A 70199-nucleotide genomic window follows, 5' to 3' on the forward strand; every position below is an offset into this window, starting at 1 on the left:
AGGCCCTGCTCCCGCTCTGCCTGCCCAGCTCTGGGGCTTTGGGGGGCCAGAATCAGGCAGAAAGGGGGAGGCCGGGAAACAAGACAGCAGGTGGCAGGTGAGGTGAGATGGGGAGAACGTCTCGGCGGGAGCTGCTGCCCCCTGAGTGGGCAGGGGATGAGAGATGCAGGGGGAAGTACTGGACCTGATGGGGTCATTGCCACACCTTGTGCTGTCTCCCAGCCTGGGCCAGATGGATGCCATAGTGACCACTGAGGGATGGCTGAATCAAGTGGAAGGAAGTGAAGTGGCCCTGAGACTCCTGCCTGGCCTGGCCACCTCCTGTCTCCCTGTCAACAGGTTCCTTTCATGGCTGTCCCCAGCGTGGCCTTTCCCACTGCGCTATTTTAAAACCAGAAATTTTCCTTTTGCCGTAAGACAAAACCTAGACTCCTGAGCCCTGCATTTTTAAAGGACGTCACAAATGGACACCAACCTACTTCCCCCCACATAAGCCTCGTGGGCCTCCCTTGCAAACACTCTCCCTCTTTGTGCTTGCCCACACCCCCAACACTCCTGCCCCAGACTTGCTTGGCCCTTCCCACTCCGGGCTTTTGCATACTGTTCCCTAAGTTGTGATACCTTTCCTTCCTCACTACTTGGCAAACTCCTATCTGTGCGTCAAGCCCCGGTTCAAATGCCCCTTCCTCCATGAGGCCTGTCTAGCTTTTCCCAGGCAAAAACTGTGTCCACCAGGCACTTGCCTTTTTGAATGGCTCTCCCAGAACGGGTCTTTCTCCTTGACTGGGCCATGAGCCCTTAACGGTGAACATTGCCTTCATCTCATCTTTTTCTCTCTTTCCCAAGCTGATGGGGGACAGAACATTCTGGGTGCTCGATTATTCTGTGCTGAATAAATGAGTCAGCTGGTGACAGCCGGGCGCTGGGAGCCGTGGGCTGCAGCAGGACTCAGAGACTCAGAGTCCGTTCTCTCCCACCCTGTCTCTCCCCACCAAGAAGGGATCTATCCTTCAAGCACAAGTTCCATGCTGCCTCTGCTGTCCCTCTCCCAGGCCCGCTAGTCCCACGCGGGGACCTCGGGCGAGAAGCAGGCAGGTAAAAGGCACAAATCAGCTACCACTAGCACAGCATGTGGCCTTGGGCAGAGTGAGCCCCTCTCTGGGCCTGGTGTGCCCTTTGTGAAGCAAGCAGTTCGGGCATCCCAGGCTGCCCAGCCTCTGCCCTCGTATCTAATGGTAAATCTAGATTTCCATATACCCCATTCTGGATTTTCCAACGCCTTTAGTAGTGATGGGTGCCCACTGAGGAATGACGACAAAAGTTCTGGGGACATGAGGACTCAGCAGCTAGCCCAGGGCCTCTCGGTGGTAGCCCTTCCACAGACACTCGATGGGGTGGCTGGGATCGTAGACCCCACCACCCCAACCCAGCCCTTCTCCCGGGCCCCTCCCAACCCCCAGCCTGTCTCTGCCTCTTTTTCTTGCCCCTGGGACGGAGCTTCTTCTCCCTCGGGCTCAGTCCCTGGCCTGGACGCTGCTCTGGGGTCCTGTGGCTGAATGCCCTGCTCATTCACAAGCGCCTTGACCTCAGCCTGGCCAAAGTGGAGACTCCCTCATCTCAGCCTGCTTTTCCTGCTGGTCCTCCCCACTGCAATTCTGCCTTTCTTTCTCCATAAGCCTCACGGCTACCCTTGCTCTCTAGTTACTTCCCCGAAAGCACTAGACTTTCTTCAGCATGCTCTGCACCCGGGCTCTGTGCTCTGTCCCCACTCTTGAGCCATCCCCTAGCTTCCTTCAGACCTCTCAGTCACTATCCCTGGTCCTCTGAAACAGAGTGTGTTGGCCACACCACAGGCATGTCAATGATACCACAAACCTGAGATGTGTTAGTCTCGATGATTTCCACTCTCTAAGAATCACCCCTTAGGCCCTGGTTAGGCTGACAGCTGACCCCAACCACGGTGGGCACTGTCCCCATCCATGCTCAGGGTCCTTGAGCCTTTGTCTCACATGGAGCCCTTGCCTGGTCCCACTGCCCTCACCCCCCACCCCTAGCAGGACCCCTTCTGCCACATTTCCAGGTTCTGGGCACCCTTACACCACCAGGCCCAGCCCCTCTTCCTCCTTCCTGGGCCCTCCTGGGCTGAGCCAAGGGGTGGGCAGAGCCCCTGGGAAGCAGGATGTGGCTTCTTTCCAGGCTGGCCCCTCCATGCTCCCAGCTCTGGGTGGGGGCTGAGGCTGCCTGCAAGGGATGGTCGGGGCCTGCTCAGCAGGGTTGGGCTCTTTGAATACCTCAGGGTGTGCTGCGCAGGGCCTGAGTCTCTGCCTTGGTCACTCCACGGTAGCTGGGGTTCCCCAGGGTGGGATTGGGCTGCTCCAGGCAAGGGACTGTGGCCTCTCCCTAGTGCTGCCCTCTGCTTGGCACTTGGGCTGTGCCTCTTGATGCAGTCCCTGTCTCCACACCTCTGCTCTGAACCAGCCACTGAACAGCATGCGCTGCCCTGGGAAGGGCTGCCTCCCACTGCTGCCTGAGACCCCAGAGTTGCAAAACACGTTGCTGAGGGCCCACGCCCCTTGCCCCTCCCCCAGATGGCTTTTTTGCCCATTTAGGAGTCTTTGAGGGCCCCTATGTCCCCCAGGGTGCCAGGCAGGGAGCCGGCTCTACCCCAGGGGACCTGGGGTGTGGGGGGTCTTTAGCAAGTCTTCCCATGACACACCCCAGGGCTATTTCTAGAGCCTCTTCCAGTGGGCAGATGGTCGCGAGCTGCCATCATGAGGATGGGGACAACTATGTCCCTCCAGAGCCCAAGGGCCTGGGTTGGGCTGGGCCAGGGAAGTTATCCCTCCCCACCTCTGTGCCAACACACCTTCACCTGCCAAAATCCTCCAGAAGCTGGGGAAGGAGGGGCCCACTGGTCCTGTCAGGGGCCAGAGGGGCAGCTGGCCCCTCAGGGTTCCGGGGAGAGACAAGATCCCTGGAGACGGCGGCCTGAGCAGTCCCAGGGCCACTTTCCAACTGACCCAGCCAGACTGGGCCCCAGGCCGAGGCCTCAGTCACCCGGTTCTCTTCAGAGCCCCATTCGGTTCCATGGGCAGCTGTCGGCGTGGGGCTCTCCAGGGTCACACCTGCCACACACCCTTCCCCAGTGACGGTCTTCTGCCCTTCTCTGCCCACCAGCCCCAATGTGGGCGAGGCCCCGGCTCTGGGTGCTGCCCATGGAGGGTGGCCCTCCTCACTTAAGCAGGTCACAGCTCCTGAGTTTTCTCCGCCTCAAGAAACACAGCCACACCGCTGGTTACAAACTCCCCTGAAGGCATCCCTGGCACCAGTTATGAAGCCGAGATATCCTCATGATAAAGAACCTTTCGTGTCCTGTGGGAGGGTGAGGGGTGGACAGGGGGGTGGGGAGGTTGGTGGTGCTAAGTGTCCCTCAGAGAACTCTTTAAACAAATACAACCTGTCCACCAGCACAGCTTCCTCAGGGAGGCTGTCCCTTCAGACTGTTTAGGAAGACTCTGCTGGGGCTCAAGCCACAGTGGAGCGGCTGTGTCCCAGTAGTGGGCACTGAGGGGCACCTCCCCAGCACCAGAGTGTCCCCAGTTTGGGGGGGAGGGTTTGCTGGTGACACTTCAGACTCACAGTGGCTGCTGGTTTAGCCACGCCCCCAACCAGCCCACTGGTGGCACTGGGGAGAATCCCACCAAAAATGTCCTGGTTCATCCTACACGAGGGAGGCTGCATCCCCAAGGCCGCTAGACCAGTTTTATATTCAGACAATCCTGGAACAGGGTCTCAGGCAGCTGTCTGGGAGCAGAGCTGCCTGAGCAGAGGGCCCCAGGAAGGAAACGCTCTCCGCGAACGACCCAGCGAGCTCAGGTGGCAAACCCTCTCGCTGGTGTCTTCCTGGCGCCAGTCAGGAGTGAGTGAGGGTCTCTCAGCAGAGGAGCCCCTCCATGGAGCCCTTCCCAGGGGCCCAGAGGTCCAGGGGCCCCTGCTGGGGTCAGGATGCAGTGGCTTCCTGGGTTTCCTTCTATGCCTCATGGCCATGTGTGCTCAGAATTCCTTCAACTGTCTTCAGCGTCGGTTGGGGACGGAATTCTCCAGGCAGCGGCTGTTGGAAACCAGCAGCTCAAATCCCCTGGGCTCTGGACAGCCTTTCCCGGCACTCAGTCCCTACTGACCCCTGGAGATAGTGACTTGCTGCCTCCCAGTGGGGACTCTCTTCGGGGAGGTACCCATTGCCACTCCAGCCGATGACCACTGCTTGTCCACCTTGGGGGGCCCTGGGCAGCCTGGTCTCAAAACTGGTCCACTAAGTACCCTTAGGCACTTCAAAATCTGTCCCAGGCAGCTGAGGATCAAACCCTACAGTGGGAACTCAGGGATTCCTTCAAAACGCTTCCCAAACACCCCCTGGTGGAGAAGAGACCTCTCTGGGACCCAGTCCCACACAACCCCCACCCCAGAGAGTGATGCCTTTTCTGAGCTGTCTGACACACTCCTTGGGTTCCTCAGCTCACAGCCTCTCCTGGCATTTGGGTGACTTTCAGAGAGCCCAAAACACAACTGCTCCTTGGGGGTGGATGGGCAGATGGGGTGGAGCTTTCCTGGTTGGAATTCTCCTCAGATCTTGGCTGTCCCCACAGAGCCCAGAGTCCTCAGCAAGTTTGCCCCAGGCTGAGAGGGAGCAAGGGTGTCCTGCCGGTGTCCTGCCGCTGCCTGGGAGACCCGGCTCCCTGTCTTCTCCTCAGGCCCCAAGGCCCCAGGCTCCAAGGACCTCGCTGCACCCTGCCTCAGGCTGCCCTCCCCACACCCCCCGGGCCACAGGTATTGTTCGCTCACATGTCTTTTTCTTACCTTTTATAAAAAAAAACCCTCATACCATTTTTGGCTTTAAATGAGCATTTTCTTTTCTGATAAGGGTGATCCATGCTCACTGTAGACACACTGGAAAATTTTGAAATTGATTCACATACACACACACAAAATCACCTGGAATCCCACCATCCCGAGATAACCTTTAATTTTAATTTAGAATCCTGACTTTCTCATGCCCTGGGAGCCTGAGCAAATTCCAGTCATTAAATAGTCTGACCACTACCCTTTCTGGCTCTGCTTTTGAACCTGGGTGGCTATTTTAAACACATAAAGCATCCTTAAGCAGTGCATTTTTTAGGTATTTCTAATTTTTTCCATAGCTTAAAATTCCTGGAAGTGGGGATTCCCAGCCAAATCCTATGTTCTTTGGGGTGGGGTGCTGGTCTTTGACCGGGTCTGGTGCCACCTTAGGAAGTCCCGTCCTGCTGGCAGCTCTCTTTTTATGATTTTCTGAACAATCACTGTCTTTTTGATGTGTGCTATGTGTTTCTTGGTTAGCCCGGGTCAGAGGGCAGGGCAGGGGGCAAGCAGGTTAAAGGTGAGGGGTGAGGAGGTATGTGAGTTCTGGGCAGGAGGACGGACAGACAGCTCGTGCAGAGGTTGGGAGGGGCTGAGGCACCTTCCTTCAAATAACTGAAAAGAAGTTCCTGTGGCCTCACAGGAGGGTGGGGGGGGTGGCGAGGCTGGCTACGGAGCAAATGGAGCCAGTGGAGGGACTGCAGGGGCTTGGGGGACTGGGAGAACTGGGGGGCCCTTTCCTTGATAGCATCCTTGATAGCCCAGTCTGCATCTGGGCAGGCGGTAGCTGGGCTGGGGTCCTGCTGGACTAGGACAGGGAGGAGGGGCACTGTTGGGAGCAGGTGAAATGGCACGTTGCTGGGACCTGGGAGCTCCTGTCCCAGCTGCTCTCCAGCTACCCTCTGCCTTCTCTGGCCCAATCATTCTTGTTAGGCCTTGATTACCTTAGGCCACCCCAACACCACTGCTTGGGCTTGCTGTCTGATTCTCTGACTTTGGATTCCTGCAGGAATCTCCTCCAGAAAACTTACCTCCTTCAGGAAGCCTCCCAGACTCATTCTCACTGTCACTGTCACTGTCATTGGAATGGAATGGATTGAGTGCAGCTTTCGTTCCCTCCATGAAAGAGTTAGGGGACTAATTTGCAGAGCGGGTGGTGGTGGGAGTCCAACTTCTGGAGAAAACTATCTCCTCCAAATACTTTGACAACCCCCAAGTGGCCACCTTGTGAAGTCTCTGTGGAGACAAGCCCACCAGGTGCTGAGGTCTTTCAGGAGGGTGCCAGGAACAGCCTGCCTGGAGGAGCAGACGCCAGGACTGAGTGTGGCAATGAGAGGATGTCCCCAGGATGTAGTCCCAGGCAGTGGCACGGCCCAGTGCTGCATAGGGGGAAGCAGTGGCGGCTCAGACTGGGGTGGGGAGGGGCTACAGGAAGACGAGGTGGAGTGGGCACTGGCGTGTGGTCTCAGAAGGGACGGGCGCTCTGTAGCATCTGGGACAGGGGAAATCTGCTTGCTTGGTCAAACTGGGGATGGGGACAAGGGCAGGCACTGGCCTCCCTAACCTGCCTGGCAGTTAATGCCACTAACACTGCCTGAGCTTTCCCTCAGCCCAGGGGCCTGGAGAGGCTGACCAGGTGGGCAGGCACTCAGGACCCCAAGGGCATGTGTGACTCTGTGGCCAGCCAGCCAGGGCCTCTAGGTAGCTGCTGAGCTGAGAGAGGCAGCCACAGAGTCACCTGGACGCTCATTAGAAGTGCAGATATGGCCCCACCCCAAACCCACTGAACCAGAGGTGCACTTTAACAAGGTCCCAGGTGAGCCCTAATGTCTGGAAGCTGGGTCTGAGCGTGACCAGGGTGGACGGCCCAGGGTGGGGCTCATGTTGAGGAAAGGAGGGCGCTCAGCAGGTTCTGTGGGGGACAGAGGGAGAGGGCAGGTGGGGGCAGGATGGCAGAGAGGCCCCAGGGTCAGGCATATCCGGGTGAGGTTGGAGTGCGGAGGAGCCATTGATCAGGTCACGGCTGCTGCACTACCTGCCAGCTCTCTGTGCCTGGGATGAGGTGAGGACTATGTAAATGTGCACGACTGTCCCTGCCACTGGGGCTGAGAGCAGTGAATGCAGGGTCCCTCAAGCCAGGTGGGAGGCTGGGGAGACAGGCACGGGACCCCATTGCTGGGGGCTTGAATGCCAGCCCCAGTTTGGCAGCCTGCTTCTTCCCTCCTTCCCAGGTCACACAGAGACCCCTCCTGGGCTGCAGTGCGTGACAGTGGTGAGGGGCCCTGGTAAGGTTTGGGGCGACTGGTGACGGACCCTGGCATGGGCAGGTGACCGAGGGAGGGGCAGGTGTGAGTGATACTGCCCTTATGTCCCTGCCCAGGACCCCATCTCCCCAGGAGGCACCACTGTCTATGGCAAGCCCCACAGAATACTCCCACCAGCAGTGTTCCCTAGAGCAAGAGCTACAGTCTGGTGAGCAGGGCTGGCGGGGATGGGACGGGCAGGGCCCCCAGGGCCTTGGTTCTTGGACAGCTTCACACATGGATGGTGTGCAGGGTGGGGAGTGGGGCTGCCAGGGTGCCAAGGGCCCCGCTGGGGTCACCTGCTCATGTCTGCTCCGTGCGGGAGGGTCAAGGTCTATGCACAGTCTGACCTTCTTGGTTCTGAGCTCTCTCTCTTGCACAATGGTATGGGGGATGGGTAGGCAGAAAATTCTGGAAGGGCTTCTGTGATTCACCCCAGACCAGAGGCAAGCCTTGCTGCAGGGGCCTCTCTCTGCATTCCGCACCCCAACCTCACCTGCCATCCAGTGAAGGGCAGCTGAAAGGAGACTGCGGCCACCTCTTCGCCCAAGAAGAAAGTGGCTCCAGAGCTGCCCAGGGGAGCAGGCAGGAAGGCCTCAGCCACCTGGGGTCTCCATCCCCTGAGGAGACTGTGGGCAGAGTCACCTGTCGCTCTGAGGTTGAGCCAGAATGCCCTGGGGGAATGGGGAGGCAGCGCGAATCCTCTGGAGGGCGCTATAAACACAGACACTGTGCTGACTGGTGGCCCCAGTGCCTGGCAGGTGGGAGGAGGTGAGTGAGTTTTTACTGGAAGCATTTGTGAGTGGCTCTGGCTGAAGGTGGGTCAAAGCTGTTGGCCCTGCCCTCGCTGCAAGTGTCCCAGGGTTCCAAGAGGTGGCCCATGTCTCGGCTGCCAGAACAAGGGTCCAGACAGGTGTGGTGAGGCTGACGCTGCCCCACGGCAGCCAGGGACTGGGCTAGGCCCGGGCGGATGAGTGATAATAGCCAGGTGACGTGGACCCACTCTGAGCCTGACAGGACACTTAACTCTATTTCTATTCCAACCTGACACTGGCTTTGCAGCTGTTAACATCTTTTCCGATTTAGAAGTACTGATGATCTTTGTAAAAGTGTTCAATGATTTGTAAATTCATACTCACCAGCATCGTAAAGCTTCCAGGTCTCATTCTGTTTATAATTTATCCTGTTACCTGGCATGGTTTGGGCCATGCTTTTGTATTTCCATTTCAACACCCTTTGTTGCTCCATGATTTTCAAGGAGGAAGAGGTGGCGTGAGGATGTCTTTCTTCATGCTCTTTTTCATCTTTGTCTCATTGACAGATGAAAAATCACATCTCCTCATTGTTTAATAATTTACGTTTCTTTTATTATTGGCAAGGTGGACCACCTTTTATTTAGTTATTGGCCAGTAGGATTTCTGCTTCGGGTTGCTGTCTCTCTGCCCCTCGCCTGTGCTTAAGGTGGGGTGTGGATCCTTCCTTCCTGACTTCTGAGAGCCTTTCAGACACTAGCAGTAACCCCTCATTGTAGATGTCACAATTGTCCTTTCGGCTTTCACTCTGTGGGGTCGATTGGGTGGCCCCAGGACGTTTACATCCTAACTGTGAAAGGGTTTTCCCTTTGGTTTCTCCCCTTGTTTCATATTTAGAAAGCCTGTCTCTACCCTGAAATTATGAATAATGAAACCCATAGTCTCCTCTGTATATTTACAGTTTGAATTTTGAAACTTAAATATCACGACTGACTGCTATTTATTTTGGTGCAAGGAGTAGGTAGAGATCCAGGCGGTTTTTGTTCCAAGGGAAGTGACGTTGGCACTGCTGATCAACCGCGTCTGCCTGGTTGGTCTGAAGTTTCAGCGTCTGGGGGTGGGGCACGTGCCTGTTCCCTGGGCCGGGTCTGCCTCCTGTCCCTATTCCCCAGTCCGTTGGTAGCATGCGATCTTGCTCTGCGCTGGCCACCGTGCCTGGGATACATGCCCTCCAGGTTCTGTGCTTCTGGCTTCCAGGTTCCTTTCACACCCTTTTCCCTCCAAATTCATTTTAAAGAAAGCAGTTCCCGGGAGTTCTGTCTGGGGCCCCCAGGGCAGCCCAGCCTCTCCTTTGAGCCCCCAGCACCCACAGAGGCCCCAGGCCAGAGGGCGGGGCCCGCACTGCCATTCTGCTTCTCTGTCCCACAGATCTCGAGGGAGAGTTCCCAAGAGAGTCCCTGCCCTGGGAGAAAGAGCTGGCCAGCAGGGCCAGGGCCATGTTGTTCCGGGAGAGGAACAATGTGTTGGAAGGCATCTGCCACCACCTGCAAAAGCAGAGCCAGGTAGGCCCCTGAGCCACGCTCCCTTGCCCCTCTGTGGCCCCTGACATGTGGAGAGCTGCAGGGCCTGGAGGAGGAGGCCGAAGGCCCGTCCAGGGCTCATTGCACAGCTGGAGGCCCGCCAGGCCCTGGTGCCCATGCCCTTCAGCCAGCTACTGTCTCTGCCGCTGTCACCTCTGGCTCCCGCAGGTCCCATTGCCCCTGACTTTTCAGCCAAAAGGTGCAGAGAGTGTGAGGGGTCAGAGCAGATGTTGCTGCTCCCCCGGAGGGGTGGAGCAGGGAGGACCAGAGATGCTGAGGCTGGATCCAGCCACCTCTGGGCAGACCTGCAGGATGGCAGTGCCAGGGGTGGGTAGGGCTGACATATTCCCAAGGCTCCCTGGGCTCAGGCCTCCTGTGATTGTCCTCAGAATGGGCCTGGATGTGTGGATGGCCTGACCCCGGGGCCCCCTCCATGCTCCCTGTGCCCCAGCCCTCTGCAGGGGGCTGTCCTGTGAGACCCACAGAAGGCCTAAGCCACTGCTGGGGGTCAGGGAGTGTCCTGGCACAGGTGGGGCTGTCCTGGCCCTTCTCCTCTGCATTCTTCCTCCAATCTTCACTTCCAGCTCCTGGGGCTGCTGCCAGCCCCCTTCACCGTGAGGGACAGATTTTTAGGGGGCTGGAGGCTGACAGAGTGGGACAGGGTACTGAGCAGGCTGCAACAGCAGACTCATGCTGGCTCCCAGGGGTGGGGAGGGAACAAGCTGTGCAAAGGTCCAGGGATCAGCATACAGCAGCACAAAAGTGTGGGGAGCCCTCCCAGAAGATGTAAGCAGGGCCAGGTCACTCAGCCTTGCCAGCCATCCTAAGGGTCCAACCTCTGTCCTAAGGGGAGGGCCTGCTGGGGTTTGCGGAGGAGGGGTGGTGACTATCACACTGAAGAATGAGCTCCTGGCTGCTGGTTTGGCATCAGCCCCAACCTTCTCCTCACAATTTTGGGGAATGGGTGCTTGTGTTCTTCACTTGCCCACTGGTCCCAGCAGGGCCCTCTCTGTCCTGTCCACTGTGGACCTGTGCTGGCCAGGGACAGGAGGCTGGTGCCCTGAGCACTATGCTCTGCCCGCAGCTCTCCAAGAAGGAACAGGACTCCAACGCCCATGGTACCGACATTGAGAAGCTTTTGAAGTCCATGAACCTGTACCCAGAGCAGACCTCGAAGGTCAGTGCTTGGCTGGGCTGCCCACAGCTTCCCTCTGCCCGAGGCCCGTGACCTCTCAGGCCCCTCTAAGGCCAGTGTACATGGAAAGGCTGGATAGATTGAGGCCTGTCACCAAGTGGCCTCACACCCATGTGCGGGGCGTGGGTTCAGGGAGAAGGTATAGGCAGTGTCCTTGCCCCTGATAGCTGTGGTCCCCACAGTGGAGGCTCTGCCCAGGCGCCTGAGAGGAGTGGGCCTGAGAGGTCCAGCGTGGCCAGGGGACATTGAACACAGCATGGCCTCCACAGCAGCAGAGCATGTGACAACACTGAGGGTGCACTTGGGTGTGCTTGGTGGACCAGGCCTGCAGGTCTATGTACTAGGGCAGTACTCCAGGCCCTAGACTCAGGCGCCAGTCTGGATCCAGGGGACTTGGAGCCCACTCTCCCGCCATGCACAGCCCTGCACGCACTGCTCAGAGGTGGGGCCCCAGCCTGATGGCCGGCAGTGCCCCATCCTGCCGTCGGCTTCTTGCCCTAGACCTTCTTCTTCCAATTGTACGGGCTGATCCTCTGCGAGTGCACCGACACCAGTCTGGTGAGGAAGCACCTGACCATCCTCCTGGAGTTGTCCCATCAGTCCTCCAGCCAGCGGGAGGTGGGCGGCACCCTCGAGCCCCTCTGACCACATGGTCCCAACCCCCTGCTGATTCCCGGCCGCTCCTGCACATCATGACTGCCCGTGACTCATAGCACTGGAGTGCCTTGTCAGGCACTGACTGGCAGGGACCTTGGGATCTGCTGGGCCGCGCCCTGGTCCCACCCTGGCAGAGAGCGGCCCTGCTGGGAGGGCTGGGAGCATCCACACCATCTCCTGTGCACTGGCTCACACGCACTCCTGGTCTGTAGGGCATGGCGATTGCTGTGGGCCGGACATCCACCTCTCACCTGGAGGAGGTGTGGGAGGTGCTGGAGCACCTGGGCCGCACCAGGTTCCTGAGGTCAGCTCTCACGTCCCCAGACAGGCAGGTAGAGAGGCCCTGGGCCAATGCTGGAGAGGGCAGCATGGCAGGGAGGGCCCCAGGCCCCAGCCCCTTGTGTTCTGGGGAACTCACTTGTGTCTCTGAGCCTTGGTTTGCTCATTGGTGACATGGAGGTCCTCTGCCCACCCCATCCCCCCACCCCAAGGGGCTATTCTGTGGGACTCAGGCTGGATGAAGGTGAACTTGCCACAGCCACAGATGTGAGTCCTGACCCCGGAACAGGGATGTGCGTTGTCCAGGCCTCAGTTTCCTCACTTGCACACCTGACCCAGGGGATGCGTTGTCCTGGCCAGTCTTTGCCCAGGAGCCACACTGGGAGGGCAGATGTACAAGAGACACCTAAAGGAGGGGGCACTGCTGGGACCCAGATGGTCTGGAAGGGGTGCTGGCTAGAGGGGCTTCCTGGAGGAGGGGCTGGCACCGGGCCTGGTACTTGACCTCCCAGGGTGTGGGCACAGCTGGCTTCCATTCTGAACCTGTGTAGAGGACTTGAAGCTCTCTCCCGAGAGCCTGGCAGCCCCTGCAGGCCCACCCCCACCCCACCTCGCCACAGCTAGACCAGGACCTGCACTGGAAATGGGTGAGCAGCACCTCCCTGCTGTGCTACGGGCAGATGGCCACGCACGCCAGGGAGCACATCCTGCCCTGGGTGGACAACATCACCTCCAGGATGGTGTACTACTTCTCGTGCAGCCACTACGTGAGCTCCCGCCCCTCGCCCCTCGGACGGAAGGAGGGACAGAAGGCCAGAGAAGGGGAGGGCAGGGGAGCCACTCAGGTGACAGTCCTTGCTGAGGCCTCGTCCCTGTCCCCTCACGTACCTGGCATTGAGCTTGGAGGCAGCACTTACAGTGGGTGCAGGCCTGGGGAGCACACCAGGGCTGACCCCACCATGCCACCTGGCACTCCTGGGTCCAGCCGCCCTGCTGCCAAGAGCCTTGGGAGTGGGTGTGCCCCTCACCTCTCCTTTTGGGGGAAGGACTTGAGGGCCTCGACATCTGGCTCTCACCCGGGGAACAAGCTGAGGGCAGGCCTGTTCCTGAGGGCCTGGGGTTGCCTGGCCCCTGGGCGGTGTGGGGTGTGGGGGGTGTTTGTAGTGCAATGTGTGTGTAGGAGGGTGTGTTGTGTGTGCATGTGTGCTCTGTGTATGTTGTATGTTAGTTGGGTGCTGTGCGTATATTGTGCATTCTATATATATTGTGTGTATGATGGTACATTGTGTGTTATGTGTACATTGTGTGTTGTGTATATGTTGCATGTTGTGTGTATGTTGTGTGTATATATATATTGTGTGTGTGTTGGTATGTGTGCTGCTTGCAGCCTGGTCAGGGTGGACCTTGGGAGCTCTCTGCTGACACCCGCTGACGTCACCCTCGCACCCGTCTTGGCCTGGGCAGGACAACGTCCTAAAAGTGAGCTTCCTGTCCTCAGCCATCATGCTCACCAAAGCTCTCGGGCAGGAGCACAGCGTCCAGAGCTACAAGTTCTCCCAGATCCCAGAGCTCATCCAGTGTCTCCTGGTGGGTGACCCCAGCCTTGCCCAGCGGGCACGCATTGGGGGCAGGGGGCGGCCGCTGCCACTCAGCTCCTCCTCTGCTGCCCCCCCCCCCCCCCAGTGCATCCTGCAGAAGGAGCCCAACTTCCTGGCCACGTCCTTCCGGAAGAATATCATACTGGTTATTGCGGGACTGAGGTAACTCTCCTCCAGGCCGCAGAGGGTGGGGGGGTCCTCACGTGAGGTGATGAAAGGAGCCAGCACCAGGGACTAAAACAGGCCCTGGTGGGCTCAGGCTGGGGCCACGTCCTATCTGGGATGGTGAGATTTGCTTTGTTTCATGTCCACGGTGAGTTGTTAACATTGGCTTGGGCTGAGCCCTGATCCTGGTCGCATGCTGAGCCCTGGCTTTGTAACTCCTTGAGTTCTGGCCCTGGCCACAGACTCAGCCCTGACCTTTGTCAATGGCTGACTCCCGATCCTACTCACAGACCTGAACCCTACCCCAAAAGAAATCCATAAGTTTTCTCACAAACAAATGTCAATGAACCCAAGAGAGCTGAGTGATGAGTCGGAGTGGCTCAGTGCAGACCCTGCCCCCCGTGTGCCCCTCCCAGTCCCATGAGCTCCACTTCCCCAGCAGGGTCCCCTTCACCCCCAGGCCAGAGTCAAGGGCCTGTTTGTGACCCAGACCCCTTCTACATGGTAAACTGTGCCTGCCGGGCCTTCCGTGCCCAGGCCCACGGCTGTACAAAGAACGCCAGCCTCTTCTCTGTTTCTTCCAGCAAGCTGAGGCCCCATCTCAAACCCGTGGTCAAATCCAAGATCCTGGAGGTCTGCCTCAAGAGCCTGTACATGCTTCCACCCGTGGAGAGGCTGAAGACCCCCTTGCCTCTGGGGGAGCCAGTCCTGGATATCATGGTGACGCCCCGCCCCTGGGGCCACCCTCCCTGTCTCTCTGGCTGGGGATTTCTGGGTGCTGGGCCCATTGTCAAGCCCTTGTCACACATGGTGGGTGAGGGAGCGTAGGAAAGCTCTGGCACTGGAACAGCTCAACTGGGACCATCTGGCCAGTCCCTGGCAGCGGACCACCCTCTGACCACTTCCAGAGCTGTGGGCAGCCAGGGAGCAGGTGCTTGGACCTGAACCCCCACCTGTGAGCCCCAGGACATCCAAGGGTGTCAGAGATGAGCCACACAGGGGTATCACTCCTCACCCTGCACCTCTGCGGGATCCCTCCCCCTCACTTCTCTCCACTGAAAACGCTATCCGGCTTCTGTCACTGTAGACTTGCTTTCACTTTTTAAATTTTATATAAATGGAATCAAATGGTAAGTATTTATCTTCATCTGGATTCTTTTTGCTCACCTTAATGATTTTGAGGTCTGTCCATGTTGTGGCTTGTGTCACTCCTTCCCACTACTGGGACTTCGTTTCATGGCTGTCCCCTCTCTGCCACCCACTCACCAGTTGACAGGCATTTGGGTTGTTTCCAGTCTGGGCTGCTGTGAACATCAGTATACAGGTCTTTGTGGAGACAAGTTATGTTTTAATTTGGGGGGTAAGTACCTAAGAGGGGGGTCGCTGGCTCATGTGGTAGGTGCACGCTTAACTTTTTAACAACTTGCCAGATTATTTCCAAAGAGGCTGTGTTGTGAGTGTGAGAGTCCCGACTGCTCCACGTCCTCACTCCTCCTGCTCTTGTGGCCATTCTAAGACCTGCGTACAGGCATCTTGTTGTGGCTTGCATTTCACTTCCCTGCTAACTAATGATGCTGTGCAGGGACTTATTTGCCATTCCTGTATCTTCCTTGGTGAGGTGTGTGTTCAAATCCCATGCCCAATTTTAAAACTGGGTTATTTGTTTGATTACTATGTAGTTTTTAGAGTTCCTTTTATATTGTAGATGTAAATTATCAGATATATGATTTAAAATATTTCCTCGTAATTTGTAACTTGTCTTTTTATTCTCTTTTCTTTCTGCTTCTTTTTTTTTTTTTTTTTTTTTTTTTTTTTTTTTTTTGAGATAGAGTCTCACTCTGTTGCCCCAGCTAGAGTGCTGTGGCGTCAGCCTAGCTCACAACAACCTCAAACTCCTGGGCTCAAGCAATCCTGCTGCCTCAGCCTCCTGAGTAGCTGGGACTACAGGCACATGCCACCATGGCTGGCTGCTTTTTTCTATATATTTTTAGTTGGCCAATTAATTTCTTTCTATTTTTAGTAGAGACGGGGTCTTGCTCTTGCTCAGGCTGGTTTCAAACTCTTAACCTGGAGTGATCTGCCCACCTCAGCTTCCCAGAGTGCTAGGATTACAGGTGTGAGCCACCACGCCTGGCCTATTCTCTTAATAGTGTCTCCTGAAGAGCAAAAGTTCTTAATTTCAAGGAAATTCAATTAATCTATTTTCTATTTATTTTATTAATTTTTCTATTTTATTAATTTTTACTTATTACAATTAATCTATTTGCTATCTATTAATCCATAATCCTGTATGGGTTGTGTTTTTAGTATTAAATATAGGAAATCCTTGCTTTAGGTCACAAAGATTTTCTCCTCTGCTTTCTTCTAGAAGTTTTGTAGTTGTAGGTTTTACACCTAGGTCCATGTCTTAGTTAATTCAGGCTGCTATAATAAGGTACAACAGTCAGGGTGGCTCATAAACAGCCACCAGTTCTCCCAGTTCTGGAAAGTAACCGCCAGTTAATTTCTCCCAGTTTTGGAGGTTGGAAGTCTGAGATCAGGGTGCCAGCAGGGTTTTGGTGAGGGTCTTTTCCAGGTTGCAGATCCAACTTCTTCTCATATTCCTGCATGCCAGAGAAAGGGCCAGAGAGTTCTATGGGGCCCCTTTTGCACTGATGCCACCAGTGAGAACTCCATCCTCATGACTTAGTCACCTCCCAAAGTTTCCATCTCCTCGTACCATCACACTAAGGGTTAGGTTTCAACATGTACACTTTGGGCAGACACAAACATTCAGTCCTTAATAGTTCATGGTCCATTTTGAATTGATTTTATATGGTGTATTGTATGGACTGAAGCTCAGTGTTCTGCATATGGATGCCCAGTTGTTCCAGAATCACTTGTTGAAAAGATTATCCTTTCTTTGTTCAACTATCAACTTTGTTCAACTTTGTCAAAAATCAATTGAACATATGTGCAGGATTCTATTTATAATCTCCTTATTCTGCCCCATTGATCTATTGGTCTATCTTTATGCCAACATCACAGTCTTGATTACAGTAGTGTCTTAATCCTCTTAATCCATTTTTGTTGCTGTAATGAAATACTGGAGACTGGTTAATTTATAAAGAAAAGAGGTTTATTTAGCTCACAGTTCTAGAGGCTGGGAAGCTCAGGATCAGGCAGCTGCATCTGGCAGGGCCTCGTGCTGTGCCATAATGTGGCAGAGGATGTGACATGGTGGGAGTGCTTGCCAGAGCAACAAGTGACTGCGTGAAACAGAAGCAGAACGTGATGGGCGACCTGGCTTCCTGACAGCCTGCTCTAGCAGTAACTAATCCAGTCCCACTTCTTAAAGGTGCCATTATCTCTCACCATAGTCACATTCAGAACCAGGCCTGAACATGGGTTTTGGTGGGGACAAGCCTGCTGCCCTGGCCTCCGTGCAAGCAGGGGAGGGGAAAGCAGGACCCCAATGCCTGCAGGGAGCCCCTAGTCACCCTTGGACCGAAGGGAAGTGACTCTCCTCCCTCTCTTGATGCCTCCTTTCCATGGCACTGGAATAAATGGTCAACACATGATCTCCAGCTTGTTTAGATTTTTCCTTTTGCTGTTAGATTTTTACTATATTTCTTGCCTCTCCACCTGGACTGGGAGAGTCTTGCATTCAGGAGCCAAGTGTGGCTGCCACTGTCCCCCTCCCTGCAGGTGGGCTGCTCAGCACTCTCAGTGAGTATCCACCACATGAAGGAGTGAATCTGTGTCCAGTGCATGGGCCTTAAAGAATGCCAGTGGTGTTCACTGTCCTCATTGCTTTATTGGCAGTCTCCTTTGAACTTGAAAGAGCCTTGGTCCTCAGGCCAGCCAAAGGGCAGATGTAGCACTATTATGCAGAGGAGCAGCTGTGATTTGTCCCTTGATCAGCATGTGAGGGGATGCCACAGTTACTCCTGCATTCTGCAGGTACTGATGCAGCACCCTGTGACAGTTCCTAATTTTTCTAGTCATCCAGAAATCATGGAGGAGCTCCCAAGCTAGGTGTTGCACTGGACTCTTATCCACCAAGATGGTAGGCCTGGGGTAGCAGGAGGCTTTGGACCCAGCGAGTTCTGAATATCTGAGGACGTCAGCCAAAACATATTCTCAGGGAAAGTCAAGAGGGTAGAAAGGAGAAAGCAGAAAGCCAGGCCAACCCAAGGAACCCCGGTGCTGATGGGCAGGCAGGACCCAGAGCAGCATGGGGCAGAGAAGAGGGAGATAGGAGAAGGGTGCTGTCTGAGTGGCCAAGGGCACATGCCACCAGGCTATCTGTGGCTCAAGGCTCTGTCTGTCCACGGCCTTCTGCCTTCTGTGGACTGCAAGCAGCTCTAAGCACCCCCAGCAGTTATTAACTAAGAGTCCTGTGGGTGCTGTCTCTTCTCACCTGCAAGGGATGCCCAAGGTACACAGGTGACCCACCAAGGCCTTTTGTCATGGAGTGGTCCGGCCCTCCTCCAGGGCATTTTTCCTGGGCACCTTGTATGAGACAGAGGAGGACACTGGCCGGGAGGTCCACAGAGCTGGGGCCAGCGCACCTTGCAACAGCGATGGCCACCTCCCTCTGCCAGATGCTGTACAAGAAGACCATGCATGCCCTGGACATGCTCCTCCAAAACTTCATCTCCGAGAACAAGAGCATGGACGAGATCTACTTCCTCCTGCAGGTGAGGGCGGGCGGTGCATGTGGGCTCCAGGAGCAGGTCTCCCAGTCCCCACCCCAAGCCCAGGGCTGGCTTCGGATTCCCCAGCGTGTGCTCAGGGTGTTCCCGTCATAAGGAAGTGCCCAGAGGCCCCACTGGCAGGTTTACTCTTCCCCACTGACCATGTGCCAAACACTGTGGAGTCCAGGCCTCCCTGCCTCTCATCAGGGCTGAGTGGCTATTTCAGAAGATCCATGTACTCTGCCAAGGAGAGGAGTGACTCAGTGACCTCACCTTGCGGTGCCACCAAGGGTGGGTAGGAACAGCCCCAGGGGTGGCCTGAGGGTTCTTGGGCAGCTTGGCGCCCCACTTGGCTCTAGGTGTGGTGCTGGGACATGGAGACCGTGACACATAGTCTAGTGGAAAGGAAAGACAGACACAGCCAAGACTCTAGGCACAAATGTGCTCTAACAGAGTGTGAGTTTGGGGCAAGGCATCCAGGAACACTTTCCGGAGGAGGGGACAGTGGGCTGTGCCCTAGGAAAGTGTGAGAGAAAGGATGTGTACCTGGCCCAGAAAGCGAGAGAGGAGCAGCCTGTTCTGGAAACAGTTGAGGATGAAGGACACACCCTGTGTGCCCTGATGGAGACCCATGGGTGGGGACTCGGATGGACAGTCAGGTTGCCTAGAAGACCTCCTGGCCCATTCCCAACCAGCTGCTTTGTGAACCCCTTTGCCCCACCACCTGACCCCCACAGGCTGACACCTGGGGGCCCTATTACATGCCAGGCTCCTTGCTGAACTCACTTAGTTCTAGGAGGCTTAAAAAAAATAGATTCCTTAGGCTTTTTTATGTCATCTGCATGACAATCATGTTATCTGCAAAAAGAGATCATTTTCTTTTTTTCCAATCTGTGTGCTGTTTAATTACTCCCGTGGCCATGTTTCACTGGGTAGAACTCCCAGTACCATGCCAGTGAGAGTGGTGAGTGCAGCCAGGCTCACCTCGTCCCCACTGTAGGAGGACAGCTGCCAGCCCTTTGTCACTGAGTAGGAAGCTAACTGCAGTGTTTGGTAGACGCTCTTTTGTGAAGGTGAAGCAATCACTCTCCCTGACTTGCTGAGTTTTAATCATGCATGGAGGGCTGCTGGATTTTGCCAAATGCTTTTTCTATACCATCTTGTGATCTCCAATTGATGCCATCTTGTGATCTCCTCTAGCTTGTAGGTCTGCTGGGTTGCATTGGTTGGTGTTCAAATGCTGAACCAGTCTTCAGTCTTGCATACCTGGACTCAATCCCACCTGCTCAGTGTGTACAATGCTTTGTAAACATGGTTAGATTTGGTTTGCTAATGTGTTGTTGAGAAACTTTGCATCTAAGTTCATGAGAGTTTTTGGTTTACAGTTTTTGCTGTTGTTTGTTTCAGCCCTTCCTGTTGGTACTGTCTCTCTGGTTTTGGTGTCAGGGTAATACTGGCCTCATAAAATCAACTGGGAAATGTTCCCTCCTCTTCTATTTCCTTAAAGTAATTGTAAAGTTGGTGTTAATCCTTTAAATGTTTGGTGGAATTCTCCAGGAAAACCATCTAGAGATTTATTTTCTAGAAACTTTAAGTTTATGCATTCAATTTCTTCAGTGGTTACAGGGATATTCAGATGGTCTATTTCATCTTGACCTTTTGTCATTTATAGTTTCCAAGGAATTGGTCCATTTCTTCTCAGTTGTTGAATTTACGAGCCAAAAGTTATTCATGATATTCCCTTTTTATCTTATAGTGGTTGTAGTGACATCCTTATTTTATTCCTAATATTGGTGATTTGTATCTTCCCTCTTTTGATTTTTGTTAATCTTTCTAGATGTTTATCAATTTTAGTGATTTTTCTAAAGAACTAGTATTTTGTTTTATTGCTTTTCTTTGTTGTCTTTCCAGTTTCAGTTTCATTGATTTTTTTACTTTATTTTCTTCTTTCTGCTTGCTTTGGGTTTATTTTGCTCTTCTTTATCTACTTTATAGAGATTATTGATTATAGTTATTGATCTGAGATCTTTTCTCATGTCTAACATAAACACTTTTTGCTAAGCTAAAAATTTCCCTCTCAGCACAGCTATAGCTGCATTATTTCTATTAGTGTTGTATATTTTTAAATTTTTCTTTGAAGCTTTATCTTTGATCAATGGGTTATTTAGAAATGTGTTTGGAGATTTTCCCATCATCATTCTATTATTGATTTCTAGTTTGATTATATTATAATCAGAGGACACACTACATATAATTTCAAATTTTAAAAATTTGTGGAAGATTGTTTTGTGGCTCAGGATATGGTCTATCTTAGTGAATGATCCATGGACACTTGAAAAAACCAGTGCATTCTGTTGTTGGGTAGAGTTTTCTACATGTGCCAGATCCTGATGGTTGGTTATGTTCAGCTCGTCCATATCCTTGCCAATTTCCTGTCTAGCTGTTCTACTGTTTGCTGGTTTGCTGAGAGAGAATGAGGGCACCAACTATAATGTCGGATTTGTCTATTTTCCTTTCAGCTCTGTCAGGTTTTGTTTTGTATATTTAGAGGCTATGTTGTTTGGTGCATATACACTTAGGATGTAATGTCTTTCTATCCTTTTATCATCATGTGATCAGATGATATAGCTTTAAGTTTGAATTATTTAATTTCACATAAGTGTTTCCCTGAGTTCTGTAAGTTGCTCTAGCAAATTAATCAAACCCAAGGAAGGGTTGTGGGAACCTCAAAAGATTTACTGCCAGTCGGTCAGAAGCACAGGCCACAATCCAGGGCTTGCAACTGGCATCTGAAGTGAGGGCAGCCTTGTGGGACTGAGCCTCCACCTGTGGTGTCTGGCGCTACCTCCAGGTAGACAGCGTCAGACTGAATTGGATTAGAGGACATGCAGGTGGTGTCTGCTGCAGAACTGCTTGCCTGGTGTGTGGGGAAAACACTCCCATGTCTAGGGTGAGCATGTGGTGGTGGCCATGTGAGAGCAGGACAATAGGCTTTGGTTTTTCCCTGTACCCCAGGTGGCCCCTGGCCCAGGCCATAAATTGGACCCTTTAGCTGAAGGAGCCAGGCCGACATGCCGGCCAACAGTCTGGCTGACCACAGTGCCTGCTCGGGGCCATGCCTGAGCCGGACGCGGGTGGGCCCAAGGGGCTTGGCTGTTCCCTCAGCTCTGCTCTCTCCATCCCAGCACACAGAGCCCTGGTTGAACTCGGAAAAGAGCCACGAGCGCATGCGGGTGGTGGAGTCTATCTTCCTGCTCCTGCGGTTCGTGGTAGAGTCCCTGAAGTTCACCGTGAGTCCCCTGCATCCTGAGACCCCCAGGGAGGGAGGGTGGCCAGGCAGGACCGGCTCTCCAGGAGCACGTGGTGGGGAGGGAGGGCCAGTAGGCTTCACCGCTGAGCTGCACTCACTGGTGCTTGCCGTCAGCATTCACTGAGCACTGTGTTGTGGGGACTAGACAAAGGCCCCATCCCCCAGGAAGCCCCTGGTCCTAGGACTGAGGCTGCAATTCAAATAGGGCAGGTGCAGGCAATCGTGATGGGAAGACTGCATGGGATCAAAGGCTTGAAGGAGGAAGGGGCAGCCGGTGGCTCCCTGGGGGAAAACACTGAGGCCAAGGGGACAGCAGAGCCAGGGACAAGGATGCCACATGGTGCCGAGGCCCCAGAACAGCCACCTTGGAACAGGAGGGCCAAGTCAGAGGATGGCTAAATAGAGCAACAGAAAAGAGCAGGGGCTCAAGAAATAGCCCACACCCAACAGTCCACCAACGTTCAACAAAGGCACTGAAGTTCTTGAACAGGGAAAGGTTGAATGTTGAAAGGTTTTTCAATTAAGATGCTGGAACAAGTAGAGTTCCAAAATTAAAACCATGATGTTTCCAGAAGATGTACATTATCTTTACAAACTTGAGATGAGCAGAGACTTCCTAGGCAGAAGGTAGAAGGCAGTAACACAAATGAAATATCGATCAGACGGACTTCATCAGCTAGAAACTTCTGTGCATCCAAAGACACTATTAAGGGAATTAAAAGTCAAGACACAGACTGGGAGAAGATACTTGTAATGCACATATCTGACGAAAGACTTGTATCCACAAAACATCATGGACTCCTACAACTCAATGAACAGATAATCCAGGTTTTAAAACAGGAAAAAGACTTAAGCATTTTGCGAAGCAAATGACAATGAACATAGTCAACACAACTTGTCATAAAGGAAATGCAAATTAACCACGGTGAGATACACCACCCACCTGCTGGAAGGGCAAAGACGGACGGTACCAAGTGTGTGATGTGTGATGTCATGCATCACACGTGTGTGTGTGCATCTCTCCTGTGTCCCCTCGAAGACCTAGACTCACCAACACAATGCCTGTGAGTGTGCCTAGAGCTCGTGGTTGCTAACTCAGTTCTCCACCCAGGTGAACTTGTGCTCGGAGACAAGGCTCCTTCCAGGGGTGGGCCAGGGAGTCCACCAGCCGCATGCAGAGCACCGTATTCCAGAGAGTAAAGAAGTGTTCAAAGAATGGTGAAGGTATTTGGAAAGCCCCAGCTTGAAGGACTGCTGCTGTCTGAATTGAAGACAATTACAGCAAAAAAAGAAACATAACGACTGTTACAGATTACAACCAAGTGAATGAAATAAAATTCCATCAGTCCGTACTGATGGAATAAATAAATACACAAATAAACAAGGACACGGGAAATGCTAGCTAAGAATGTGCTAGCAAGGATGGGCTTGGCAGGTCATTGGCAATGCTAAAGCCCCCCTGTGGTGGAAGTTGGAGGAGAAATGGGATATTTTATAGTCTATAAGGATCTCCCCACAAATTACTAATTGATTACAAAGGGGAAAATAGAGGAGAAACTTGGAAGGCACCATCCTGACCAAGTGATGAAAGTAACTTCACTGTTTGGCCATCCTGTGCCCCTGGCATGATGCGCTGAGGACACAACATCCCCACTGGGGTCTTCCTGGCAGGAAAGTAGAGCCTGAGTCTAAGCATGAGGAAGCGTCCGACAGACCTACACCACTTCTCTGTATTTCCCAAAAATGTCATGGTTCAGAAAGACAAAAAACAGCTGAAGATGTATTTCAGATAAAATGAGATTCAGGAGCTATGTCAACCAAATGCAACGTATGATCCTGAATCAGGAAAAATAGTGTGTGTGTTGCACAGTGTGAGAGGTGTGTGTGGGAAAGAGATAGTATTGGGACAATTGATAAAATTTAAATACCAACTGTGGATTAGATAACAGTATTGCATTAATGTTAAATGTTTTTGATTTTGATAATTGCATTGCCATTATGTAAATACATGTCCTTGTTCTCAGAAAACTCACCCTGCAGTACATATGGGTAAAACGCCCGGTGTCTCCCATTAGAGGGAGACAGAGAGAGACAGAAAGAGTAAAAAGCAAATGAAGCGAAGTGTAAATAATTGGAAATGCTGGATACAGAATATATGAGAATGTGAGTATTGTCTAATCTATTCTTGCAGCATTTCTGTAAGTTTGAAACGATATCAAGATAAAAAGTTATCAAAAAAATAAAGGGGTCAGAGTAGCCCTCGCAGAGCAGTCTGTATCTGAGCAAGACGGGCAGCAGCTTAGAGAACTAGCCTGGGCTCCTGGAGGAGCTGGGGGCACCTGGCAAGGGTGGCAGCCAGACGCAGGGCTGGCCGCGTGGGGCCTCGCAGGCCCTCACCAGGAGTTGGCTTTGTGAGACCGAGCGAATGGGGACCTGCCGGGACAACTGAGGAGGTGCCGCAGCTTCTGCAGTAAAAGCAGACTGAGGGTGTGAGAGGAGGCTGGGCACGCCGGCGGAGAGGCCGTGCTGGCCTCCGGGTTGGCACAGACCAGCGGGTAGGTGCCGGCTGGTGTGCAGGGAACTCTGACACGTGGTTGAGGAACGTCAGAAAGAGGATGTTGGCCTGAGCAACCGGAAAGACTGAGTTGCCACCAGCTGAGATGGGTGACAGCTGCCCTTGCAGCATCTTTTTCAAAGTAGGGTGTGGACATGTGAGCCGAGATGCTGGGTGGCAGGTGGACAAGACAGTCTGAGCTTAGTGGAGACCCTTGGCTGGGGACGTATATTTGCCAGTGAGGCAAGTTTACCCTTTTAAAAAGCATGTCATATAGATTCATTGCTAGGAATGGACTCACAAATGAAATTAAAGACCTAAAAACACCAATAACTGGACGAGGTGTCCCAGGGGCTTTAGTTTCATCCCCCAGAGCTCAGGGAGCAGGGCCAACACTCATGTGAACAGCAACACGGCACGAACTTCCCCATGGAGACAAATTCCAAGTGGACAGAGCCCACCAGCAGGCGAGCCCTTCTCCCCAGAACAGGCCCTCCTCTGTCTCTGCTGCTCTGTGCAGGGGATTCAAACGCATCCCGGCCCCGTGGTATTTAATTTCAGCCAAGGTTGGCCCAGCTGGAGGGCTGCCTGCTGCATGGGTCCAACCCTCACTTTGGCACACAAGCAGTTCCTGCCTAAGTCGGGCTCCAACTACATGCGCTCCCTGGGCCCTGAGGCTGCACGTTCAGAGGAAACGCTGCAGAAGCCTCCCCACGCCCACCCAAAACCTTTCGTTGTGAAGATTGCAAGAGCATATATTCCAGTTTTTTTACTCTGCTTTATGGAAGTAAAGTTTGCATACAGTAAATGAAAAAAATAAAGTGAACAGCTCAGTGACTTCTTACAAATGCAAATGTATCAAGATTTACAACATTTCCAGCATCTCACAAAGTTTCCTTGTATCTCTTTTCCATTACTAAGCTCCACCTCCCCACCCTCAATAACTAACGGTCTTGCCTCCCATTGTAAGAAACCATAAAATGGGTCAGAAAAGACAAAATAACTGGCTTCAGATGGTGCCAACAGGAAGCACAGGACCAGGTGGGGAGGGCCCCATGATCATGCCAGCTTCCTGCCTGAAGGTATTTTCTGGTCTGAAGCCCTGGGAGCTGCAATGTTGCTGAGCTTGGAGGCAGAGATGGAAGTTCAGGGTTGTGGCGTGGCTAGAACCTGAGGGTGAGTCTCCAGGAGGTGGCAGTGGTGCAAGAAAGGAGCTGCCACACTTGAGGCATCTCCTTGAACAGCCCACAAAGGCCACGCCTTAGGGGTAGGGTTATTCCAGTCCCACAGTTGAGAATAGTCTCAATTTACCCTAACAAAAAACTTAAGCTCAAGCCTCAAAAGGATTAATTAACTGCCTGCCAGAATAAAAGTCAGGACACTTACAGTGTCCCACAGACAAGAAATAATTACTGAACATGGCAAAGAAGTAGGAAAATTCACTCATAATTAGGAGAAAAACTAGTCCATAAAAGTAGACCTAGAAATGACACAGATGATGGAACTCAAAACTTTGATAGCTACTGTGCTTGCTTCAGCAGCACATATACTAAAATTGGAACGATACAGAGAAGATTAGCATGGCCCCTGCGCAAGGATGACATGCAAATTCATGAAGCGTTCTATATTTTTCAATATGGAGATACCTTAAAGTGATACAAGTAGATCTACCATTTGATCCAGCAATCCCATTATTGGGCATCTACCCCAAAGAACAAAAGACACTCTATAAAAAAGACACCTGCACTCGAATGTTTATAGCAGCACAATTCACAATTGCAAAGATGTGGAAAAAACCCAAGTGCCCATAAATACATGAGTGGATTAATAAAATGTGGTATATGTATACCACAAAGTATTATTCAGCTATAAGAAACAACGATGATGTAGCACCTCTTGTATTTTCCTGGATAGAGCTGGAACCCATTCCACTAAGTGAAGTATCCCAAGAATGGAAAAACGAGCACCACATGTACTCACTAGGAAATTGGTATTAACTGATCAACACCTAAGTGGACATATAGGAATAACATTTACCGGGTGTGTGGCAGGTGGGAGGGGGTAGGAGAGGATGGGTATATACATACATAATGAGTGTCATGTGAACCATCTGGGGAATGGACATGCTTGAAGCTGACTCCAGAGGGGAAGGGGGGGGGGAAGGCAACACATATAACCTAAACATTTGTACCCCCATAATATGCTGAAATAAAAAAAAAGAAAGTATAATGTAATCCACAAAAATTATATAATAAAAAGATAAGTAAAAAGCCAAAAAAGAGAGTCTAGTATACAAAATATACATGAAGAACTCTTATAAACTCAATAGCCAAAAAGACAACCCAATTAAAAAATGAGCAAATGGTTTGAATAGACATTTCTCCAAAGAAAATATACAAATAGCCAACAAACATATGAAAAATGCTCAAAACCATGAATCATTTGACATATGCAAATCAAAACCACAGTGAAGTACCACTTCATACCCACTAGGTATATAATAATAATTTTTTAAAAATGTTGGCAAGGCTATGGTGAAACTGCAACCCTTGTACATTGTTGATGGGAATGTAAAATGGTTCCAACACTGTGGAAAATAGCTTGACAGTTTCTCAAAAAGTTAAATATCGAATTACTACATGACTCTACAATTCTACTTCTAGACGTATACCCAAAAAAGTTGAAAATAAGTATTCAAATAAGTGTAGTACATATGTGTTCATAATAGCACTATTCACAATAGCCAAAGGTGGAAACAGCCCAAATGTCCATCAATGAATTAATAGATAAACAAACTGTGATATATAGGTATACAGATATAGATGTATACACACACAATGAAATGCTATTCATACATAAAAAGGAATGAAGTGCTGACACATGCTACGACATGGATAGACCTTGAAAACATAGTGCTAACTGAAAGAAGCCAGACACAAAAAGTCATATCTTTTATGATTACATCTATAGAAAGTACCTACAATAGATAAATGCAGAGAGAACACAGATTGGTGGTTGCCAGGGTCTGAAGTGGGGAGAGAAACTGCTTAATGGGTAAGAGGTTTTACTTTGGAGTTGTGAAAATGTTTTGGAATTATGTATAGAGGTGATGGTTGTACAACATTGTGAATGTACTAAATGCTACTGAGTTGTTCACGTTAAAGTGCTTAATTTTGTTATGTGACTTGTGCCTCAGTAAATTATTAAAAGAAAAAAAACTTTGACAGCTACTATAAATATGTTCAATAATTTAAAGGAAAACAAGAACATATTACAAGGATAAATAAGAAATAACAATAGATAAATGGTAATCATAAAAAAGAACCAAATGGAAATTCTAGAACCGTAAACAAAACACAATATCTGAAACGAAAAAGCCACCGGATCAGCATACCAGATCGGACACTGCAGAAGAAAATTGTCAGTGAACTTGGAGACACAACAGTAGAACCCATTGAAACGGAAGGAAACAGAGGAAAAACAAAAACCAGAGAAAAAGTAACCAAAGCCACAGTGACTTGTTGAACAATATCAAATATAACCAGAGTTTTAGGAGGAGAGGTGAGAGGATTAGGACAAAAAGAAATAGCTGAAGATATGATGGCTGAAATTCTTCAAATTTGATGCAAAATATAAACCCATAGATCCAAGAATATCAGTGAGGCCCAAGCAAGGTAAGCACAAAACCCTACTGAGGCACATCACAACTGAATTACTGAAAACCAAATAAATGTTAAAAAACCTTAAAGCAGCCAGGAGAAATACACACATGCACACACTCATGCACACACATGCACATAAAGGGAGATGGTCATAGGCACAGCGCAGGCAATGGAAGAGCCCCTTCTACAGATGAGGAGTCGGAGGTCGAGGCTGGGCTCTCCTAGATGCCGCTGCATTTGCCACGAGACACTGAGCACTGCCACGGGCTGAAAGGGTCTGGAAGTTGGAGGGCCTGAGACAGCACAAGTGGCACCAAGAAGCCAGCTTGGCTGTGCTCACTGCCCCCTGCTCCCCAGGAGGAGGCCGCACCCTCCATGCTGGGCCACCAGATAGGGCTGCTGCTGCTGCTGTGCAGGGACAAGGACGAGGACATCCGGAACCACTCGCAACAGTGCATCTACTTCCTCCTGCAGCTTCTGGTGCAGCAGAAGGGTGAGCGGGGTGAGGGGGAGCAACGGAGAGCAGAGTCTGGGTACCCCGCCATTTCCCGGTGAGTGGGCCCAGCTGGCTCCTTGGCTTTTCTGGGCCTCACTCCTGGCCTGGGCTGGGGTGATCATGCCAGAGAGGGGAGTGCCGCTTCCCCAGGCCAAAGCAGTTCTCCTGACTGCATGTCTTGGGGCAGGGAGGACTGCGGACCCCAAGCATGTGCACAGGATAAAGCAACTTCAAGGGAGCATCTCCAAGGAATGGGAGGTGAAGCTCTGCGACGTGATGAAGGTGAGGTCTCTCGGGGCTGGGCGGCTCCCACAGAACCCCAACTATCCAAGAGTGCGGCAGTTATCCAGAGCCCCGGCCTCCCCAGCCCACTGTACGCATCAGGATAGTGGAGGCCCCACATGGCCTGTTCCAGGGACAGGCTGGGCAGAGCCTGAATGAGGGCGCAGCACCCAAAGTGTCCCATCTCTGCTTCCCCTTATACCCTGCCCGGGCCCTCCAGTCTCTGACTTGGATGCTGGCTGGGCCCACTTGGAGCAGTGTGTCCCAGGGCTCCCGATGGCATCTTCAGAGCCCACTCTGGGCTCCCTCACTCCTCTGGGGCTCCTCACCAGGGCTTGCAAAGACTGTGTAGTCTAGCCCCTTCTCTCAGGCCCAGGCCCTCCCAATATGCTCTCCTCTCGGGCCACCCTCCCTTCCACTCCCCCCCACCTCGCTCACTGTACGGGATTCAGGGACTAGTTTGAGAGCGAGCTCTGGCCTATTGGGCCAGCCCAAACTCAATGACTGTTGGGTAGGTCATTCAATCTTTCAGTTTCTCAGTTTACCCACCTTTTATGTAAGGGTCACTTAGGCCTGAGATCCTGGGACAGGCTGTGATAGGAACAGTGACTCCTTCATTCAGGAGTCCCCTGGGCCCCCCTCTCAGGAAGCCCTGGGCTTAGAGGCCTGTTGTCTTAGGCTCCCGGCTCCCGGAGGACGTGCTTTCAGGGGAAGGGAGCTGAGCAGGAGGTGGTCTTCAGCCTCAGCCTCAGGCAGGGGCTTGGTCACTGGCTGCCAGGTGGGGCTGGGGGCTGATCCCTCCCACTGTCCCCAGCACAGTTCTCAGGAGAAGGGACAGCTGTGAGTCTGCAGCGGCCACACTTGCTGCCGCTGGGTGACAGCGCACGGCCTGGAGAGGGCAGCAGGTGGGGGCAGGGGCATGTTTGTCCATGTCAGGGTGAGAGCCTGGACTGATGCTGACCACAGGGTGTCCCCCCTGTCCCCTGTCCCTTTGGCACAGGCGTTCGAGGAGAACCTGACAGTGGCCCAGCACACGCAGCTGGTCCTTACGCTCCTGCACAACCTCCAGGGCCACGACCAGCTGCGCTGCAACCTGGCCTCCCATCTCCTTCTGCTGGCCTTCCTGGATCCGGGCATCAAAGCTGAGCAGGTGGGGTCTCAGGGTAGGGACAGCCCGTCCTCAGTCCACAGCTGTGTACCTCCTTGCAGGACCAGGAGGGGCCTGCGTGCCCATGTGCTTGTGCACCATGCGTGCACACCACACACCGCACCTCTTTGCAGAGACCACCTCGGGTACCCCTCCCAGCAGCACAGCCCCCAGAAGCCTGTGCCAGCACGGGGCAGCTGTGGGCAGCAGGGCCAAGGCCAGTGATACCAGCGGGTCCTGGCTCGCCTCAAGGTCACAGCACCCTGCTGCAGCAATCAGAGCAACACACCACCTTGTTCACAGCCAGCAGGTGATGGCAAGGTCACTGTCGACATCCATCTCAGTCTGGCTCTGCCTATAGTTCCAGACCCACCAGACCAAATGACATGCAGGGGCTGCCTGTCCCCACTGATGGAGGTGCTTCTGTGGTCAACCCCCACACTGGTCCCCTGAAGCCTAGTATCTCTGTGGTCACAGGGACACATGGGGAGCAAGGATGTACGAACCAGGGGTGGCACAAGCAGCCAGCCCCAGAGCCAGTTCCATCCTGGGATGCACGCAGGGTCATGCCGCCGGCCTGAGATCCAAGATGGCCTCTTGGAGGAGGCAGCCCCCAGCAGAGTAGGGCCCTATCTGAGGCTGCCCTCTGCTCACCCTTCCCCGCAGGTGGCTGAGATCCTGCAAGGCCTGTTCCAGGAGCTGCCTGGTATTGTCTTCAAGGACGTGCAGGAGACCATGATGAAGGCCACAGCAGCACTGGGAGCCCAGCACTCCCAGGAGACGGTCGAGGTGGTCCTGTCCCTGTGCCACCCCTCAGAGAGGTAGCCCCTCCTCAGTACATACCCAAAGGTGGACAGCTGCCCACCCGTCCTTTGGTCCTCACTCAGTCTGTAGACACTTCCGAATACAGACTCGTGCCAGGCACTGTGAAGGCAGGAGTGTTTGAGAGCGGCTGCCAGGCTCCAGGGCCTGGACTCCAGGGCCAGGCCTGGCAGCATCCCCAAAGACGTGCCAGACAGAAGGGGTTAAGGCTTTGGTAGTCCCAGGGAGGGCTTCCACAAGAAAACGTCCCTCAGACTCGGAGAACCCCTGAGGCTGACCTGTAGAGAGGCTGGAGGTCAGCTGGGTGACAAAAAGCACAGCCAATGGTCCCCAGCAGCTACCCCAGAGCCCTGGCGTACACAGTTTGGGCCACACTTTGGGTAATGCTGGTCTTTCCAAGCTGTGTTCTGTGGACGGGGACACCTCGCCATGAAAACTATGGACCCAGGGCCAGCAAGGCCACACCACCTGGGAGCTCGTCAGAAATGCAGTCTCAGGCTTCGCCTCCCTTGCTGAGTCGGAAGTGGCATTCTCACAGCCCCAAGTGGTGTGCAAGCACTTCACAGCCTGAGGGGGGGTATGGACACGGGCCTGTCACAGGCTGCACGGCCTTTGACAGGGAGCACGGTGTCACCAGGGATGAGTGAGTCTTGCCCACCGTGGCTCCTGGCCTTGCAGGGCTGACTGAGGGGTGAGCCCTCACTTCCCAGGTGGAGAGACAGGCTGGGCTGGGCAGTGGTGTGCTCAGGGTCACCTGTTGAGGGGATGTGAGCAAGAACACCTGGGAAAACTAACTTGCGCTCAGAGCTCCTAGCAGGGGCCCAAGCCGCACTGGTCATGACAACACAGCCTCCGGGACCCTCTGCAGACAGAGGGTTCACTGTTCCCGAGGAACCCAGCCATCTCCACTCTAGCATGCCCGGCAGGCTGTTCTGTGGCCTTCAGAGTGCACAGAAGGCCTTGCACCCACGGGTTTCCCCCGGCGGGCTGTGAGCCCACCCCTGTCTCCCCAGGCTAACCCTCCCGCTGTGGAAGGCCCTAGCCGCCAACGGGGAGCTGGCCCGCCAGGTCATCACCCTGCTCTACACGAAGATGAAGCTGCGGCCCCCTGAGCAGTTCATCAGGCCCACCCAGCAGGCCCAGCTCATCTCCCTGGTGGTGAGCAGCACCCCCTCCGTGTCCCCACCCCGTTCCCCCACTGCAATGGCATTGTCATTCAAGGGCCCCAAGGGATTCCAGGTGGTACGACGCCAGCGCCACTGTGGCAACTGGGAATTCAGGAGTGGCCTGTCGTGCGGGAAGGTGGGCACTGCATCTGACCTGCTCACCACAGGTTCCTGCCCCTGCACACTCCAGGGACCCTCTGGGCAGCTGGTGTGTGAGCTGACTGATCAGCCTCACCGCTGCCATTAGCACCTGTCTCCCCATGAGGATTCCCGCTGGAACAGAAAAGCCAAGATTTCCACAAACTTGCAGCAAGTGGGAACACATGAGGGAGCAGTGGAGACCCCTCATGGGACACATAGTCGCAAATAACCACACACTGCTCCTCGGGCAGATGGGAGGGGGGAGGGGGCGGGTACACACATAATGAGTGCAGTGCGCACTGTCTGGGGGATGGATGCGCTTGGGGCTCTGACTCAGGTGGGGCAAGGGTAGTGTACGTAGTCTAGACATTTGTACCCCTGTAATATGCTAAAATTAAAAAAAATAAAAGAACAAGAGGCCCCAGGGCTGGGCTGAGCAGGAGGTGGGGGAGGCCTGGCAGCCAGGGCCATGGGCGGGCTGGCACTGAGAGGCAGGGGCCTGGCCACACAGGGCCCATGGGCTGTGGCCAGTGCTGAGCTTCCCCACAAAGGCAATGCGCAGCATGGAAGGGTTCCACTTAGGAATGACCCGGTTAGCTCTGCCCTTTGAAAAGGTGAGGGCAGGGGCAGCAGGAAGCAGCAAGGCAGGCAGGGGACACGGTGACTACAGGACTGACTGGAGAACTGTTTAGGGGAAGAGCTAGAGCAGGTCTCAGTGGCCACTCACAGCCTGACCCAAGGAAAGGGACCCTGGGGGGTCAGCCACATCAAACCAGGCTCCTGGGACAGGAAGCCAGAGGGTCTGAGGGTGGGTGGTCTGGAAGGACCTCCTGGTTGGGAAGGGCATCTGGAGAGGGGTGGTGAGGGCCAGGCAGGTCACCAGAGGGTGGAGCTGGGCCAGGGAAAGGGAGACCAGTGGTGCAAGGGGCCAGAAAGGGCTTGGGTTAGAGGCAAAGCCAAGAGATCAGGGGCCCCGTAGGGTGGGCTCACTCATGGTTCTGCCTGTCTCGGCGGCCAGCCTCACACGGGCCCTGCCTCTGAGCTACTGCGGGAGTGGGGTTCGAGGCAGCCCAGGAACAGCCAGAAGCAGGCAAAGGCTTTTGATGCTGATTCCTAGGATGAGGCCAGACACAGGCAGTGGGGGCTAGGGACACAGTGGCTGTGTGGTTGCTGCTCTCAGCTCCTTTGCTTACTGGGCCCTGTCTGGGCCCTGCTCTGTCGCCCGCTGCAGGCCCTGGGCACCATGTATGAACTCCTCTACACCCAGGAGTACAAGCCTGCAGTCTACTGGGCCTTTGCAGGGATCCTTCTGGGCCTACTCACCCAGCTACGCTACCTGTTAGAGCTGGGCATGGTTGAGGGCATCTCAGACTACCAGGACGACACCCTGGATGCGAATCCCCTCAGCCCCAGCAGGTGGGACATAGGGCTAAGCCTCACCCTCTCAGGACCCCTATCTGCCCCTCCTTCTGGCTCCTCCCACATACATGGTGCCCCCGGGCTAAGTGCTGGGGACCCAGAAGGGAAGGGACTCTAGCCCCACCTGTGGGCTTGCAGTCTAGGGTTGGGGAAGCAGGGGACAGAGTGTCCAACGGCTGCCAGGAGAGACTCCTGAATGAGGGGAGCCCAGCAGGCAACAACTCACCCAGGCTCCAGGTGGAGAACAAACCCCTCATTCTGCCTCCACGTCCAAACTCCTCTCCACCTGCCCCCAGGATGTGCCTGGAAGCCCTGAAGGGCCTCTTCTGGACCACCGACAACTGGGAGGTGTTCGCCCACCTCAAGCTACTGAAGGGCTGGGAGCTCTTTGAGCACCTGGAAACCTACACAGAGGGGGTGACCCTCTTGGCCAGGTGAGCACCAAACTTGGGCACCAAGATCACACCCTGAGGGGGCTCCCACCTGTACCCCACTCCCACACTGGGACCCTGTACCCCCTACTCAGTCTCTTGGGTCAGCTCCTTAAGTGAGTGAAGTCTACCAGGAGTGAGGGGGTCTTGGGTCTCCCTCTGGCCCAGGTCTGAGAATGGGGCCCTTGGGGACCTATGCCTGCCTCTTCCATCTGACAGGGCCATAGCCCACTATGGCTGTGAGATCAAGGCTGTTTTGGGGCAGGCAGCCATCTCCCTGAAGAGCACTGAGGAACGGGACAACATTGTGGCCATCCTCATCATCACAGAGGTCAGCGTCTCAGTCCCTCCCTCCCCAGTCATCACCAAAGCATTCTGTCCTTTAGGAAGGTCAGAGATTGGGCTTCCATTCCTGTCCTCTAGTATTAAGGCATTCTAACTTCTGCATTACATATCATATCTTCTTGCTGTCTGGAAGTGCTTCCTTGTGTCTAACCACACTAGCTCATGCTGTGGTGCAGGCTGATTTTCCCTGGAAGCCATAATAGACTGGTGAGCTGACTGTACCAACTCTTGTCAGTTTCTCAACAGCCCACATATCTCCCAGTTTGCAACTCGGAGAACCATGAATAACTTCCTGAACCTGGGCCTGAAAAATCCCAACCAGCTGGTGCAGGCCTTGAGCCTGAAGGGCTTCAGCAGTACCCTGATGCAACCTGAGAAGGTGAGAGATGTGGGGAGATGCCCAGGTCTATCCTAGGAAGACCACAGAAGGCATCTGAAGAGTCTCCATGGGAGGCAACTGCATTGGAAGGGGCAGTGGGGGAAGCAAGTTGGGCCTGGGGACAGAGAAGCTAGTGGTGTTTGGGAGACCCTGCGGCACTGGATAGGGCTGGGAGTTTAGAATTTCTGAGCTGGGGAGGGTCTGAGGACAGCGACTTTGGCCTCTTTTCCATGTAGGAATCCCAAGCCACCTGTCAGGTCCTTGGTTCATGCTTCAGGCAGGATGGAGGACTCACACCTAGCTGGAGTGAGATGTCCTTCCTCCTCTTGTCCTTTGTGCCCCCCAGAACATGTTGGTCCCCACATGATGCAGTAGGAGGGCTGGAACTGAGGTCCCTATGCTTTACTTTCCCCTGATAAACTGCCGTGCTTTTTAGCCACTTCCCTGTCATTTATGAAAGGGAGGCAGGGAGCGGGCCCGGAGCCAGCCTCAGTCAGGGACTCCATCCTCCCCATCTGTCCACTCAAAAACCCTGACCCTCCCAGATGGGGTCTGGAGATGAGTGATCCGTTCCCGCTCAGGAAGTTTAGTGCCTGGTGGGATGGTCAGAGGAGCCCAGGGCCATGTGTCAGTGCTGTGACCAGACAGTCTGGCCAGCTCACCCCACTAGGGAAGGCCCGGGGATGGAGATGCCCAGGAGTCCATGGGTGACACTGGGCAGGGGTCCCACATGCAAGGCTGGGTCTCCCCACAGGAGGTCCTGCTCCAGAACCGGCTGCTGGAGCTGCTAGGCAGTTTCCTGAAGCCCAACCCCGAGGACCCCGTGGGTCTGATGTGGGTCCTGGGCGACATCCTGCACCACCTGAGCGTCCAGGGCGTTGGCGCCCTCAGCCTCAAGATCGCACAGCACCTGCTGATCTTGTTCGAGGATGTGAGTAGGCTGGGAGGCTGGGTGTGGTGCAGAAGGGCAGTGGCAGGGAGCACTGCTGGCCTGTGCTTGCACAGTCTCTCCTGCGCCTACCCACGGGGCAGCCCAGCGGCTCTTCCGGCTCCTGGGGAGTCTGCAGCCAGAGCTGCTCAGCAGAAAACCTGGCCCCGGGGAAGGGAGGTTCTGCCTGGGTGGCCCGCTACGCTTCCTTTCCCTGGGGGGGCACTGGGGGCTGCGGTGGGGAGAGAGGGCCTCCCCTGCCCAGTGCCTTGAGAAAGACCCTTTGGGCGGCCAGGTGGAAAATGGATGGGGTGGGTAAGCCTGGGGCAGGGTCAGCAGTTTCCAGGGCTTTGAGTAACTTAGCAAAAGCAAGGAGTGAGGGGGGCTTAAGCCAAGCAGGGGCTGCAACGTGAAGAGGGGCTTCGGGTGGCACCGGTGCTGGAGTGAACACTGGGTGTGGGACAGTCAAGGACCAGCCCCAGGTGGGCAGGGGGAGATTGATGCTGCAGGTCCTAGAGGGCAGGAAGGGGGAGGAGTCTCTCCTGGAGGTGTCCAGGGAGCTGCTGGATAAAGCCTGAGGAGGTGGGGGCAGCAGAAGGACCAAGGCCAAGGACTCCAGGCCCTGCTGCAGGTGCTGGGCTCCCTCTTCTCCACCACCCAAAGGCAAAGTCCCTGTTATTAGCCACTACTTACAAAAGGTAAAACTGAGTTGCACACCGGAGGAGCCTTGCCCATGGTCAGGGAGCGGAAAAGTGACAGATCTGGTAGCAGGGTCTGCCCAGGAGTGGAAGTGTGTCCGCTGTCCACTCCAGGCCTCCTGGAGAAACCCCAGAGGGGACCAGGGAGAAGAGGCAGAGCCAGGAAAACCTGCAGGAGCCTGAAGGGAGAGAAGGCATCCCCAGACAGGGGGAAAGAGCAGCTCATGACAGGGGAGTGGGCTGGAGTGTCAGGTGTGGAGGGGCAACTGGGGAGCATGGTCCATGGGGTCTGGGTGAGGTCAGTTGGCCCTGAGCTGAAGTGGGGGAGAAGTGAGGGCAGGCCCCGGCCACTCTTCAAGTCCGTGGGCAGAGAGGAAGGTAAAAGATGGCAGTGGCTAGAAAGGCCGTGTCCAGAGCCACAGAGGCTTCAGCTTGTTCCCTGCCTGAGGGGAAGGCCTGCCTGCCTGTCTCCCCAGGAGAGGGCAGAGGTACGTGGAGGAGCCATCTTCCTGTTTGGAGATGTCATGTACAGTGGAGGCAAGAAGTTTCAGCAGCAGCTTGAGATGCTCGCCTTCCAGGCCCTGGTGCCACTGCTCTTCCACCTGGTCGACCCCTGCCCCGACGTGATCACGGTGAGTGGGCCCTGGCTATGCTGGGGCAGGCAGGGGAGCATGGATTGGGGGGACCCAACTGCTGGCTGGTTTGGTGGGCAGCTGAGGAGGACTCAGCCCAGTGAGTAGAGCCCAGAGTGGGGCTGCATCCTGGAGAGGCCACCTGGGCCATGAAGGGAGGGCTGGGCCTGGCCTATGAGCAAGCAGGCAGATGGACAAGAGAGGACCCCATCCAGGGCCTCCAGGTTCACCACCCCCACCCCACCCTGTCAACCCAGGACCTTGGGAATCTCCACTGCTTCAGACACCCCCTCCCCCAACACATACAATCAGCCTTGGGAGCCTGGCATCCGGACTCTTCCTGCCTCCACTCTTTCCCCTCCCTTGGGGCCAGTGGTACAAACCCAGCCCTGCACAAGGGCACCCATCTGCACCCTGCCTGCCCGATGCCCCCATCCCAGGGAGGGCACCATGTTTTCCCCGTAGAGGACTGTATGGGTGGCCTTAGACCTACCAGATGCAGCACACAGCCTGGGTCCTGCAGGCCATGCCTTTGTGAGGCCGCCAGGTGCCCCTTCTCACCTCTGCGCTGCATACCTGCTTGGCCCTGGGGACCAGTCCCGGTGCTACCTCCTTAGGGAAGCCTTCCAGCCCCCAACCCCTGCCCACAGGCTAGGCGGCATCTCTGCTGGTCCTGGGCGCCACTCTGTGCAGACCATTCCTCCATTAGCCTGCACCACTGGTCTCTAGGGCCTCCCTGTCCCCCCACCCACCCGCATCGCATCCCAGTCTCCGATCTCCACAGAGCGAGCCCTCACCCCGATGACCAGACAGTCCAGCCTGGCCCATCTGCTCTGGGGGAGGTCTAGCCTCTCCCCCAGACAGGGGCTCCCACGCTGAGCCCTGGAGGCCTCCTCCTCCTTCCACCCCAACTCTTTACCCCTCCGTGAGCTCTTGGGGAACTGCTTGGAATTCTTATTTCTTCCCCACAAGCTTTCCTCAGTACCACCCCACTTTCTGCCTGTGCCCCAGATCCATCAAACCCAAGGGACACAGCTGTAGTCCAGAAGCAAGAGAGGGCTGAGGTAACCCGAGAGGCTGCTGGGGCCGGCCCCTGCCCAGGCCAGCAAGGGCGGGCAGTGCGTTCTCTGAGCAGATGGGCAAAGGCAGAAAGGCATGGCCAGTCCCAGCCTGGGAGGAAGGCAGAAAGTCGTCTGGGTCCACTGACATTTGCAGCATCAATGGAAATGCTGTGAGCAGGGCCTGTCACAGGTGCTGGAGAGGAGGTGGCCCTCCCTTGAGGAGCACAGCCTCACAGAGGACAGAGGGGTGATCCCTGGAGCGCAGGCAGGACCCTGGCAGGGAGGACTCGGGAGGAGGCTGTGGGCTTTGGAGAATGAAAACTGGGGGTGCCAGTCCCCCCAGCTCAGCAAGGGGTGGGAGGCCAGCCTGGGATGGGGACTGTATGGGTGTGCCAGAGCCGTCACAACCGAGTACCAAAGGTGGGTGGCTAAACAGCAGACATGTGATGCCCCACGGTCTGGAGGCTGGAAGTCGAGATCAAGGCTTTGCAGGGCTGGCTCCTCCTGAGGCTACTCTCCTTGGCGTGTAGATGGCCATCTTCTCCCTATGTCCTCACAGGGTCATCCCTCTGCGTGTGTCTGTGTCCTCATTTCCTCTGATAAGGACACCAGGCATACTGGACCAGGGCCCACCTGCATGACTTCGTTTTACTCTAATCACAGCTTTAAAGACCCTTTTCCCAAACACAGGCAAACTCTGAGGTCCTGAGGGGCAGGACTTCAATATAGGAATCTGGGGGACACAAGTCAGCCCAGGACAGGGACTTTCTAAGGCTTCTTGATACCAGGGACCAGTGACTGCTGGGTGCTGGTGAGCTGTTAGTCCCTTCCTTGCATGCTTGCCCCTCTTCCCTCTGGCCTTTGTGTTGGGAAGGCCTGGAAGCTTGGTGTGAATTAGAGCAGGACACCCATGGGGCTTAGGGAGTAAAGACTTCAAGGTGGGATCATTTTTTCCTACTGGCGGGTGCAGCAGGCAGATGGACATGTACAGGCTGCATCGCCCGAGACCCTCAGTGCCCAGGGACAGAGGCTGCAGGAGCTTGCTTCCCGCAGGGTCTGCCCAGGGGGCATAAGGACAGGGAGTAGAGGGCTGGGGCACTGACTGGTGACCCATGTCTCTGCTCTGCACCCACAGAAGACCAAGTTCACCTTCCTGCGCTGTGCCATCTTGCTGAGGTGGGAGTTCCAGAAGGAGCTGTTTGGCAAGTTGGCATGGGGCCATGGTCTGAGCGCAGAGAACGACATCTTCATCTTCACAGTAAGATGTGGGCGCCCTCCTGGAGGAGGGATTGGGGGCTGTGTGCAGTCACCCCAGCTCTCTGGGGGATGTCCTCTCCCCCTTGAGTGATGGAGCTCAGGTCCTCTCCAGGGGGCCAAGCAGGAGGCACCCATAGTGTGCCTGGAACTGTGTGTCTGATGTCCCATCAAGGGGAGACACAGCACCCACTGGGGCCCCCATGCAGACATGAGGAAGGCCTTTTAGTTCCCCGTACTCCAAGAAGGGGCCAAGCCTCCGCCCTGCACACAGTCATGGCCCCGCCCTCTGTGAGGAGCCTGTGCATGCGCAGAGGGGAAGCGGGGTGAGCAGAAGCACCACCCTCTGTCTTCTAGCAGCCGGTTCAAGCCCTGCCTCCAGCCTCTGATTCTGCTCCACGCAGTGGGAAATCAGCAGACCCTCAGCCTCAGCCTGGCTTTTGGGAAAATGGTCCCAGGCTCTTTAGCAGGGCCAAGGCTGCAGGCGGGTGATACTGTCCCTCCCTGCCTGTCACTCCAGCCTTTGGAAGAATTCCTTCTCCACTGGTGTGCTTTAAAACACCTGCCATGCTTCCTAGGGGCCCAGGCTTTGTGAGACACAAAAGGCAGAAAGATTTGCCATTATCTGTATTTTTGTTCCCGCCACCACCTTCCTCCAAGGGGACAAAGGGCAGAGCCACTCTCTGCTTGAACGTGGAGGGAGGAAAACATGGAAGGAGGGGAAAGCCCAGGGAAAACCCTCCTAAACTGTCCAGCCAGTGTGGGCCTGGCGGTCCTGAGTGGGCGGTGTGGGGTAGGTGTGGGCAGCAAGAGAGGCCACATTTCCTGGACAGGAGCAGTTGGGGAGAGCTTCCTGGAGGAGGCAAAGCCCAGGCTGGAAGTGGGGAGAGCTGCAGGAGTCCGCTGGAGGCCATTCTCCAAGGCAGGGGAGGGCGGGAATCTGCTCCAGCAAAGGCTCTCAGAGAGAGCTGCCCGTGGCTCTGCAGGGAAGGGGACAGAGCAAGCAGCCCTGCAGCGCAGCAGCTGGGCCTTCCCGGGGCAGCGTGGCCTCTGGGCAAGCTCCAGACAGGGCTGCTCAGCGACAAGTTGCTTCTTCAGACCTTCCCCCCATTTTATGTTGGGTTGTCTTTTTCTTGGAAACATATATATGAATTTTTCATACACTCTGCATGTGGATCCCCAGCCAGTTATTTGTATTGTAAATACTTTTGCAGTTAGCGACTGGTCCTTTTACTTTGCTTATGGTGTCTCTAGTTGTACAGAAGTTTCCAATTATAATGTATTACTTTTCTGTGGTCTGTACTTTGGGGTCTTATTAAGAAATTCCTCCGACTGTTCCTTATTAGAGCAGTCTGCTCTCTACCATCTTTGAGAGCATTTTCTAAAAAAAAAAAAAAAAGAAAAGAAAAGAAATTCCTCCTTGCTCTATGAAATAGTGTTGGCATCAAGGGTGGCCCCAGAGACAGATCTGCACAGATGAGATTTGGGGATGGGCGGGGTTGTGCTGTCGGTGGGCAGTGGGATGCTGGTTACCTCCTGTATGTCATCAGGCTGTCATCTGTGGTTGGGGATGGTAACAGTGGAAGCATGTACCTTGGGAGCCAAGGGGCTGCTACACTTGACCCTTACATCACGATCATGACTGAGTGTCTGTATATGTCATAGTCCACTCAGGAGACGGGCAGTGCGCAGCAATTTGAGCAGGGAAAGCTTAATATAAAGATTTATTGGCCTGGTACAGTGACTCATACCTGTAATGCCGGCACTTCGGGAGGCTGAGGTGGGAGGACCACTTGAACCCAGGAGTTTGAGGTCACAGTGAGCTGTGATTGCACCATTACACTCCTCCCTGGGTGACAGAGTAAGACCCTGTCTCGAAAAAATAAATTAAAAAAAGAATGATTAACTGCCTCAGGGGATTGGAGTTACAAGGGATTGGCTAATAAGAAGTAAAGAGAGCCGGACGCGGTGGCTCACGCCTGTAATCCTAACACTTTGGGAGGCTGAGGCGGGCGGATTGCTCGAGGTCAAGAGTTCCAAACCAGCCTGAGCAAGAGCGAGACCCCGTCTCTACTATAAATAGAAAGACATTAATTGGCCAACTAATATATATAGAAAAAATTAGGCTGGTATGGTGGCGCATGCCTGTAGTCCCAGCTACTCGGGAGGCTGAGGCAGGAGGATTGCTTGAGCCCAGGAGTTTGAGGTTGCTGTGAGCTAGGCTGACGCCACGGCACTCACTCTAGCCTGGGCAACAAAGCGAGACTCTGTCTCAAAAAAAAAAAAAAAAAACAAAAAGTAAAGAGAACCCTAAAGGATACAAGACTAGCAGGAATAACGTGTCCATAACACGTAACACGCTAGCATGTGTGATGTAATGTGACGCATAACAGCCATTCCCTGGGGCTGGGGCAGCTGCCCAGGGAAGTCCCCCTTGGCTCCTGGGCAACTCACTGTGTAGCAGAGACACAGGTAGTGCAGAAATCATTGGACGAGAGCTCTCTGAGATGCCAGGAGAAGTCGCTCACAGGAAGAAGTCAAGTGGGAGATGGTCGGGTGTCGGGAGAACCTGTCCCACCTAGTCTGGCCGCCCGCGGGTTGCTGAGCTAGCGCTGGAGACCCTGCAGCCCCGAAGCCAGCTCTGAGCTGGGAGGCCTGGCCGCTCCCTCCTGCTGTGCCCCTCCGGTGTCTGCACCCCAAGGCCTCTGGCAAAGGCACATACTCAAAGGGCTCAGATCCATTTTCACAGAGCAGGCAAAACAGGCGGACTTGGTGCTGAGAGGCTGAAGAAAAGAAAAATCGGTAAGAGGCACAAAGATCGTTCACACGCGACGTGCGCTGGCACTTCTCGGTCTGCTGCAGTCCAGGTGCCTTGATCCCGCTGTCATATTTTCCATGTCTTTTATCTCTCAGTGCTGCATTTTGGGTTATTTTTTTCCAGATTTATCTCCCAGTTCACTAATTCTATGTTCCTCCATCTCTGATTTGCTCTTAAAACATCCACTGACTTTGTCTTGTCGACAGCTGTCATTCCATTTGTTTCTCTTTTGCTTCTTTTCTGAGTCAGCCTGTTCTTCCTTCTTAGAATCCATCTAGTCCTTTTCTTACAAGGCCTCATTTTGCCAGAGATGTAGTCACTTACAAAACACCTCGTTATCTTTTCTGAATGGCGTGCTTATCCACAATTCTCGAGGCTCCGGTCTTGCTGTTTGCTGTGGTTCCCGACTCCCGCTCACGGTGGGTTTCCCCGTGTTCACCTTGTCATTCTGCACTGCGGGCCCCATAGCTGCACTCAAGGTGACTCAGTCCTGGGTGTCTTCGTGTTGGCTGCTGATCTTGAATAAATTTTTACCTGCATTTCCCAGCTCTGAGGTCCCCCTAGAATGCAGCACTGTAAACCCAAACTATAAATCCTTTTGTGACCCTAGAAAAGAGGTTAAGATAGAGACAAACTTCCTTTTGGCATTTCTGCCTTCCCTCGGCGCCATCCCAGTCCAGTTCTCAAGGTGCCTGTTTCATGCTAGGGCCCTTCTTCCTCCCTAGGCTGCCCCGGCGCCACCCAGCTCAACCCTGGGAGATGGTCTGTGCCCAAGGTGGCCGGAGCCTCAGTCTCACGCTCAGGGCTCTGCTCCGTCCCTGCCCAGCTCTGCCTGAGGGGGTTCCCCTTTTGCCTTAGCCAGTTCAGCTGGGCATGGTTAAGAGAAATTTGTTGTTAACAGATTCTTTCATCTTGAAGGTATTTTTATGCATGGTGAGGTACATGCACTACCACTTGTATACATTTTATTTAAACCCAGTTTATTAATCTTATGCATGTATTACACTCTCCACTTTTGAAAGCACTAAACAGTCAACATTACTAATGTAATATTTGCCCATCACTAAGACAATTCATAAAGTAAAACTTATGCATTTAACAAGGTAAATTTCCTGAATGTTTTCATATTGATTACAGATGTATTGACTCTAAACATTTAATTAAAATCCTACATTCAAATATCGGCTTCTCCCAAGTGTTTGGAGCACTGTGAGGAAGACACGGTGGCATCAGGACTATGAACGTGATCGTTGGATTGTGTGTCTTCATTGCCTGATACGCTCGTTTCCTTCCTTTTTCTCATTGTTCTTCCTTCCCTGCATAGACCTTCCTGAGTTTTCAGAGATCTCCCCATCTTCACGCCTTCCTAGGAGTTCTGTAGTTTTATCAGACCCAAAAGGAAACAGCTGCTGTCTTAGGCCGGCACAGGTCTCAAAGCTGGTTGTCCACCAGCGCCCTGGGTCAGAGCACGCTGCTGGGTGCTGCCCGCAGGGCTCTGTCCTCGGTGACTTCCACTTGCCTCGTTGTGCAAATTCTCCTTCTCAGAAGTCAGCATCTTCCCCAGAAATCATATCTTTCTGTTCCAATAGCCAGCATGCATTTCCTGTCTCACAGTCACCCTGACATGTCCACCCAATCTGTAATCACTGTTAAAAGTTCCTTTAATCTGGCATTTTGTAATAATTGAACCTGTGGATTATGTGTTCATCATTAGTATTTTTAAACAGGTAGCTCATTGCTCTCTACTTGCAGTCAGTGGTTGGACTTAGCATGTGGAGTGCACCACTGAAGCCGTGCCTGACCCGGCGGCTGGGTGGGGACGTGGGGCTGACCTGCAGCCACAGCTGATGGCTCCCTCATGTCCCCATAGCTCTCTTGGCCCCCCTGACCCCTCTCAAGCCGCTGGCCCCCACGCTGTGTGGTGCACTCACAGCCCCACCTATTCTCCCTGATCGTATGGACAGAGCAGGTGCATGGCAGTACCTTATTTTGAAAAAATCACAGGTAGAAGAAAAAAGATACCCATATTTAACCACTTCCCTATTTTTTAATGCCAACACAAAATTAAATGTATTAAATTATAATTTCACTTCTTTTATGTTATCACTCCCTTTCTGTTCACTTTGTGCTAACTCTATGCCTTGGAGTGTCGTGATCAAGTCACAGCCTGTCTTCACTCACCAGGACCACTGTCACAAAGTGCCACAAGTGGAGTGGCTGTACGAACGACAAATGATTCTCTCATAGTTTTGGAGGTTTGAAGTCCGAGCTCAAAGTGTCAGCAGAACCGTGCTCCCTTAGAAGGGGCTGGGAGGAGCTGTCCCAGGCTTCTCTCCTCCCTTCCTTTAACTCCAGTCCCCACACGGTGTTCTCCCATGAGTCTGTGTCCTAATCTCCCCTCCTCATGAGGACACCAGCATGGAGGATTAAGGCCCACCCTACTGACCTCATTTTAACTTGGTTATCACTTTTAAGACCCTGTGTCCAAATAAGGTCACATTCCGAGGTCGCGGGGACTCAGGCTTCAGCATGTGACTGTTGCGGGGCCACCACTTGGCCCATAGCAGATTCAGCTCTTGCAGGGAGCCAGGATCGCCACCGTTCCTGTCAGCATTTTGATGCACAGTTGCTGCAACCTGGCCGATGGCTGCTCCCCTAACTTGTCCTTTTTTTTTTGAGCACAGCTCCTGGATATGTGCTTATATATTTTTTGGTTTTTTTTCTTCTTGCCCCTGGATGTTTTTTAAAGCATCCTGCTTTCTGGCAATGTTCCAAACCCTTGTGAACTTTTTCCCACTCCAAGGCTCAGAGTCCATACCTCCAGGGCGTCCTGGTGTCTGTGTGGAAAGTGTCCCGAGAGGCTGGAGCCTGGGCCCTGAGGTGGGGTGGTAGCTAGCACTACTGTTCACCCCCCAGCATGGGCCCAGGGTGAGGAAGTGTGTGTCTTTTAAAGTCATGGGCTGATGAGCAAATTTCCAGCGTGTGGGTTTGCCGACACCTGAGATGCTCTTCTGCCTAGAAGGTGAATGGAACGGCTCGTGTCTGGGATTTGGAGGGAGTGTTTTCACAGACCCCAGGTTGCCTTGTGGCTGTAATTGCAGCCTAGACCCCAGCAGGGCTGTGTCCCCTGTGGAAGAAGAGAGGGAAGGGAGGAGGCTTGGGTGGCAAGGGCCACAGAGCACTGGCAGGTCTGAGTCAGCCCAGCCTGGGGGGAGCCCATTGGTGGGTCCCAGGTGGGGCAGGAGTCGCCTGGACTAAGTGACCTTAGGAGTGGCCCAGGAGACCATGCTCGGTGTAGCAAGGACAGTAGTCCAAGGGCCTGTCTGAGAAGTGCAGGCGATGTGATGGCCTGGGGGGCCAAGGGCCAAGGTGATTTTCTCATTAGGATTCTTGGTAGTACAAGTGGCAGAATAGCCAATTCAAACAGGCTTAGACAGTAAGACAATTTGGTTTCTAAAATTGAAAAGCCTCAGGGACACTCATCGTAGAAGAGCTTGATCTAGCAGGTCAAGGGCAGCTCCTGGGTCCCCTCCATCACCTGCCCGCCCGCCTACCTTAGCATTGGCTTTGTGCCAGGGGTCCACAGTGGCCCCTACCCTGCTGTAGGCCCCACATGCACCCAGCACCTCTGCAAGGGCATGAGCACAGCTATGAGCCATGCTGGGCTAAGCTGGTGCACACAGCTGGCTCCTCGCCCAGCTGCCAGGCCTGGCATCCCATTGCCTCTGACTGGCTGTGGACTCAGAGCTAGATGAGGTGCAACAGCCACTGGGTGGGGTGCAGACAAGGCATGGGAGGAGCCCATGGCAATTGCCTGGGGCATGTCCAGGACAATATCAGAAAGGGGCATCTGGGTGGTAGGTCCCAGATCCTTGGGTCCCACCCAAGATGGGATCAAGTGAAGAGCTGGTCGTGCAGAGCTGGGCAACTCCAGCCCCTCCCACCACAGCCCTGTGGGGCTCAAGTCCTGCCCTGCACCTGGACGGGGGGCCTGCCCTTCTCATGTGCAGGCATGGTCAGTAGGAGGTGGGGCTGGCGTCCCCAGCCTGGCCGCAGCCCATGTCTTTTGCCGTCCCCAGGTGGAGAGCAACTTTGGCAAGTACCACCAGCTCTTCATGCAGGCCTTAACTTACCTGGACAGCCCCTACAGCACCCTGAAGCTGGCAGCTATGAAGTTCATTGGTAGGTGCTAGCCTGATGGTGCCTCCTATGGCCCCAGTGCCTACCAAGCCCAGACCATGTCCCACCACTCCGAGCCTGCTGCTCAGACTCTGAACTCACATACCATGGGGGGTGGACAGGACAGCCCCAGCAGCCATGCACTGGTTGCCTGCCCCCGTCCGTGGGCGTGGGGCACCCCAGCACCAGCCCTGGAAGGGCAGGGCCCAGGCCCCCGCCCACCCACCTGTCTGCCCATCCAGGGGCGATGCTGCAGGAATACTTCATTGACCTCTGCTTCAGCCTGAGGAAGGAGGACATGATGATCTTCAGGAGATGTGAGCTGGGCCTCTGTTCCGAGATCCAGGGCTGGGCGCCCGGGGCGGGGAGAACCTGTTCCTTCCCTGACGCTTGAGGAGGTCCCCCAGCCGGGTTGTGTTTCCCCCTAAACCAGGCTTTTCTGAGAGTAGGACATCATCTTCTCCTTCAGACTGGGCCTCTGGGACAGGCTGTGCCTCCCACCTGGCCCCCCAGCTCCACAGCAGGCTACCCTGCCCCTCCCAGGACAGGGCCTGGTGGGCTGCGGGCTGTGGCCTCACGGTCAGACCTGTGGTCTCTGCCGTAGACTTTGAGGCCCTCAAACATGACCTGGACCCCAGATGCCGCAAGTTCTACCTGAGCTTCTTGGATGACATCAGAGAACTGTCCAAAAGCGTGGCCTGAGCTGCAGGGCTTGGTGACCCACTTAGCTAGTCCTCGTTGTTGTGTTGTCGTTGTTTTCTGTCTTTATTAAATGCTAACAGAGTTTGCGCTGGCCTCTCGGGCTCCTCCTGCCCCGTGCCCTCCTCAGGGAGGCCTGGGCTCTCCCCTCCAGACCCAGACACCATCTTCTGTGGATCAGAGTGGCCTGGGCCTCAAACAGGAGGATCCCCAAACGTTGGGGGGTAGTCCTTGGCAGCCGTTTCCCACCTGTCCCCGCCCTTAGCAGGTCCGTGATTCTCCCTCCCAAGTCTAGTATTGTCCCACATGCCCACCCTGGCCCAGGCTGCCCTACCTCTCCTCTGCCCTGTCTGTTCTCCACTCCATAGCCCAAGTAGAGTTTCCTAAAAGCACATCTGATACCAGGTATGGGCCTCAGGAGCCAGTTTAAATCTGGACCATGATCCTGGACCCCCACCCTGGCCCCCACCCTCCTCTGTCCCTAGCCTGTCTCTGCTCTCCATCTGCCACCGCCCAGCTCTCTCTGCTGCAGCTGCTGAGCTCTCACCGGTCAAGGCCCAGGCCTCTGCAGAGCTCTCAGTCTCCCTGGGACTCTGTCCCAACTCCCCACCACTTGGTGGCTTCTCCTTTGCTGTGTGTGACCCAGTGTGGACACACACTCCCTCTGCAAAGTCTTCCCCCTTTCCCAAGCCCAGTTTAGGAGCCCTTCAGCGGTGCCTCACCCCCCTGCTCCCTGGTGGTGGCATTGAAGCCCCAGTGCCATCTGAGGAGGGCATCTGAGGGTCATTGGAGAAGTTCTTGGCTCATGGTCATCACCCAGTAAATGTGTGTCAGATGAACGAGTGACAGCAATGCTTTGGATGTGATTCTTGTACTCAAGAGGCACCACAGGCCTTGAGGGAAAAGCACTGATGCATTTTGAGGAATTCCAGCTTTTCATGGTTGGAAGGAAGAGAATGTCCCAGCAAGGGATCCTCAGAAGAAGCACCCAGAGGGAGGAGAGGAACCAGGGCAGTGTGGAGGTGCAGGTGCCAGTAAGGAGTGCAGCCGTGAGAAGGAAGGAGTGGTCAACTATGTGGGATGCTCCTGAGAGGCTGGGATAAGGAGGGTGGAAAGGGACCCACCTGTGTCTTAGGGGACTTTGGGGGGGGGTGGGGACAGAGGCCAAGATGGAGGTCTCCAACCTCTGCAGTGCACAGACTAGGTGCTCTGAAGATCCCCCCCACTGAAACACAACTAGATCTTGGATAAATTAATATAAATGTACTTTTTAGTGTACTGCTGGCTCTCAAAAAAAAAAAAAAAAAAAAAAGCAGGGGAAATCTCTAAAGGCTTAAAAACAAAAAACAAATTGAAGAACCCAATAGCTGACATTAGAATGGTGAGGGGAGAACAACTGAAAAATCCAGTTCAGCCTTGGGACTAATACTGAAGTTGGGGCTGGGGTTGGAAAATAGGCCTTAGTTCCCCAAGAAGAGAGAGGAGGGAGAGCTGAACCCAACACTGCTCTAGGCCAGGACTCTGCAAGGTTCCTCCGAGGAGGCAGTACCCACCGATTCTAAGCAGAAGCAAGGGCAATGCTGCTCTGGAGGAAGGCTTTCCCACCTTTAGCCCTCTGCAGGCAGACAGGCTGAATTAAACCACATATAAGCTCCCAGTAAAAGCTGGGAGACACAAGGAAAGAAGGCCCATAAGTGAGAGTCTGCAGAGAAGTCACAATAGTTTTAGGCTCCCAAGAACATCAGATACTAGAATTAACAAATGAAATGTACAGAATAATGATGTGTGAAATATTTAAAGAAACAAAAGATGGAACCAAAATATGAACAAGGATTAGGAAATGTCAAAAATGACCATACAGATTTGAAAAAGAATCAAACAGAACTTTTAGATAGGAGACACGAGTTGTTAAATCTCAATGGCTAAATTAGCACATTAGACATAGCTAAAGAGAAAATTAATGAACTGAGAGCTTGATATGAAATTACTGGTTTTTCCAAAGTTGATGAAAGACATGAACCCACAGTTATGGAAGCAAAACATATATTTAGCAAGGTCAATAAACAAATCCACATGTAGATGTATCATATAGAACACAAAAGAAAAAAATCTTAAAAATAGAGTGGAAATGAGATGCCCAGAGAGGAAAGACAAACCAACGGCAGACTTTTGAATGGCAATGATGTTATCCAGAAGAGGGTGGAATAATGCTTTATAACGGCAAACCTGGTATTGTAAACACACCAAAAACTAGCTTTCAAGCATGAAGATGAAATAAACATTTTTTAAGATACACAAAAGCTGATCATGTCTTGCCAAGATGAATAGCACAGGCTATTGTGTCCCTACCCCCATGTCAGCCTGGAGAAATAGAAAAGCAAGAGGAAAATGTGGATTCCAGAAACCAACATGCAAAGTGTTAAACTCTTAGGGGCACTGAATGTGACTTGGAACTGGTAAATGTTGGGGTGCAGCAGAGGTGATGGGGCCTGGGAGTGGGGCAGACAGCTGGAGGTGGCAGTGAGGGGACAGGGGGAGGAGAGCTTCTGAAGTCCCACTTGTCACAGCCCCACCCTGGCTATACATGTTCCCTTGGGGTAGTCGGTGTCTGCCTCTTCAGTGAAGAAGAAAGGAGGCAGCCCGGGCACCAGTGCAGGGGTCCTTGGGTGACATCAGGGGCCAGGATCCATTCTCAGATGGCAAAGTGATGAAAATGCGTGTGGACTAACCGCAGCACTTGGACACTTACCCACCCCCTCTCTGTCTGCAAACTCCAGTGCGTTACAAACTAGGGTGGGTTACAAACTAGGGAGACAGCCTCCTGCACGTGCTGCTTTTCCATAAGGGCTTAAGGTGCCTCCCTGACTGGCAGATGAGAGGCACCAGCACTGGTTCTGGGGTGCTGGGGCTTCCCATCCCAAGGCCCACCCTCAACCTTGTCTTTGACCACAGCAGAACTGACACAGATCGAAACCTGGACTCAGCCCCTACCTGTCTTGCCTAAAAGAATATTGGAACACCCAAACAGCCAGACACTTGAGAAGACAACTGCCTAGAAGAAAATTGACAAATGGCAGTGTCTATTACCTGAAGCAGAGTTGTTAAAACAGGTGGACCAAGAATATTAAGCAAATTCAATATACTTAAAGAGAAAAAGGAAGGCATTAGCATATAAAGTAAGAACAAGAAATTATCCAAAAAATAAGAAGAACCATTTCGTATTAGAAGCATTGTAATAGGAATGAACAGCATGATGAATGGGGTAAGGGCCATGTGGGGAGCCTGCAGTGTGAATTAGTGTGCTGTGAGGTCAGCCGAGGGAATCTCCCAGGACGCAGCAGGAGAGGACAGAAAGAGGGATGTGTGAAAGGAAAAGTAAGGTATGGAGGACCTAAAGAGATGAAATAAACTTCCTAGAACTTAAAAGAAGATGAAAGACCTCAGACTGAGCAGGCTCACACAATGTCAAAGAGGGAAGATAAAAAAAAATACCCTTAATCCCATTATAATACATTTTAAGAACATTAGAAACAAAAGTATAAAAGAGCCCACACAAGAAAAGCAAAGCCTTAATATTAAAAGTAGCAAGAATAAGTTTGCTGTCAGATATTTCAATAACAACCTTGAATATGGGGAAATAACAATAACATTTTTAAGATACTGAAGGCAAATAACTATGAACTTAGAATTTTATATCCAACCAAACTGTCACTCAAATGTGAGGGTATAATAAAAATATAACTAGGCATACAAACCCTCAAGAGATTTGCTACACAAAGACCACCTTGAAGACACTTTAGGAAGAAGTGTTTAAATAGTAAGAGAAACAGATCCCATAGATTTGGACAAAGGTTTGGGAAGTAAGAGTGATTAGATAGCTTGGTAAGGTTTACAATTATCTTAAAATAAATGAAAGGATAGGGAAAGATATACTAAGCACAGATGACCCCAAAGAGCTCTGTTAATCTTATCTGATAAACTATTAATAGAATCCAAGACACAAAAACTATTATAACGGACAAAATGTGTATAAGTAAATTGTGTATAAGTAAAAAAGTCAATAGAATAAGAAGCTATATTCATCATAAACATATAAGCACCAAAACATATAGCTCAAAATGTATCCAGCAACAACTGATAAAATCTTCCCAAATTTTAAGACATACTGTAAAGTCATCGTAGTAAACTTTAAAAACAGTAACAGAAAAGAAAGATAGAGTGTGCTTTGGCTTAAGAATAGACAAACAGAACAGCTGAGTGCTCAGGGACAGATCCCTCCTCACACACAGAGAAAATTTGATATATGGTCATGATGGCAGACAGGTCAACAGGGAAAATGAATTGTTTCAGCGTTCATGTTAGACATAGGCAGCTAGGCATGGTGGTGTGTGCCTGTGGTCCCAGCTAAACAGGAAACTGAGACAGGAGGATCCCCTGAGCCCAGGAGTTTGAGGCTGCAGTGAGCTATGGTGATACCACTGCATTACAGCCTGAGTGACAGAGGGAGACCCTGTCTCAAAAAAGACAAAACAAAACAAAAAAAGACAACAAAACCTCTCTATATGGAGAAAAACTATGCTGAGCCCTGTTCAATGCCACATGAAAGTTGGCTCCAGAACTAAATATGCAAGGAAAGGCTTTGAGATTAATAGAATACAATCTAGAATATTGTGGTGTATGGACAATGGAGTATCTGATAAACTTCCAGAGCATGAACCATAAGACAAAATTTCAGGCATTTGATTACATCAAAATTAAAATTAAAAACAAAATAGTAAGCTGGGCGTGGTGGCTCATGCCTCTAATCCTAGCACTCCAGGAGGCTGAGGCAGGAGGACTGCTAGAGGTCAGGAGTTTGAGATCAGCAAGAGCGAGATCCTGTCTACTAAAAATAGAAAAAATTAGCTGGGCATGGTGGCACATGCCTGTAGTCCCAGGTACTCGGGAGGCTGAGGCAGAAGGATCGTTTGAGCCCAGGAGTTTGAGGTTGCTGTGAGCTAGGCTGACGCCATGGCACTCTAGCCCAGGCAACAGAGCAAGACTCAGTCTCAAAAAAAAAAAAGGCACGCTCCCAGGAAAATACTTTACTTACATTTACCTATTTATTATAAAGGGTGTGGCCAAGGAAACAGGTGAGCAGCTGGAGGGAGAGATGTGCAGGGCAAAGCAGGAGGAGAGGCGTGGAGCTCCCCGGCCCTCCTGGGGGCACCACCCTCCAGGCACCTTGTGTTCAGTTAGGGACTCAGAGCCAGGGGTGGGGTGAGGTCAGACCCGTGAAGAGGGAGCCCCCAAGCTTTGGTGCCAGCCGCCCTCTGGCAGCCACAGGCAGAAACGCTCAGAGGCTGGCGAGAGTCTGGGGTGGGGGACAGGGATCCAGGGATCAGGAAATTTCTAGGATTGGTCAAGCAGCAGTCCAGGCCCCAGCCAGCCATGTGTTCCTGGCCATAACCCTTCCTAGTGACCTGTTACTGACCTGGGTGGGCCAGAGCAGCACCCTGGGGTCAGGCCTGAGAGCTGGGCCACTCCTCCTGCCCGGCAGGTGGGGCTCTGTGGAGCACCTCAGTCCCCTAGACCTCCGAGGGCTGGCGCCCTCCTGTGCCATCAGCAGCAGCCTCCAAGCCTGCCCCCGGTGCCGCCCATCTCCACCTCCAGGCTCAGCCCAGTCCCCTGCTCCAGGAAGCCTGTGGGGTGGGGGGCCTGTCCTTGCTCTGCACCCCTCCCTGCTCTCCAGCTCCCGTCCCCTGGCTGTGCCCCTCCCCTCTTAGACAGTGCAGCCCCCAGGACCTGTCATAGCTCCCCTTTCCTGTCCTGGACCCCCAGCCCACTTGTCCACAGGGAGGTGAAGTGTTTCCCCTTGTGGGGACTAGTTGGAGTCCATCAGTTGCTTCCTCTCTAATGGCTGGGGGTCCCTGAGCCTCAACATGGGCTGGGAGGGCTCAGGGAGGACAGAGAGGAGAAGCACATGGGGGCAGGGGGAGGAGCACCCCACTCCCGTGCACACCGAGAGACCAGCCAGGGACTGGCCCCTGTGCCGCCAGCACCCGAACCGTCCTGGATTCCTGGTGTGTGGCCCCTGGAGTTGGAGGGGAGAAAGCCCAGGAGGCTGCTGAGGGGGTGCTGCTTCCTGCCTCCCTGCCACCCCCTCCCTGGGCGGGGTCCATATGGTGTTCCCAGAGAGCCGTCTTGAGCCCACAACACCTCCTCTGCCTTCCTGGGACAGCTGGCCCGCGGGGGCACCCAGCTGCCTCGCCACTCTGAGCTGGGGTCCCTCTTCTCCCAGGAGGCCGGGCATGGGTGTGGGGAGGGAAGGCCATCTGCCCTCAGGAGGTCCTGTGGTCGTTTGGAGCCAGTGTCCTCTGAGATTGGGGCAGATGTCTGATTTTGGTTGTTCTAAGATTCCATACATTTAAATAAAAGTTTCTAGAATAGTAAATTCTTAGATTCCATAATTATAAATTCCAGAATCCCAAATGAAAAGAGCTGCCATCCCCGGTGGGCTCTGGGCACCTAGAACGAGCCAGACTTGCCAGGCCCCCCGACCCAGTGGCCCGGACTCTGCGTGAGACCCTGGGGTGCTGGCAGCTGCCATGCCTGGTGGCGGCTCTGGCTGGGCTTCCGGCTCTGCCATGGCCTTATTTGGTGCCGTTTCCGCTGCGCACGAGGCGGGTGACTTGTTCACGAGCTATTCGGGGATGTTCCTGCCTCCTGGTTATTTTTGGGCCTGACAGGATACTCCAGGAGCCCGCTGCTTCCTAACACCTCGACGAGTGCCGAGTGCTGGCCCCGGAAGGCTCTCAGAAAGTACCCACACCTTCTCTTGCAGCTCCTGTGGGGAAACTGAGGCTCAGAGGTAGAGGGTCCGAGGCAGGGCCAGAAGCGGGCCTGGCCCCTAACTGCAGCCGGCCCCGGGTGCCCAGGTGGTGGGGGCACAAGGCTGAACTTCCCACCCAGGCCCCTGTGCCAGGGTCTCACCTTCCTTTGGGCCCCTCCGTAGGCCACTCTGAGCAGACCCAGCTGGGGACACAGGATGTCCCGGTAGGTAGAGGCACACCGCATGGGGACCTGCACCATCTCTGCGGGGGTCCCCAGTTACAGGTAAGTCCAAGGCCCCCCAGTCCACAGGAAGCAGGAAGCAGAGCAGGAATGTGGCGGAGGCCCGGGGCCCCTCCTGGTTCAGTGCACTCCAAGGCCTGGGAGCAGCGCTGTGGGGCACTCCTGGCTAGTGGAGGGTTCTGGAACCAATCCTGGAGCAGGAAGCACACTGCATTTGCTCCTGTCTGGAGTCAAGCCCCATGGGAAGCAGGGCCAGGGGAGGTGGGTGGGCTCAGCATGGAGGGTCCAGGAGAGGTGGGGGGTGGACCCTCTAAATGGGCATGGAGCAGCCACACATGGGTGAGAGGGTGGCCAGTCGGAATGGACAGACAGGATGAGTAAGAACTGAGGAAGAGAATCTGCTGAGGGGAACGGGAGCCCTCTCAGACTGCAGTGCAAACCATGTAGGTCAGACTTAAGGAAGGACTTCCTGACAGCAGGCTTGATTGCTGCTGGGTGGGGGCCAGGCAAGTGGGGTAAGGGAGGTGCCTGTGAAAGGCTTCGTCAGAAGGAGCCTCTAGCCTGCCTAGAAGCAAGGCCACTCGGGGCAGGTGCGGGGAAACCTTAGGCACTGTTTGTGTCGGTGACAGGAAGGAGAAGGAGAGACAGAAGTCAGGTGAGAAGGAGCTTCCTCCACATCTCAGGAGTGTGGGTGCTGACAAGATGCACAGTGCCTGGGCGGCTGCTGCTCCTGTCAGCTCCACCTCCTAAGTGACTCAGAGACTCTAGTCGTTGTCCTTATGTATCCTTCCTTCCATTCCTCTACCCATCCATCCACCTATCCATCCATCTACCCACCCACCCACCTACCCACTCATCCATCCATCTATCCATCCATCCATCCATCCAGACATACATACATACATACATACATACATACATCTGTCCATCCATCCATCCACCTACCCACCCATCCACATATCCATCCATCCATCCATCCATCCATCCATCCATCCATTCATTTAACCATCCACCCATCCATCCATCCATCCATCCATCCATCCATCCATCCATCCATCCATCCATCCATCCATTCATTTAACCATCCATCCATCCATCCTCCAGACACACTCAGTCTGTAGGAGTGGGAGACAGAGTAAGCTGGTGAGGTCATCATTTCCAATTCCATAAACACTATTACCAGCAACGGAGATCATGGTGACTGCTGTCTTCGGCATTGCCACCACCAAAATCTCTCTCCACCACCATCACTACCACCACCCTATCATCAGTTCTATCACCATAACCCTTCCACCATCCTAATCATCACCATCACCACCACTATCACCTATCCCAAATCTAGCCACAAATCTATCACCACCTTTGGCCTCCCTGTGTTCATGCCCCTCATGGTGGCCACCACCATTCTCAGGCTCATGGCCCTCCCTAGGGCGGGGTTAGGTGCTGATGATGGCAGGGGAGGTGCTCTCAGCTTCAGCAGTGACAGGCTGCCAAGGAGGGTGGCACTTACACAAGGAGGCCGAGACAACCAAGAGAACACAAGGCCCAGGAAGATCTTTCTGATGATGTGGCCAGCTCTGGAGTCCATGGGAGAGAAGTGGCTTCTGGTGGAGGGAATGGCAGATGGAGATGCCACTGCTGGTTTTGGGAAAGCCAGCCATTGTGGGGATGGTCCAGAATTACAGCCAGGAGAGCTGGGTTCCTGGTGCAGCCTTGCTCTCCTGCCTGTGGGACACTGGCAGCATCTCTTGGCCACCCTGAGTCTGGGTGTCCTCAGCTATAGTTAGGATCATGGTCCCTGCCTGGATCAGAGCACATGACCCGGAACAGCTGGCTGTGGTAGAGAGGGAAATCAGCCCCAGTCTGAGGGGAGGCACCTGTCCTAGCTCTGAGCATCTCCATGGCCCTTGACCCAAGCACCAGCCAGCGGTGCCACAAGGTGACTGTGCAGACACGAGCAGGGATCAAGGGTTTCAACAAATCCTGTGGGGCTGTCCCTGGCTGGCTCCCTGCTCTGAGAGACATGGAACAGACAGTAATTTCTGTGATGAGTCATCGCGAGAGGATGTCGTGGAGTGTCGAACCGCTGTGAACACTGGGGCAGGGACATGGGATGTAGCCTCTCCCAGCACAGACCCGGCCTCCTGGGAGGGAGGGACACAATGGAGGAGAAACTGGACTCTGGCCACAGACTGAGACTTGACCATGCTGACACAGAGTCCTTATCCACTCACACACTGAGCCCTGATCCTGGCCACACACTGAGCCCTGATCCTGGCCACACACTGAGCCCTGATCATGGCCACACACTGAACCCTGACCCTGGCCATACACTGAGCCCTGATCCTGGCCACACACTGAGCCCTGATCCTGGCCACACACTGAGCCCTGATCTTGGCCACACACTGAGCCCGGATCCTGGCCACACACTGAGCCCTGACCCTGGTCCCGCACTGAGCCCTGACCCTGGTCCCGCACTGAGCCCTGACCCTGGTCCCGCACTGAGCCCTGACCCAGCCACACACTGAGCCCTGACCCTGGTCTCGCACTGAACCCGGATCCTGGCCACACACTGAGCCCTGACCTTGGTCACACACTGAGCCCTGACCCTGGTCCCGCACTGAGCCCAGATCTTGGCCACATGCTGAGGCCTGGCCCCAGCAGTGCACACTGTCCTGAGTTGTTCCCCTTGAGTTCAGGAAATGTGTGGTTTGGGTCCTTCTTGCTGTTTTTTTTTGTTGTATTTTGTTTTGTTGCAGCTTCAGTTGCAAGTGGTGCTGGGTGTGAGCAGGGGCTGGGGAGGTCAGGGAGCTACCCCAGCCACTCCACGAGAACAGTGGTGACCCGAGTGCAAGCCCAGCCCTCAGACCCTGGCCTGTGCCGTGTGCTTCCTTCCGCAGGAGGGGAGCCGGCCCTGGGTGCTTTCTCCACGTGCCCCCAGGTTCCCCTGTAACTGCGGAAAGATGAGGACGTGACTGCAGCCCACAGCTTGGCACCGGAAACCCGGGGACTGATGGGTCTGGGATTCGGGATCTGTCTGGGTTCAGAGAGAGAGTGCGATGTGTGTGACATTTACTGAACATCCTGGAGGGGCCACAATAACCTACGTGAACCTCCCTGCAGCCCACGGACTCGTGCATTCTGGGGTTCAAAAGGACTATGTGGAGCCTGGCTCAGTTTTGGTCAGGTTTTGTTGCCAAATCTCACCATTCAGGTTTTGGGGCGTTTTGATCTGTGGCTCCGGGACTGTGCTTTCTGACTGCCACCACCGGGCCTGTGCACCGTCTCCTCTGGCCACTGCAGACACACTGCCCTCCCTCCCTGTTGTCCACTCACCACTCTCCCACTCAGCGCGGTCACCCATGGTCACCTTTGCTCACTGGTGATCATCCACGATCACCCTCAGTCACTGTGGTCACTGCCCACCATGCCCACCAGGCACCTTCCCCATGCCGTCCCCACTGTGGTGAGCCCTCGGGGGTTCACACCCACGTCCACACACGGGACATGCACAGGCGCTCGACAGAGAGGGCGTGACGAGGCCCCGCATGGCCTCAGAGGGCCGAGGCCAGGCCGTGCCCGCCTTTGCAGCTGGGCTTGGAGATGTTTTCATTTTGGATGACATGGTTGGGGGCCAGAGTCTTGGGGTCCTGGGGCCTCCCAACGGCCCACCCTGCACACCCTCTGTCCTCGGCCGGCAGCCTCTGTCCACTGCCTCTAGGGGCCCAGAGGGAGCTGGGAGTTGTGGGGTTTGAGGAGGGGCCCCACGGGGTCAGCCCCTGCCTGTCTAGGCACAGTTGCTCGGGCCCTGGCGACCCCCAAGGTGGGGAGCACGGTCTGAGGGAGGAGGCCTGGCTAACCCTAGTGTCCCCCAGCCTGGCTGCTCTTCCTGCTCCCGCCCAGCCAGGCTTCCTGCCAGGGCTCAGCCGCCCCCTGCTGGACAGGCGGAGAGAAGCAGGAGGCGCATCTCAAAGCTCCTCAGAGACCTGGGGGCCCTGGGACAGGATGGGGTGGGACAGGGCAGGGAAGCGCCTCTGATGTGGGGGCTCTGGGCATGTTCACATGTGCCCCTCACACCCGCCCCCAGGCAGACAGGATCCCAGCCTGGGGACAAAACTGCCCAGGGATGGAGTTCGCCTGGGGCAGGCAGAGCAGGGCCGGGGGCCACGGGAGATGGGGACCCACTGAGGATGGTGGGATGCAGGCAGGAGCCCTGAGGCTGAGGCTCCAACCCCCACTGGCACCCGCTCCTGTGCTTTGTCTCCACTGTTGACTGTCCCTCCTGAAAATGAACTCAGGGGACAAGGATGTCAGATGTGTCCCCACCGAGGGGCTGAGGCTGCCTGATGCCCACATGCTGGGGGACAGGAGGGAGGAGAGGGGCTCCCCGGCAGATTGGACGCCTGTGGGGGCACATGACTGCTGTCCTGGGAGTCCAAAGCCCAGATGTCCCGGCCCAGGGCAGGGCGGCAGGAGCTGCAGGGTCTACCTGGCCTCCCCTGGCCCTACCTGCAGAGGACAAGGGGACACCAAGGCCAGTCAGCGAAGCTCACCCCGGCAGCCAGGGCCCTGCCAGGGCATGCTAGCTGCACAGAGGAAAGCCACACAGGGAGGATGTGGGTTTTTCATTCTTTTTATTAAAGAAAAGAAAAGGAGAGAAAAAATAGATTTCTCCCTGCTTCTTCCTGGAGGGGGCTCAGTCCTGCCCCTGGGGGCTGCATGGGTCAGAGGGCTGTGCTCTCCGCCTGGGTCTGGGGGCCCAGGGCCCTGGAAGGTGTAGGGGCTGGCTGCTTCCCGATGGTGGGGTTGTCTAAAAAAAGGTGCCAGGTCGGCTGGGCCAAGCAGCAGCCACTTGGGCAGGCATCCTGGGGATGCTGGCCACGCTGGGTCTGTCCACTGTCCGTGGCCGCTGGCCCTGCTGCCCACTGGGGCTCGGCCCGAGGAGGGCAGAGTCTGAGGCACCTTTGGCCTCTGGAGCCCTGTGACTGGCCTGGCCACTGCCTCCTGCCCTCCATCTGGCTCTGGTCCCAGCACTGCGGGCCCTTCTAGTCATCCTACAAGACCCAGAAGCTCTCCCTGACTCCCCAGCCCACTCCTTCTGGCTCTTGAGGTGCTTCATCATGCTGGTTCTCGAAGGTGGTCCTCACCTGTTTGGTGGGGGTGTGGGAGAATAAAAACTAACACTCAGACATCACTGAGGTGACAATCTACACAAGCTCCTCATGGAACAACTGGAGAATCTGGAACTGGATTTCAAGTGCACACACCCTTAGACCTGACAATTTCAATTTTAGGAATTTATTCCACAGATACACTCACTCACATGCTCATAGGAACCATGGAAAATCCCTTCTGGGGAATCTCTGCAGCTTTAAATGAGGTTGGTAGGCCCTCTATGGACTGATGGGAGTGACCTTCAGGACAAAGTGTCAAAAGCCAGGCATAGAAGAGTGAATATGGGATGTTCTCAGTAGTGTGAAAATCCAAAGGAATATGCAGAATTATGTGTTTGAATATGCATGGACTGTTTCCAGGATACACTCCAGATGATGCTAACAGTGAGTGCCTCCTCAGGTATTTTGCCTTTTTACAAAATATCAATGGGCTAGAGGTGGGAAGGAGACTGATTCTACAGCCTTGATAAAGTTTAGAGGGAAAAAAGTGGAACAAAGACAATTTAATGAATTTTAAAATGAAACAAAATGAAGTCATGATTAATTGAAAATATAAAGTAATATGGCTGAATAGGTCCAAGTAGACGAACAACTGCAATAAATGTTAATGTCTTCAACTCACCTATTAAAAGACAGAGACTGTCAGATAGGTGTTTGTGAAGCCTGCTATATGTGCTGACAAGAGGTGAAGCATCTCAAGAGCTCCCTCAGGGCTGGAGTCCTGCCTGTCAACCACTCCCCCATTCCAGATGGCCTCACCTGTCCTGATGCTCCAGGCCTTTCATCCTCAGGACTCACCATTGGGCACCCTGCTCCCTGGGTGGCTGAGGAGCTTCTTTTGGTTACTCCAGGTGGGATGGGTTGGTTATTGCAATCCCTTGTCAATCACCTCCTCTCTGAAAGTCAGGAAAGATGCTCATTCCTCAGTTATCTCACCTTGCAGGAGGAGGTAACTGGCTACACAGGTGCTGCTTTCAGAGACCGTGAGAGCAGCTACACACAGCCCTCTGGGGGGATAGGGGGCTGCAGCCCCTCCCTGAACCTCTTGTCCCTAGTGCCAAGCTCCCGGAGCCTGTGTATTCACAACACAGAGTAAGTGACTGAGACAAAGATCTCAATCAGTGGAGGTTTATTATGCCAAAGATTGAAGACATGACTTGGAAAAACACAAGCCACAGATGCAGCTATCACTGTGTTCTCCATAGAGGGATTTGGGAACCTCTGTAGGGGACTGACATTATACTTTCCTAGTTTAAGAATTAAATTTAGTGAGTAATGTACGTGCTCTGCCCAGAGCGTTTGAAAGTAATGTGTTCTGGACAGGGTCCCTGTGATAAACAAGGCTGTTGCCTAGAGGCATAACAAAGGACCTGAGCTGCAAGTAAGCAAGAGCTGCCCAGCCCCATGGGAGTGGGGTCTGGAGGCCACACGATAAACACATTGTTCCCGTGATTGCTGCTTAAGCCCCATAAATGGCTGGTTAGTCAATGACGGGTAAGACCCCTCAAGGGAGGGGCAACCTAAGCCACGCACAGCCACAGGGGATCAGCCTAAGATCTTAGGGGATCACCCTAAGAGAAACTGGGGATGAGAAATGCTCCCTGTGGCTGCCTTGCCCATCCTTGCTAATCTTGGTCCGTGATCTATGCCCGGTGCCTAGAGCAACCACCTGGAAATTCTGAGTCAGGGAACATCTGTGTCCTTAAGGCTATGTGTTCCGGAATTTATGGCCATTGCTGAAATGCCTGGGTGATTACATACAGGGAACTAACTTTAATTTTTTAGAGTATAAAATAAAATTGACCAGTGCATTGGACACTCGAGTTAACCATCTTTGTATGTGTGTCCATGTTTTTCTTTGTGTTCTGCATTTTTGTTTTGTGTTCTGTGTTCATCCTTTGTCCTATAAACGGGCCACGACAGGATTTGGGAACCTCAGTATTTAAGGGGAGAGGCACACAGAAAGAAAGAGGAGGAGGGAATGGGCAGGGAGGCAAATGGTTATGTTCTTGTGAGGCTCAGAAAAGCTACATTTTACATATGATAAGGGGAATGTTTGAAAAGAAAAAGGGAGAAAAGGAAGAATCAATTATGTCCATATCCCTCCCAGGTGGAAGAATGGTGGATCTTGTCTTATCTCTGCACCTGGAAAGAGGAACTTGTAATCAACATTTTTGGTGTGTAATGAACAGACTTCAGCTTTAGGAGCTAGACTTAGCCCACAGAGCTAAAGTTGCAATTTGCATGTTCTTCTTTATGAAAGTCCAGCAAGGAATTTCCTCATGAATGATCTTTGGGACAGTTCTTGTAGAGGCCAGAGGCCTTTATCTCTCCCTGGGGGATCTGGCTGATGCACATTGTTAGGAACAGCTGTTCATTTGGAAGGGGGTGTTGCTTGACTCAGCCTCCAGGCTTGACCTTCCCTTTTGCATAAGGAGTTTGCAGGGGGTGGGTGGTCTGACATTTTTTTTTCCTTTCCAGTACACAAGGCATACTATATCAGGACTGAGCCCTGTTTTAAGTGTCTTTGGCCCTTCTCTGCTGGACCTATATGAAAGACTCTGAACTTCCATTGAAATAAAGAGAACATGATCAGAGAAAGGAGAAAAGCACACTGACACGTCAAAATGAATAAATGTTTAATTAAATGCCCACAGAACATAACATTAGTCAACTAGTCAAATGCATCTCAACTCCTCACTTGTATAGTTATACATAATTTTTATTTAATGAGGCATGTGGGTGTCTTTTAATGTGTTTCATGTGACGTGGTATGGAAATGCCAAACCAGAACCTGGCACAGAAGTCTTAAAATAGCTTTGCCCGCAGAAAGGATGGGTTTGCCAAACAGCCCTCATTCATTCATTCACCGAGCACTAATGAGTCTGTGAAGCTGGCAGAGCCCAGGTGAGGGGCCTCTGATCCTCCCTCTGGCCCTCACCTGTTGGTGTCCTGTTTTGTACTTGATCTCCCCCTCTATCTCTCCAGGGGCAGGGTCCCTCTTTGCATACATGGGTAAACTGAGGCCCAGAGAGGGCCAGGCAGGCCTGAAGTCATGTAGAGATTCAGCTGGTGGCAGAGAGAGGATTAGCACCCAGATGGCCACATGGCGCCCGTCCTGCAGGCAGCAAGCCAGCATCCCCAGGGACCACCCTGGCTCCTCATGCATATTCACACGGCTGACCCTGGGCCTCCCCCTTCCAGAAATCTGCAAGGAGACCCATTATGGATTCATGTGGCACCTACTGCTTTTCTAATTAACAGAACACAATTATTCTAATTTTAACATAACTCTCTACTACTGCCGTCCCCCTCCCCTTCCCCTTCATTTCTTCAAGGGACGTTTTTTGCCTCCTACGATCCTGTTGCTTGGGATGAGTCACCTGTTGGAGGGTTCTTTTTAGCGTTGGCGTGCTTATCCTGGGGCCCTTGACAGACACTCCCCAATTAGGCAAAGACCCACCTGGAGCATGTGGACCAGGCAAGAGGTGGGAGGGCTCGGCCCCTGTTGACTGAGACCCTTAGAATAAAATCCTGCCACCTGCCCAGACCTGCCAGGCCCTGTCCTGTAACCGACTCATCTCCCCCCACTCTCCCCTCCGCAGCTTAGGGCTGCCGGATAAAACAGAGGGCGCCCAGTTACACTGGAATTTCACATAAACACCGAATGACTTTTAGTGCAACTTCTGGGACATACGTGCACTTAAAAAGTCATTGGTTGTTTATCCGAAATTCCAATGTAACTGGGTGTCCGGTGTTTTTATTTGCTCAGTCTGGCAAGCCTGCTCCAGCCACACTGCCCCTTTGCTGTTCCGGAATCGCACTGACAGCTTCCCCACCTCTGGGGCTTTGCACATGCTGTTCCTTTGGCCTGGGACACCCCCACCCGCCCTGCTGACTCCTTGACACCGAGATCTAGGCTCATATTTCACTGCTGCAGAAAAGAGTTTTCCCTGAGCACCAGATGGAAGGAGGGCCCCCATCCTCTATCCTGTGACTTTGTTTTATGCTTCTGGGGACACCTAGCACAGCCCCTCACACAATCTCATGTCTTGCCTTTTCCGCGCCTCCACTAGAATGCCAGCTCCATGGGAGAAGCCTAGTCCGCCGTGCAGAGGGGCAGGCGCGTGGCAGGCGTTCAACACACGCTTGTCCAGTGTTGTCTAATATGTACAAGCCCCCTGCAAGAGAGGTTTTGATATGCCCTCCCTGCAGCCGAGGAAACTGAGCTCAGAGAGGTGAGTGACCTACCTGAGGTCTCCAGCTGGCCGGGCCTACGCTGCACCGTGTTGTGTGTGCGTGAGCAGTTGTCATGTTCACTGCACCTTAGCACGGTGGGCTGGGGTGGGAGGGGAAGGAGGCACAGGAAGGGGTAGTTTCTGGCAGCAGATGAGGCTGGGCTGCAGAGGGGTCTCCGAGAGCACAAGGCCAAGAGCAGGAGCCAGGATTTCCCTGCAGATGGTCCATGTGCCGCTGCAGAGGTACGATGTCACCAGATGACCCGCGCACACCGCTTTTCTGAGTAATGGTTACCGGTTTGTTTCCATGTGAATCAGAAAAGATTTTTGACAAGTCAGAAAACTTGTGATTTTGTGGTTATGATTACTTAGGACAAACCCAAGTTGAAAATATGTCAATTTAAAAGAAAAGATTAAGAAGAACACAGAATGTCCATGAATGTAGTAGATGCCACAGAGATGATGATAATCTGAAATAACAGCAGCATTAACAGCAATAATAATGGCAGCTTTTCTTTATCGAAGTTCTCTCTACCCACTAGGCATTCTTCCAAGTCCTTTCCATTAATTAACTCATTGAATTCTCAAATCAGCCCAAATGACGGAGCTGCTACTATTGCCTCCATGTCCTAGGTGAGGAAACAGAGGCACAGAGAGGTCAGGCAACTTGCTTGCGGTCACACAGCTTATGAGAAGCAAAGTCAGGATTAGAACACAGGCTTCTGGCTCCTGTAGATAGAAAACGGTGGCCTGGGACAGCCCCTCCCTTTACTCACTTCAATGTCTGCCACAGACCTGAGGAAGGCCCACCCTGGCCGCAGTCTCAACACTCTCCTGACCTCAGCCTTGCCCTCCCTGCCACCACTGCCACCCTGCACTCAGCACACACAAGGTTCCTGGCCCTCTGGCTGTTCATCTTTGTGTGTGCTCTTCCCTCTTTTGGGAACACTGCCCTCCTTACCTCTTACTACTCCTTCAAGATGCCTGAGCCCTCAATCCAGGACACCTCTTCCAGGGAGTCCTCCCTGATCATCCCCTCCTCCCCACCAGAGTGGGGCCTTGTCTTAGCTTGCCCAGGATTGTCCCCACTCTGGCCCTGGTGTGTACCTTGGCTGTCTCCACACTGGACAGTGAGCTCTGGGAGGGCAGGGATGGGTTGGAGATCTCTGGGGTCCTAGGCCCAGTGAGGTAGGTGCAGGATTGGAGGGATTCCCCTCCTACCAGCAGGGAACCTCAACTGCCTTCATCTTTTCTGTCCTCAGAACAGCTTTGGTCCCTGTCCCCAGCTGTCCCTGGTGAGTTGATGCCTCAGATGTGGACTGGAGCAGACACAGGCACAGAGTTGGGGTGGCTGCTTCCGGGAAGGGCTGGCCGGGAGTAAATCCAGGTTGGGATTTTGGTGCAATGACTCTCAAGACCCACCCAGAGGAAAGTCTGTGCCCACAGCTGGGCGGCCGTGCTGGGGAAGTCGTCAGTGAGCCCAGAGTTGTCTGCACCAGGATGTTCATTTCAGTGCTGCTTGTGACACGTTGGGAACAAGCCACGTGCCCATCCACTGGGGAGGGCAAGTCAGCTGCGCGGCATGAGCACACAGCCACCTGTGCACCCCCTCCCCTTGCTCTCCCGGCACTCCCTCCCTCCAGCCTACAGCCCTGAGCACTGTGCCTGCTGCCTGGAACGCTATCCCCGCCTCTCCTCACGTGGGTAACTACCACTCACTCTTCCAGCACCAGCCCAGTCATCGCTGCCCTGGGAGATCCCTCCCTGACCAGGCCAAATCCCCCAGTAACGTGGGACTTCCAGGACCTTGTCACATTGGCAATGCTTTGTGTTCAGTGTGATTCTTGGTTTATCTTTTTCCCCAGTTGGACTATTGATGCAGAAAATATCGGGCGCTGGGACACGGCCACTTGCTGCCTCCATGTAGCTCTGCATCTCTGTGGGCCAGTGCTGCGTGTGGCCAGTTGGAGGGCACCTGCTCGGGCCAGTCCCGCAGCACAGAGAGGCCTCCTGGACCCCAAGTGCTGCCAAGACCCCAGCCCCACGTGCTGCTGCCTGTTTCTGGCCACGCTGCTTGCATGATCCTGATTGGGTAATTTTTGAATACCACTGTTTTTGATTGGATGTTAAAGCTTGTTGTTGATTGGATGTTAAAGCTTATTGTTGATTGGATGTTAAAGCTTGTAGTTGATTGGACGCTTTTTGAGCCCTACCAAGGATATAAAAGCAGGAGCAGAAGGGGCAAGAAGGGGAGAACATTGGAAGACACAAAGAGAGCTGTAACACTGGGTGTGCTGAGCCTGCTGTAGAAGAATAAAGGCTGTTCCTTCATGTGCTGCTCGGTATAAGAGCTGTAACAAGAGCTGTAACGCTAGCTGTACACATTGCCACAACACTATAAGTGTTTTATTCCCCAGTGTAAACCCAGATCCTAGCACAGTGCCTGGCACACAGTAAGCACTTAATATTTGTTGAACCAACACATAATGAGTGAGTAATGGATATAGACCTGTACTTACTGACATGGCGAGATGCCCTGATGTATTTACACGCATGAAGAACATAGTTTACAAAATCTCTCTAGCTTTCTAACATTTCTGTAAGAAACAGTTGTTTCTGTGTGCATGTGTATAGGAGGAAAATCTTAGGAGAAAGAACAGCAAATGAAAGTGAAGTTAGCAATCAGGAAAGGGACTGCAGGTGATGTCTCTTTTCTTCTTGCTTATCTGTATTTTCTACTTCAATTAACTCAAATTGCTCTGAGATTAAAGAGTGCATACAAGTCCCTGGGGGTCTTGTTGAGATGCAGGTTGTGATTAGCAGGTCTGGGTGGGCTGGGACCTGCCTTCCTAATGAGCTCCTGGGAGTGGCCACTGTGACCGTAGGCCCCAATGTGCTGTGCATACAGGAGAAAGAGGAGAGAGTTAAAGGAGGAGCACAGGAAGGGGAAGGAGCTGTTCCCTGCCTCCTACAGCAGTGGCAGGGTAGGATTCTACCAGGAAGCCAATGGGCCCACCCAGAGATGCCAAAATCTGTTACTGAAAACTGAGCACTTGTCCAGGAGGCCGACTTGGAAGAATAAGAACAAGTCTTTTAGGGATGTGGAAAGAGATTTATTACCTTTATCAGCAAAGGGAGGAAAAAGCAGAGGATCCTTTCAAAATTCAAATTTTTCCTCCATATAGGCAAAATACAGAGCTTCTAAAGGGAGAGTTCTCAGCTTCAGGCAATTCCTGTGATTAACTATTTTATTGTCCTGGGTCTGCAAAGGCAAAGCTGTGAACTCCCCAGCTGCCCACTTGGGGGGCTGGCACTGCTGGGAGTTTTGACAAAAGACTTAACCTGCCTCAGGGATGCAGGCTGGGCTGCAGCTCAAAAAAGAGTGGGGGAAGTTTTAAAGAGAGAAAATCTTTTTATTTTTTTTTCTTTCCAGGCCATTCCCTGTTACACAACTTTATCAATAATTACTTTAAATGTCAATGGTTAAAATATAGGACAAAGACTGTCAACAGTGCATAAAAAACCAAGACCTGACTTCAGGTTGTCTACCAGAAACCCACTTTAAATACAAAGACACATGCAATTAAAAGTAAATGGCTGGAGAAAAATGCATCGCACTAACACTAATCAAAAGAAAGCAGGGATCACAGCAGAGTTGAGAGCAAGAAAAGTTGTCAGGGATGTAGCAAGAGCATTTCCCAATGACACAGGAGTCAGTTTGGCTGACAATGATGTGCCAGTGCAGGTTCCTTGAGTGGAACAAATGTACCTCTCTGGTGGGAGATGTGGGTAGTGGGGGAGGCTGTGTGTTTGTAGGGGGAGGGGAAGTACGAACTCTGGACTTTCACACAGCTCAATTTTGCTGAGAACCTATAACTGTGTAATCTACATAAATAAAGCCTATTTGTTTCAAAAAGGGCACATCCCCCCAAAATGACGCACTTTGTAACAACCAAAGCAAAGGAATGGAAACATCCGTGGTAACATTTGCAAGGAATGGAACACTACACAGCAATGAAATAGAACAAACTACAGCTGCATGTGACAACATGGGTGAGTCTCACACAGAAAAGATACAAGAAGGTACATGTACTGTGCCACTGACAGAGTTTAGGAACAGGCACAGCTAATCCACGAGGGTGGACATCAGCATCATCACTTTTGGGTGTGGGGAGGTTTGTGGCTAGGAGGAAGCATGGTAGAATCTTCTGGGCTGCTGAAAATGTTCAATATTTTGGTCTGGATTGTGGTTACACATGGTGTATTCATATGTAAAATTCATCAAGCACTTTTGTGCACTTTGCTCTGCAGCATAGAATCTTCTCCTCAGCCTGGTCCCCACATGTAATTTTATGATGAAATCAATAGTCATATGACAAAATAGATTTCAGGTGAAAAACACACTTCCGCATTTTGTTGTTGTTGTTGTTGTTGTTTTGAGACAGAGTCTCACTCTGTTGCCTGGGCTAGAGTGCCGTGGCATCAGCCTAGCTCACAGCAGCCTCCAACTCCTGGGCTCAAGCAATCTTCCTGCCTCAGCCTCCCGAGTAGCTGGGACTACAGGCATGTGCCATCATGCCCGGCTAATTTTTTCTATATATTTTTAGTTGGCCAATTAATTTCTTTCTATTTTTAGTAGAGATGGGGTCTTGCTCTTGCTTGTGCTGGTTTCAAACTCCTGACCTTGAGCAATCCGCCTGCCCTCAGTCTCCCAGAGTGCTAGGATTACAGGCGTGAGCCACTGTGCCCGGCCTCCACACTTCCACTTTGTAAAAGTGACATTCAACCTTCCATAAGCAACTCTGCCATGAAATACATACCTGACCCAGCTACGGCAGGTCAGCACTGCAGACTTGGGCCAGGAATGGGGTCTGTTCTTCTCTGGGCTGAGCAGCCTTCACAGGACAGATCTCCAGAGCCTCCCCACCCCACATCCAGCCTGGGGGGTCTCTCTGACTGAGCAGGGGACAATGATGAATGCAGGAGCCTGGCAGAGTCTTATCAGCATGGACATCACACCTCCTTCACTCTTAGAGTTTGCTGCCTAGGCAGAAACACATCTATTTAATGAGGATTTCTATTTGGCATCATACAAGGTTCTTTCAATGTTTTAGCTCCTTGATCTGCACAGGCAAAAAGAAGTAGGTATCGTGACCCTGTTTTATAGATGAGGAAATGGAGGTTTAACTGGTTATGGTCACCAGCTGATTAAAGATTTAAAATAAAGTCTGCCCTGATCTCAAATGTAGTTGTTTTCCCAGATACTTATACTCAGTCCAAATGTGGCTACCACCATCAATTCTAAGACCAATGCATTGGAGACAGAGCTATTCTAACTGCAAAGTTCCGGGAACCCCTGGCTGATCAGGACCCTGGAGAGCACCAGGCACGTCCATGTTGACTGGCTCCAGGATGCTGACCTCGGTGCATTCCTAGGTTCCTAGAGGCTCCTCCTGGACTGATCTTCCCGACCCCAACCTGGAAACCATGGAAGGGCTGGCATCTTCCAATGTAAGTGGGCCTTTAGTTACAGGGAGCTGTCAGGTGTCTGGAGCCTTTTGGGGAAGGAGTGGTGCTAGAGGTCCCCTGGGCACGAAGCAGGGTGTTAGATATGGTTCTTAGCCTTCTTAGACAGGGGTCCTCGAACTTTTTAAACAGGTGGCTAGTTCACTGTCCCTCAGACCGTTGGAGGGCTGTTGGAGAGTGCGGCGCACACGCCACACATGTGCACTTTGGGCCCAGGACGAGTCGGCTGCTAAGCAGGACAGGCAGCGGTGGCAAAAACACCCAGTGGGCTGGATAAATGTCCTCGGCAGGCTGCATGTGGCCCACGGGCCATAGTTTGAGGACACCTGTTCTTAGATACTTCAGGAGTAGTTGGGATATTTCAAGACTTTTTTTTTTAATGATTTCTAGTGGGCTTCTCTTCCCCTAGGTGCCATCCAAGGCCCTAATTGGCAGGGTGTACCCTTGTGGAGAGTTCTCAATGGAATAACACACTTTTCAAGCTGTACACCACCTGTTGGTTTATACGGTATTTCTTTGCAGTATTATCACTTTCCATCTTCACAAGAGCCCTGTACATCAAATATTACCTTGCCGTGCGGATAAGGAGACATGGGCTCAAGAACAGTAGATGACCTGCCCAAGCTCACACAGCTAGGCAATCTCAGGGTTGAAACGTAAGCCCTGGTGATCATTACGCCAAGTTGCCCTGACTCATTTAAAGAGACCCCAGTGCCTTCCATTAAGGCCATTACATTCACCAAAATTGTGTTCACTAGATGCTTGGACATTTTATAAATGTGACCATACTCTATCACCTTTCTTGGATTCAAACATCATTTGTTAATCACCATAAATGCAGCCTGCTTAACAGAATAAAATTCCAACTACTTTCCATAGCCTATAGGGCTCCACATGGACTGGCCTCTGCCAAGCAATCTGACCTCATCTCCTACTGCTGTCCCCTTTGGGCACCATGGTCCAGCCACACCCACCTCTTTGCTGCTCCTTGAACCCACCAAGCTCATTCCTAACTTAGCACTTTTGCACTTTCTGTCCCCTCTGCCTGCAATTTTCTCCTCTCAGATCTTTGTATAGCTGCCTACCTGTCACTCAGCTCTCAGCTCAAACGTCCCCTTGTAGGGTGGTCCTCCCTGACCACCCACACTAAGTACCCTCTTGTCACTCAACCACATCACCCTGCTCCATATCTTCTCTGGCACTCACCACAACTTGAAACAATTGACCTGATTTAGCAGTGCATTTTCCCTTTCTCCTGTTTAGAACCTAAGTTCTGTGAGGACAGGGACTCTGTGGGTCTGGACATCACCGCATCTCCAGCATTATGTGCAACCCCAGTTACTCTGCTGCCAAACTCTGTGACCTTGAGCAAGTGGCTTAACCTCACTGTGCCTCAGTTTACTCACCTGTGACATGGAGGTAATTATAGTACTTACTTTCATGGGCTGTTACAAAGATTAAGAGAGATGACACATGTTAAACATTAGTCTAATGTCACAAACTTTATGTTCTTAAATGACAAAAGTTTGGGGTGAAGACAATGAAGGGTGGTTTCTACATCTCCCAAATGTTAACCCTCCTGAGAAAAAGAGAACCCCACTCTGAGGCTAGGGACTTAAAATGAAATATCCTTAACTACCTCCTCACTTTATTCCAGACCCATTCTCACCTCTGAGCTTTT

The 70199-nt window shown here is 53.1% G+C and overlaps 1 protein-coding gene and 1 non-coding gene across 2 annotated transcripts; both read left to right on the forward strand.

The window, feature by feature from the left end:
* The first annotated feature begins 9647 nt into the window (after window positions 1-9647).
* On the forward strand, window positions 9648-46612 carry LOC105881126 (maestro heat-like repeat family member 5). The gene is made up of 27 exons (XM_076005339.1): window positions 9648-9858; window positions 9921-10003; window positions 10116-10193; window positions 10616-10708; window positions 11228-11344; window positions 11596-11715; window positions 12283-12429; window positions 13127-13249; window positions 13346-13422; window positions 14010-14145; window positions 18012-18107; window positions 21290-21394; window positions 27988-28123; window positions 28314-28408; window positions 29409-29558; window positions 30222-30376; window positions 31391-31535; window positions 32916-33100; window positions 33400-33537; window positions 33754-33865; window positions 34115-34258; window positions 35013-35189; window positions 36361-36516; window positions 38713-38835; window positions 45729-45831; window positions 46071-46145; window positions 46433-46612. Exons 1-27 carry the CDS (start codon window positions 9648-9650, stop codon window positions 46528-46530), a joined length of 3378 nt encoding a protein of 1125 aa, XP_075861454.1. The 3' UTR covers window positions 46531-46612.
* On the forward strand, window positions 25494-25600 carry LOC142872006 (U6 spliceosomal RNA). The gene has a single exon (XR_012920256.1). It is a non-coding gene; the product is annotated as a U6 spliceosomal RNA (small nuclear RNA).
* Window positions 46613-70199: the final 23587 nt, after the last annotated feature.

Source organism: Microcebus murinus, chromosome 7 (assembly GCF_040939455.1).
Source record: "Microcebus murinus isolate Inina chromosome 7, M.murinus_Inina_mat1.0, whole genome shotgun sequence".
NCBI lineage: Eukaryota > Metazoa > Chordata > Mammalia > Primates > Cheirogaleidae > Microcebus > Microcebus murinus.

What these genes read in the sequence shown, in the direction of transcription:
- LOC105881126 (XM_076005339.1), top strand. Translation starts at nt 9,648, where the DNA reads ATGCCCTTCAGCCAGCTACTGTCTCTGCCGCTGTCACCTCTGGCTCCC. An exon ending in CTGGTTATTGCGGGACTGAG is followed by an intron (nt 13,423 to 14,009) that starts GTAACTCTCCTC and finishes TGTTTCTTCCAG; the next exon opens with CAAGCTGAGGCCCCATCTCA. An exon ending in GCTTCTGGTGCAGCAGAAGG is followed by an intron (nt 28,124 to 28,313) that starts GTGAGCGGGGTG and finishes GTCTTGGGGCAG; the next exon opens with GGAGGACTGCGGACCCCAAG.